Below are 72,089 nucleotides of genomic sequence, written 5' to 3'. Positions count from 1 at the left end.
TTCTCCTCCCCCACAGGGAAAGGCAAGGAGAGCACACAGCAAGAGCTGTCCATATAGTCCCTCCCAGGCTCCGCCCCCCCAGTCATTCGACCGACGGTTAGGAGAAAAAAAGGAGAAACTATAGTGTGCCGTGGTGACTGTAGTGTATAGAGAAAGAAATTCTTCAAACCTGATTAAAAAACCAGGGCGGGCCGTGGACCGGACACACCGTTGGAGAAAGTAATTTATCAGGTAAGCATAAATTCTGTTTTCTCCAACGTTGGTGTGTCCGGTCCACGGTGTCATCCATTACTTGTGGGAACCAATACCAAAGCTTTAGGACACGGATGAAGGGAGGGAGCAAATCAGGTTACCTAAACAGAAGGCACCACGGCTTGCAAAACCTTTCTCCCAAAAATAGCCTCCGAAGAAGCAAAAGTATCAAATTTGTAGAATTTGGACAAAGTGTGCAGAGAAGACCAGGTCGCTGCCTTACATATCTGATGAACAGAAGCCTCGTTCTTGAAGGCCCATGTGGAAGACACAGCCCTAGTAGAGTGAGCTGTGATTCGTTCAGGAGGCTGCCGTCCGGCAGTCTCGTAAGCCAATCGTATGATGCTTTTCAGCCAAAAGGAAAGAGAGGTAGCAGTAGCTTTTTTGACCTCTCCTCTTGCCAGAATAAACTACAAACAGAGAAGACGTTTGTCTGAAATCCTTTGTTGCTTCTAAATAGAACTTTAAAGCACGGACTACATCTAAATTGTGTAACAAGCGTTCCTTCTTTGAAACTGGATTCGGACACAAAGAAGGCACAACTATTTCCTGGTTAATATTGTTGTTGGAAACAACCTTTGGAAGGAAACCAGGTTTAGTACGCAAAACAACCTTATCTGAATGGAACACCAGATAGGGCGGATTACACTGCAGAGCAGATAATGCAGAAACTCTTCTAGCAGAAGAATAGCAACCAAAAACAGAACTTTCCAAGATAACAACTTGATATCTATGGAATGTAAGGGTTCAAACGGAACCCCTTGAAGAACTGAAAGAACCAAATTTAGACTCCAGGGAGGAGTCAAGGGTCTGTAAACAGGCTTGATCCTGACCAAAGCCTGAACAAAAGCTTGAACATCTGGCACAGCTGCCAGTCGTTTGTGTAACAAGACGGATAAAGCAGAAATCTGTCCTTTTAGAGAACTCGCTGATAATCCCTTATCCAAACCTTCTTGGAGAAAGGAAAGGATCCTAGGAATTTTAATCTTACTCCATGAGAATCCCTTGGATTCACACCAACAGATATATCTTTTCCATATTTTATGGTAATCTTTCTAGTCACAGGTTTTCTGGCTTGTACCAGAGTATCTATCACAGAATCCGAAAACCCACGCTTAGACAAAATCAAGCGTTCAATTTCCAAGCAGTCAGCTGGAGAGAAACTAGATTTGGATGTTCGAATGGACCTTGTACTAGAAGATCCTGTCTCAAAGGTAGCTTCCATGGTGGAGCCGATGACATATTCACCAGGTCTGCATACCAAGTCCTGCGTGGCCTCACAGGAGCTATCAAAATCACAGAGGCCTTCTCCTGTTTGATCCTGGCTACCAGCCTGGGAATGAGAAGGAACGGTGGAAACGCATAAGCTAGGTTGAAAGTCCAAGGCGCCACTAATGCATCCACTAGAGTCGCCTTGGGATCCCTGGATCTGGACCCGTAGCAAGGAACCTTGAAGTTCTGACGAGACGCCATCAGATCCATGTCTGGAATGCCCCATAATTGGGTCAACTGGGCAAAAAAACACCTCCGGGTGGAGTTCCCACTCCCCCGGATGAAAAGGTCTGACGACTCAGATAATCCGCCTCCCAGTTTTCCACTCCTGGGATGTGGATCGCAGACAGGTGGTAGGAGTGATCCTCCGCCCATTTGATGATCTTGGTCACCTCTCTCATCGCCAGTGAACTCCTTGTTCCCCCCTGATGGTTGAAGTAAGCAACAGTCGTCATGTTGTCTGATTGGAATCTTATGAATCTGGCCTTTGCTAGTTGAGGCCAAGCCCGGAGAGCATTGAATATCGCTCTCAGTTCCAGGATGTTTATCGGGAGAAGAGACTCTTCCCGAGACCATAGACCCTGAGCTTTCAGGGAATCCCAGACCGCGCCCCAGCCTAATAGACTGGCGTCGGTCGTGACAATGACCCACTCTGGTCTGCGGAAGCTCATTCCCTGGGACAGGTGATCCTGAGTCAGCCACCAACGGAGTGAGTCTCTGGTCTTCTGATCTACTTGAATCACTGGAGACAAGTCTGTATAGTCCCCATTCCACTGTTTGAGCATGCACAGTTGTAATGGTCTTAGATGAATTCGCGCAAAAGGAACTATGTCCATTGCTGCAACCATCAACCCTACTACTTCCATGCACTGAGCTATGGAAGGCCGTAGAACAGAGTGAAGAACTTGACAAGCGTTTAGAAGCTTTGACTCTCTGACATCTGTCAGGAAAATCTTCATTTCTAAAGAATCTATTATTGTTCCCAAGAAAGGGACTCTTGTTGACGGAGACGGGGAACATTTTTCTATGTTCACCTACCACCCGTGAGATCTGAGAAAGGCTAGAACAATGTGTGAGCCTTTGTCTTTGAAAGAGACGACGCTTGAATTAGGATGTCGTCCAAGTAAGGTGCCACTGCAATGCCCCTGGGTCTTAGAACCGCTAGAAGGGACCCGAGCACCTTTGTGAAAATCCTTGGAGCAGTGGCTAGTCCGAATGGGAGAGCCACAATAGGTAATGTTTGTCCAGAAAGGCGAACCTTAGGAACTGATGATGATCTTTGTGGATAGGAATATGCAGATACGCATCCTCTAGATCCACGGTAGTCATAAATTGACCCTCCTGGATTTTGTAGGTAAAATTGTTCGAATAGTTTCCATTTTGAACGATGGCACTCTGAGAAATTTGTTTAGAATTTTTAAATCCAGAATTGGTCTGAAAGTTCCCTCTTTTTTTTTTTTTTTTTTTGGGAACTACAAACAGATTTGAGTAAAACCCCTGACCTTGTTCCACAGTTGGAACTGGGAGTATCACTCCCATCTTTAACAGGTCTTCTACACAATGTAAGAATGCCTGTCTCTTTACTTGGTTTGAAGATAAGTGAGACATGTGGAACCTTCCCCTTGGGGGTAGTTCCTTGAATTCTAGAAGATAACCCTGAGAGACTATTTCTAGTGCCCAGGGATCCTGAACATCTCTTGCCCAAGCCTGAGCAAAGAGAGAGAGTCTGCCCCCTACTAGATCCGGTTCCGGATCGGGGGCTACCTCTTCATGCTGTCTTGGTAGCAGCAGCAGGTTTCTTGGCCTGTTTACCCTTGTTCCAGCCTTGCATTGATTTCCAAGCTGGTTTAGTCTGGGAAGCGTTACCCTCTTGTCTAGAGGCTGCCGAGTTGGAAGCCGGTCTGTTCCTGAAATTGCGAAAGGAACGAAAATTGGACTTATTCTTAGCCTTGAAAGGTTTATCTTGTGGGAGGGCATGGCCCTTTCCCCCAGTGATGACTGAAATAATCTCTTTCAATTCTGGCCCAAAAGGGGTCTTACCTTTGAAAGAGGTATTAAGCAATTTTGTCTTGGAAGATACATCCGCCGACCAAGACTTTAGCCAGAGCGCTCTGCGCGCCACAATTGTAAACCCTGAATTTTTTGCCGCTAACCTCGCTAACTGCAAAGCGGCGTCTAAAATAAAGGAATTAGCTAACTTAAGTGCGTAAATTCTGTCCATGACTTCCTCATACGGAGTCTCCCTACTGAGCGACTTTTCCAGTTCCTCGAACCAGAACCACGCCGCTGTAGTGACAGGAATAATGCACGAAATAGGTTGAAGGAGGTAACCTTGCTGTACAAAAATCTTTTTAAGCAAACCCTCCAATTTTTTATCCATAGGATCTTTGAAAGCACAATTGTCCTCAATAGGAATGGTCGTGCGCTTGGCTAGAGTAGAAAACTCCCCCTCGACCTTAGGGACTGTTTGCCATGTGTCCTTCCTGGGGTCGACCATAGGGAACAATTTCTTAAATATAGGAGGAGGGACAAAAGGTATGCCTGGCTTCTCCCACTCCTTATTCACTATGTCCGCCACCCGTTTAGGTATCGGAAAAGCATCAGGGTGCACCGGGACCTCAAGGAACTGTCCATCTTGCACAATTTTTCTGGGTTGACCAGATTGTCACAATCATCCAGAGTAGATAGTACCTCCTTAAGTAATGCGCGGAGATGCTCTAATTTAAATATAAATGTCACAACATCAGGTTCTGCCTGCTGAGAAATTCTTCCTGTATCAGAAATTTCCCCATCTGACAAACCCTCCCTCACTGCCACTTCAGATTGGTGTGAGGGTATAACAGAAAAATTATCATCAGCGCCCTCCTGCTCTACAGTGTTTAAAACAGAGCAATCACGCTTTCTCTGAAATGCTGGCATTTTGGATAAAATATTAGCTATGGTGTTATCCATTACTGCCGTCAATTACTGCATAGTAACAAGCATTGGCACGCTAGAAATACTAGGGGTCGCCTGCGCGGGCATAACTGGTATAGACACAGAAGGAGATGATGTAGAACTATGTCTACTCCCTTCATCTGAGGAATCATCCTGGGCAACTTTACAATTTGTGACAGTTCTGTCCTTACTTTGTTTGGACGCAATGGCACAATTATCACACTATATTTGAATGGGGAACCACATTGGCTACCATACATACAGAACATGATCTATCTGAAGGTACAGACATGTTAAACAGGCTTAAACTGGTTAATAAAGCACAAAAACCGTTTTAAAACAAAACCGTTACTGTCTCTTTAAATGTTAAACAGGGCACACTTTATTACTGAATATGTGAAAAACTATGAAGGAATTATCCAATCTTTACCAAATTTTCACCACAGTTTCTTAATACATTCAAATTATTGCACCCCAATTTTCAAGCTGTTAACCCTTAAAATGTGGAAACCGGAGCCGTTTTTAATTTTAACCCCCTTACAGTCCCAGCCACAGCCTTTGCTGCAACTTCACCAATCCCAGGGGGGTATAAGATACCAAATGAAGCCTTCTAGGAACGTTTTTAGTGGATTCCAGACCCTCACACATGCAGCTGCATGTATTGAACTCAAAATTAACTGCACAGTAATGGCGCGAAAATGAGGCTCTGCCTACTACAGAGAAAGGCCCTTCCTGACTGGGAAGGTGTCTTAACAAGTGCCTGGTGCTAAAAATGTTCCCCAATGTTATAAAAGTGTGAAATACAACTTCAAACTGCATATAATACTTAAATAAAGCAATCAATTTAGCCCCTAAAAGTGTCTACCAGTTTATAGCCCATATTAAGCCCTTTATTCTGTTTGAGACTAAGAAAATGGCTTACCAATCCCCATGAGGGAAAATGACAGCCTTCCAGCATTACACAGTCTTGTTAGAAAATGGCTAGTCATACCTTGAGCAGAAAAGTCTGCAAACTGTTCCCCCCCAACTGAAGTTCTCTCAGCTCAACAGTCCTGTGTGGGAACAGCAATTGATTTTAGTTACTGTCTGCTAAAATCATCTTCCTCTCACAAACAGAATTCTTCATCTTTTTCTGTTTCAGAGTAAATAGTACATACCAGCACTATTATAAAATAACAAACTCTTGATAGAAGAATAAAAAACTACAACTAAACACCACAAACTCCTCACCATCCCCGAGGAGATGCTACTTGTTCAGAGCGGCAAGGAGAATGACTGGGGGGGGCGGAGCCTGGGAGGGACTATATGGACAGCTCTTGCTGTGTGCTCTCCTTGCCTTTCCCTGTGGGGGAGGAGAATATCCCACAAGTAATGGATGACACCGTGGACCGGACACACCAACGTTGGAGAAAGAGCTGATATTTTTGGGGCAATGCCCCACAAAAGGCTCTTTTAAGTGCCATTGGTAGTTTATTGTAGGCTAGGGTTTTTATTTTATTTGGGGGGGGCTTTTTTATTTTGATAGGGCTATTAGATTAAGTGTAATTCTTTTTTATTTTTGATAATTTGTTTGTTATTTTTTGTAATTTAGTGGGGTTTTTTTGCAATTTAGTGTTAGGATTTTTTTATTGGTAGTTTAGTTTTATTTAATTGGTAGTTAGTTTAATTTTAGTTTAATAATAATAATAATAATAATAATAGTTTAATAGTTAGTTTTAAATTTTTTTTTTTTAATTTGACAGGTAAATTAATTAATTTAATTTAAGCTAGGGAAATTGTAATTTTAATATAAAGTTAGGGGGTCATTAAGTTTAGGGGTTACTAGTTTAAATTAGTTTATTTCGTTGTGGGGGCTTTCGGTTTAGGGGTTAATAGTTTATTTTAGTATATTTCGTTGTGGGGGGCTTGCGGTTTAGGGGTTAATGGGTTTAGTATAGCGGCGGTGTGGGCGGACGTCAGATTAGGGGTTAATAATATTTAAATAATGTTTGCGATGCGGGAGAGCGGCGGTTTAGGATTTAATATGTTTATTATAGTGGCGACAATGTCGGGGAGCGGCGGAATAGGGGTTAATACATTTTTTTAGTGGCAGCGATGTCGGGAGCGGCAGATTAGGGGTTATTAAATTTAATATAGTGTTTGCAATGCGGGAGGGCCTTGGTTTAGGGGATAATAGGTAGTTAATGGGTGTTAGTGTACTTTGTAACACTTTAGTTATGAGTTTTATGCTACAGCTTTGTAGTGTAAAACTCATAACTACTTACATTAGATGGCGGTGCGAATCTTGTCGTTTTAGGCTGTAACGCTCACTTTTTAGCCAGAACGTAAAACTCATAATACCGGCTCTATGGGAGTCCTGTTAAAAAATGTAATTTTTACGTGTGCGGGACTGATGTTGCGTTACAGGCTAAAAGGTGTGTGGTAAAGCTATACCGACAAGACTTGTAATAGCTGCGGTGCGTTACATGCCGCAACGCAAAACTTGTAATCTAGGTGAGCGTTAGGAGAGGAGTAAAGGAGGGAGAACAGGAAATAAATCATAGTGAAGACAATCTCCCCACCAGTTTTTACTGCACCTTTGATATTTAGCTTTTTAGTCAAACGTTGCACCCAAATATGGTCTAGAACCTCCCTTAGCAGGGGCAGAAATACTATTGGTGAAGCATAATAATTGTCTCATAATTCTCATAGACATAGGAAAATAAAAGGGAAGCCTCAAACCTAGTATCTTATCTTATGTGAATCAATAATAAATGTATTTCATTGCTGCCCAGACCAAGGCAAAACAGTAAACTTCCCCAATTAGACTTTTTGACTGTATATGAGCCTTTGATTAACTAGTTTAGTAGACCCAGCTGACTGCTCTGCCCTATAAATGTAACACTTGTATATTGAAGCATAGCGAGGCAGTTAGCAGTATCTTAATATCATATGTTAACTTTTCATAAGTGAGAATTATATAAGTGAGGCATTAGGTATCAGGCAAAAAAATCCTATAATATAAAAGGCCAGGTGTGTTTGTCCGAAGCTGTCATGCCCAGTAGAGACTGCGCAAGGACAAACACACCTGGCCTTCAACAGACTGACCTGGCATCTGGGGCTGACCGGGTGTGAAGGGGGTGTGATGTGTGCGGGACCGGACGTGATGAGGGTGGGGTTGGGCTGGGCCAGGCGGGGCTGTGTGTGACGTGAGCCGGGCGAGGCCTGGCGGACATGAGAGAGCTCAAATAAAGAAGGGGATAGAGAGAGAGCAAAAGAGGGGGGATAGAGAGAGCAAAAGAGAGGGAGAGAGACAGCAAAAGAAAGGGGGAGAGAGAGCAAAAGAGAGGGGAGAGAGAGAAAAAGAGAGCAAAAGAGAGGGGAGAGAGCACAAAGAGAGGGGAGAGATAGAGCGCAAAAGAGAGGGGGGAAAGAGTGGGGGGAGTAAGAGAGAGAGCAAAAGAGAGGGGCAGAGAGAGATCATAATTGAGGGGGATAGAGAGAGCATAAGAAAGGGGGAGAAAGAGCAAAAGAGAGGGAGAGACAGCAAAAGAGAGGGAGAGACAGCAAAAGAGAGGGGGAAAAGAGAGCAAAATAAAGGGGGGAGAGAGAGAGAGCACAAGAGGGGGAATAGAGAGGGCAAAATAGGGGGGATAGAGAGAACAATTGAGGGGGGGTTAGAGAGAGCAAAAGAGAGGGGGAGAGAGAGCAAAAGAGAGGGGGAGAGAGAGAGCAAAAGAGAAGGGGGGAGGAGAGAGATAGCAAAAGAGGGGAGAAAGAGAGAGAAAAAGAGGGGGGATAGAGAGAGCAAAAGAGTGGGAGAGATACAGCAAAAGAGAGGGGGGGAGAGAGAGAGCAAAAGAGGGAGGAGAGAGAGATTAAAAGAAGGGTGATAGAGAGAGCAAAATAGAGGGAGAGAGACAGCAAAAGAGAGGGGGAGAGAGAGCAAAAGAGAGGGGGAGAGCACAAAAGAGAGGGGGAGAGTGCAAAAGAGAGGGGAAGAGAGAGCACAAAGTTAGGGAGGAAAAGAGAGGGGGAGAGAGAGAACGAAAGAGAGGGAATCAATTGCAAAAGAGAGGGGAGAGAGAGCAAAAGAGAGGGAAATAGACAGCAAAAGAGAGGGGGAGAAAGAGGAGAGAGAGATTAAAAGAGAGGGGAGAGAGAGCAAAAGAGAGGGGGAGAGAGAGAGCAAAAGAGAGGGGGGAGAGCAGAAAAGAGAGGGGAGAGAGAGTAAGTGCAAAAGAGAGGGGTAAAAGTGGGGGGGAGTAAAAGAGAGAGCAAAAGAGAGGGGAGAGAGCAAAAGATAGGGGGAGAGAGAGAGAGCATAAGAGAGGGGGAAAGAGAGAGCATAAGAAAGGGGGAGAGAGAGCAAAAGAGAGGGAGAGAGAGACAGCAAAAGAGAGGGGGAAAGAGAGCAAAAGAAAGGGGAGAGAGAGAGCACAAGAGGGGGGATAGAGAGAGCAAAAGAGAGGGGGGAGAGAGAGCAAAAGAGAGGGGGGAGAGAGAGAGAGCAAAAGAGAGGGGGAAGAGAGAGCAAAGGAGTGGAGATAGAGAGAGCAAAAGAGGGGGGATAGAGAAAGCAAAAGAGAGGGAGAGAGACAGCAAACGAGAGGGGGCAGAGAGCAAAAGAGAGGAGGGGAGAGAGAGCAAAAGAGGGAGGTGAGAGAGAAAAAGAGGAGGGAAAGAGAGCAAAAGAAATGGGAGAGAGAGAGCACAAGAGGGGGATAGAGAGGGCAAAAGAAGGGGGATAGAGAGAACAATAGAGGCGGGATAGAGAGAGCAAAAGAGAGGGGGGAGAGAGAGCAAAAAAGAGGGGGGACAGAGAGATCAAAAGAGAGGGGAGAGAGAGAGAGAGAGAGAGAGAGAGAGAGAGAGAGAGAGCAAAAGAGGGGAGATAGAGAGAGCAAAAGAGGGGAGATAGAGAGAGCAAAAGAGGGGGGATAGAGAGAGCAAAAGAGAGGGAGAGAGACAGCAAAAGAGAGGGGGAGAGAGAGAGAGCAAAAGAGAGGGGGAGAGCACAAAAGAGAGGAGAAGAGATAGCAAAAGAGAGGGAGGAAAGGAAAGGGGGAGAGAGAGAACAAAAGAAAGGGGAGAGAGAGCAAAAGAGAGGGGAGAGAGAGCAAAAGAGAGGGAGAGAGACAGCAAAAGAGAGGGGGGAGAAAGGGGAGAGAGAGAGCAAAAGAGAGGGGAGAGAGTGCAAAAGAGAGGGGGAGAGAGAGCAAAAGAGAGGGGGCAGAGAAAGCAAAAGAGAGGGGGATAGAGAGAGAGCAAGGGGTGGAACCTCTGTACTACAAGAAATGGCCGTGTGAACAAAAAAGACAAAACACAAGTTCTGCTATGTTGCTGTGTTTTATGTGTTTCACGGATTCCCTTTTTTGTAACAATGCTCCATATCTTCATGTTCCTCTTTGCAACCTCTTGTCTATACAACAAACTATCACCTAGATTATGAGTTTTGATTAGAGGCTGTGCGGTGCTAACGAGCAGTTTATGCTCACCGCTCACTTACAGACAGCGCTGATATTACGGGGTTTTACAAACCAGACAAGAAGTGAGCGTTGAGCAAAACTTTGCTCATTACCGCACTCCAATACCAGCGCTGCTTACAATAGCGGTGAGCTGGTGTAACGTGCTTGTGCATGATTTCCCCATAGGAATCAACGGGAAGAGCCAGCTGAAAAAAAGTCTAACACCTGCAAAAAAGCAGCGTAAAACTCCTTAACGCAGCCCCATTGATTCCTATGAGGAAATACATTTTATGTCTACACTTAACACCCTAACATGAACCCCGAGTCTAAACACCCCTAATATTAAACTTATTAACCCCTAATCTGCCACCCTCGACATTGCCGACACCTACATTATAATTATTAACCCCTAATCTGCCGCTCCGGACACAGCCGCCAACTACATTATACTTATGAACCCCTAATCTGCTGCCCCCAACATCGCTGACACATACATTATATTTATTAACCCCTAATCTGCCGCCCCCAACGTCACTGCCACTATAATAAACATATTAACCCCTAAACTGCCGCACTCCCACCTTGCAAACATTAGTTAAATATTATTAACCCCTAATCTGCCGGCCCTAAAATCGCTGACACCTACCTACATTTATTAACCCCTAATCTGCCGCCCCCAACGTCGCCGCCACTATATTAAAGTTATTAACCCCTAAACCTAAGTCTAACCCTAAACCTAACACCCCCTAACTTAAAGGGACATAATACTCATATGCTAAATCACTAGAAACTGCTGCAGTATAACTGTAAAAAGCTGGCAGGAAAATATCCCTTGAGCATCTCTATGTAAGAAAGGAAGATATTTTACCTCACAATCTCCTCAGCTCAGCAGAGTAAGTTCAGTGTAAAAAGTTATTCTCAGCTGCTGCCCAGCTGCAGGTAAAAATAAAAAAAAAATGAAGAAATGAACAGCAGCCAATCAGCATCAGCAGTGCTGAGGTCATGAACTCTTACTGTGATCTCATGAGATTTGACTTAACTCTCATGAGATTTCATAGTAAGCTTCCTTTACCTGATTGGTGAAATAGCATGAGAGTGCATGATGCTCATCCTTTCAGCTGTCCTAGGACAGACATACTAAAATGCTGCTTAGAAATCCTTTACAATGGGATGTGGCTACAGAGGAACTTTTGAGGTAAAATATCTTTCTTTTTTACATAGAGATGTTCAGGAGATATTTTCTAGTCAGCTTTTTTACAGCTATGCTGCATCACTTTCAAGTGTTTAAACATTTGGGTATTATGGCCCTTTAAATATAATTAAAAGAAATCTAAATAAAAATTCCTATCATTAACTAAATTATTCCTATTATAACTAATAGTTACATTGTAGCTAGCTTAGGGTTTATTTTTATTTTACAGGCAAGTTTGTATTTATTTTATCTAGGTACAATAGTTATTAAATAGTTATTAACTATTTAATAACTACCTAGATAAAATAAATACAAAAATACCTGTAAAATAAAACCTAACCTAAGTTACAATTACACCTAACACTACACTATAATTAAATTATTTCCATAAATGAAATACAATTAAATTAAATTATCTAAAGTACAAAAAACAAACACTAAATTACAGAAAATAATAAACAAATTACAAGATTTTTAAACTAATTACACCTAATCTAATCTCCATAAAAAAATAAAAAAGCCCCCCAAAATAAAAAAAGCCCTACCCTACACTAAACTACAAATAGCCCTTAAAAGAGCCTTTTGCGGGACATTGCCCCAAAGTAATCAGCTCTTTTACCTGTAAAAAAAATTACAAATTCCCCCCAACATTTAAAACCCACCACCCACACAACCAACCCTACTCTAAAACCCACCAATACCCCCTTAAAAAAACCTAACACTAACCCCTTGAAGATCATCTTACCTGGAGAAGTCTTCATCCAACCGGGCCAAAGTCCTCAACGAAGCCAATCATTCAATAGAATGCGAGCTCAATCCTATTGGCTGATTGCATCAGCCAATAGGATTTTTTCTACCTTAATTCCGATAGGCTGATAGAATTCTATCAGCCAATTGGAATTGAAGGGATGCCATCTTGGATGGGGATTTGTAATTTTTTTTTTACAGGTAAAAGAGCGGATTACTTTGGGGCAATGCCCCGCAAAAGACCCTTTTAAGGGCTATTTGTAATTTAGTGTAGGGTAGGGCTTTTTTTTATTTTAGGGGGCTTTTTTATTTTGTTAGGGGGATTAGATTAGGTGTAATTAGCTTAAAAATCTTGTAATTTGTTTATTATTTTCTGTAATTTATTGTTTGTTTTTTGTATTTTAGCTAATTTTATTTAATTGTATTTAATTTAGGTAAGTAATTTAATTATAGTGTAGTGTTAGGTGTTATTGTAACTTAGGTTAGGTTTTATTTTACAGGTACTTTTGTATTTATTTTAGCTAGGTTGCTATTAAATAGTTAATAACTATTTAATAACTATTCTACCTAGTTAAAATAAATACAAACTTGCCTGTAAAATAAAAATAAACCCTAAGCTAGATACAATGTAACTATTAGTTATATTGTAGCTATCTTAGGGTTTATTTTATAGGTAAGTATTTAGTTTTAAATAGGAATTATTTAGTTAATGATAGTAATTTTTATTTAGATTTATTTAAATTATATTTAAGTTAGGGGGGTTAGGGTTAGGCTTAGATTTAGGAGTTAATAACTTTAGTATAGTGGCGGCGACGTTGAAGGCGGCAGATTAGGGGTTAATAAATGTAGGTAGGTGTTGGCGATGTTAGGGATGGCATATTAGGGGTTAATAATATTTAAATAATGTTTGTGAGGCGGGAGTGCTGTGGTTTAGGGGTTAATATATTTATTATAGTGGCGGCGATGTCCGGTTTGGCAGACAAGGGGTTAATAATTTTCTTTTACTCTTTGCGATGCGGGAGGGCCTCGGTTTAGGGGTTAATAGGTAGTTTATTGGTGTTAGTGTACTTTTTAGCACTTTAGTTAAGAGTTTTATGCTACGGCTTTGTAGTGTAAAACTCTTAACTACTGACTTTAAAATGCGGTACCAGGCTTGACAGGAGAGGGTCTACCGCTCACTTTTTGTCAGACCTGTAATACCGGCGCTATGCAAGTCCCATTGAAAAAAGAGGATACGCAATTTACGTAAGTGTATTTGCGTTATTTCCAAGTCTGGCCAAAAAAGTGAGCGATGAGCCTGTACCTTCAAGACTCGTAATACCAGCGGGCGTTAAAAAGCAGCGTTAGGACTCTTGATTCAACCTCCCCACCTAACAACCATACTATTTTTCTACTCCTCTTGCCTGAAAATGTCTGGAAAGGTTAGTTTATACACGTTTATAACACATTTACACATTAAACTCCCTCCTTGATCCATTGCTATCTGGATTTTGCCCCAACACTCCATAGAGACAGCAATCATTAAGGTTACTAATGACTTACTTACAGCAAAATCAAAAGGCCACTTCTTTCTGTTAAACCTTTTTGATCTGTCTCCAGCCTTTTATACTATTGATCACCCTCTCTTGCTCCAAAACCTCCAATCATTCGACATTTGCAACACAGCCCACTTATGGTTCTCCTCCTACCTGTCTAACCGTACCTTTAGTGTAATCGCCTCTGGTGCATCCTCTACACCTTGGTTCCCTTCTCTTCTTAATCTATACATCATCCTTATGTTCCTTAATTAAGTCCCACAGGTTTCAGTGTTGTTTTTATGCTAACCACACCTAAATCTACCTCTGTGCACCAGACCTATCCTCTTCCTTGTTAACTCGTGTCACAAACTGTCTTTCTTATATTTCATCTTGGATGTTCTCTCATTACCTAAAGCTAAATCTTTCCACAACCGAGATCCTTATTTCTCCCCTTCTTCCAAAATATCTAGTCCCATCTTTCTATAACTGTTGATAATAACATTATTACCCCAACCACTCATGCCTGATGTCTTGGGGGTTACTTCCCAGTATTTGGCCAATTCCTGCCATTTCCACCTTAAAACATCTCCAAAATTAATCACTTCCTCACTCAAGACGCAACTAAGATTTTAATAATAATAATAATTTGCGATTTATATATTGCTTTTCTCCCTGTGAGACTCAAAGCCCTTTACAAATATACCAACATAAGACATAAAAGTTAGGAGTTTCTGACGGTCAGATAAGCAGACTGAATATCTGTTGGAAGAGGTGGGTCTTTAGCTTTTTTTTTAAAGTCTGTAAGGACGGTGCCTCTCTGATTGCGCAAGGGAAAGAGTTCCAGAAAGTAGGGGCAGCGTGGCAGAATGCTCTGGTGCCTGAGTTTGTCCTTATTCTTGGCACTGAGAGGAGGGATGTGTTGGCTAACCTAAGTGAGCGGGATGGGATGTAGGGTGTCAGGAGCTCTTTCAGGTACTGTGGGCCTTGGTTTTTTAAGGCTTTGAAGATCAGCAGGTCAATTTTTATCCACTCTCTTATCATTTCCCACATTGACTATTGTAACTCCTTCCTCTCCGGCCCCCCTAGCTGCCATCTATCTCTTTTATAATCCATAATAAATGCCTCTGCCAGGCTGAGCTTCCTTTTACGTTGCTCCTCATCTGCTGCACCTCTCTGCCATTCCCTTCACTGGCTTCCTCTTGCCTCCAGAATAAAACATAAAATCCTGACTCTAACTTTAAACGCTCTCACGGGCCCCATGTCTCTCTCTCTCTGTCACTCTTTGTCTCTCTCTCTCTCTCTCCGTGACTCTTTCTCCCTCTCTCTCTGTCACTCTCTCTTTTTGTCACTCTCTGAGGGATATTTATCAAGCCGTCAACTGCAAATACGCTGGAATTCCGCAGCGTAATTGTGGCAAGCCTAATTCGCTTTATTTATCAAAGCTTACAGACCGCCAAAAGTTGAAATCTGTGACATAACATACGATCCGCCTGTCTCAGTCCGACACAGATCGATGCTTATGTCATTACAGATGTTCCGAATACAAATTCGGCACTATCTAAAAACTTTTGCAAGTTATCAAACTGCTAACAGGTACGCTCACCGCTATTCCGGCCCAGCGTACCTGCTTTTCAATCCGCAACCCTGGAGGCCACGGATACCATAGGAATCAATGGGAGTCTGAAAGCAGAGAAAGCTCATGTTCGCTGCTGCCCGATATCCCATTGATTTCTATGCTAAAATAAAAGTAACGTTTACACCTAACACCCTAACATAAGCCCAGAGTCTTAACACCCCTAATCTGCCGCTCTGACATCGCCGCCCCTTTCATAATGTTATTAACCCCTATCCCGCCGCTCCTTGACCCCGTCGCAACTAAATAAATATATTAACCCATATCCCGCCGCTCCCGGAGCCCACTGCAACTAACTTAGGGCTCGCTTCCATTGAGTCGTAATTCAGTTTGCGTGCACTCGCAAACCGTTAAATATGCTGTTGAAAGCAATATCGTTTATCGACTGTTTCCAATGGCGCGTTATACCTCAATATCGGCAGCTGGACTCCGGCTGCCGAAAAAATCTTCGCGTCCCATAGAAAGTAATAAAAGCCGTTAATCGATAAATTATACCAGGTTTCCAATGAAAGCGCAAACCGTTAATATACTGTCGGAGGCTGTCGATACATTGAGAAATATTACCCCCAACTCAACTACGTGTAAAAGAGGAAAATTGTGCTTTTTGAGACCTATTTTCTATTGAAATTATAAAACTTGCAAATAATGCAAGTGTTTTAAGGTAGAAATAAATTGTTATAAGTAATATTTATTGTTGTATCATGTATAGAAATAGTTGAACTTATATTCTAATAGAAATATCAGTATATATTTAAATATAATAATATATGCAAGAACATATCTACAGAATGCAAACTAGACCTATGCCTAGGGCAGCAATACATATTACTTATATTTATGAAGTGGTAAATATAATTATATTAAAAAATAGTATTTGATTATTAAAAATATGGATAAGTGTATCTTTATTTTTCTTGAGAGATGATCACTGGTAAGGAGCACGGACGTTAAACGTAAATTCTATAGCGTAAGGTCGGGTTACCTTAGCAACTAATTGATTTTTAAGAAATCCAACATCAGATGGAAGCGTTAACACAACGTTAACTTACAGCTACACGAAAAGAGCGACTGCACGCTATCCGCAAAATATTTCAATGGAAACCTGATACTAAAATGGAGCCGTAAATTACTTTTAGCTGTCGGCCGCTTCGGTAGTTTACGGCTCCATTTTTTTTTTTTTTTTTTAATAATAATTTTTTATTGAAGTTTCAACAAGGAAAACAAAACAATATAAACTGCAGAGTTTGCCCACTTACAAAGTTAATATTCAGAGTAAGACACAATTTTGCAGCATGTAAGTTATCTATACAGTTAATAATGGGGTAGCTGTCCCCAAACTCAGAGTAATTCAATATGAGAGCTTGCAAGGATAGACATAACAGTAACGGTATTAAACGACCTATGACAATGAATTGGTATCTATGCTATATCCAGAGAGGTGTCGAATTCAAGCTTGGGCAAACTAAGGTAGAACTTCATTTTTTATTTTAATAATCGAAGTCTGTTCTCCACACCTATAACATGTCTTAAAGTGGGAATTCTTATCATGATGTGGGGAATTGGCATCAAAAATGACCAGGAGTAGGTCATAGAGAGCGGGAAAGAAGAGGTGTATCAGTGGGCAAGAGCCACTCGAATTATGGAGGGGGAGGGGGAGGGGAGGGAAAAAGCGAGGAGGGCGGAGCCGACTGTGACAGAGCTGTGGGATGGTCTTATTTGTGAGACTATGTACTCTATATAAACAAATAAAAAAGTGATTGAAATGAGAATTAAAGTTAAAATAGGGAGCTGAGTTAACCTTCTTATGTGTTATGTGCATCTGTAGGGCGTAGGTAGTCATATCTGTGGTGATAAAAGGAGGGGAGTGGAGGGTCAGGTGATTCTATTTGCACCCTAGAAAGAGTTACGTAGTGGGGAACAGGCGAATGACATAGCAAATGACATAGAACAGGAATATTGAAGTATGGGCGCCTTAACTAATTTACCAGTATAGAAGTAAATTGCTCTATTGTGATTTCACATCCCCTGGGGGACTTGAAAATGGATGATAACTAAGTTATAATCGCTGATTTGGTAGGTGTGCCCGGTAGTCATGAACACAAACTATGTACTTTATAGAGGGCTTTCACCATATATATATTTTGCTTGTTCCACTACATATATAACACGAAATGATGTACAGAGTAATATCTTATATAGGTAGGAGTAATTAAAGGAGGGGAACATCTACCCTGGCTTGACTGAGGTTTGCGTGAACAGCGAGAGAAATAAGTCATGATAGAGTGTCACAATTGGCGCAGTGCAAAGTGCATGGGTAGATGGCACTCCTTAATATTTTACTTGTCCTCAGGAGCTTTGTCCTGAAGGGGGCAGGTCGCTGGGATGTGCAGATCTAAATGCTCTCAATAAATTCCTGTTAAGTTAGGGAATGGTAGAATTTGTCCCTGTCAATATGTGTTGGGAAGAGGACATCTAGAAAGGGGGGCTAACGTAATTAAAGAGTCCGCCAAATAATTGTGTTGTGTAGATAGCTATGTGCGGTATATACAGTGCTGCCTGCCATTTACATAAATAACCTTCATGACGTAGCTAGGGGCCTCAACATTATTTTTTATCCTGTTCTAGAAGTAACAAGGTAGTGTGACCCCCTGGGTGTAAACATAATCCGCTCCCAATGAACAAAGGGTATCTTTTATACTATAAGTCTCTTCTATCACAATTTATAATCTTCCAAAGTGTCTCAGTAAATAAACAACAGAGTTTGCAAAAGTGTTATAACAAAAATCACATAACTATTTAACATTTGAATCTATTGACGTGAAAAAAAAAAAAAAACATATTATTCCTGACAGGGGATTTAAGTCAAACAGCTTGAAATGATGTTGTGGGTAAAACAGCAGTATGCTATAAAGTCATAGAAAGTAAAGCATCTGCTCCTGCTGGACCCAGAAATAGCATTTGTTTATAATAGAACCGAGTCAACAAAATCCAAATACAGGGAATATCAATACTTGTACTTATGACGGGAGTTAGCAAGTCCAGGCAAGGATAGACCTCGCACTTGGCAGACTTGGCTCTCCTGTGAGAATGCCTTGTTTAGCCGATACCGCTCTTCAGAGCTGACCTGCCATGACATGGTGTTTGCGTAGCGCCTGACAGCTGCTCTATCTGAAGTGCATCCCGTAGGCAACTGAACTGTGTCGCGGGCCAGAGACAAGGCCTCCCTTCGCTATCCAGACAAACCCGCCAAATCTCATGAGACCTCCACATCGGAGGAGAAGGCTGCGTGGCTGCTGACGGCGGTACGTCCGGTGGGTTAACTTTAGGCAAGTAGAGCAGAGTCATGTCAATTTCGGCTCCCACCCTGATCGGCCGCTTCAGGACAGAGGCCGAGTTAGTGATAGTGGGATCGGGATTGACGTGGTGTTGTTGCGTTAGTGTGGAGAGGTCTCGATTGTTCTCGTCTGCCATCTTGTCACTTTGGAGTGGGTAGGTAACCGGGAGGGGCGTAGTATTAAGATTCTTCTCCGATTCAAAGGAATCCTCCCGGATGACAGACAGTTCTTGGGAGAGGATATTAAACTGTATATCCATGCGGCGCCTCAGTTTCACTAAGGCCTGTAGAATTAGATAATCCATTCTCATAGGAAATGTACAGGGTCAGGTCTAACTATGAGAAAAGCTGTAGTGGAAAGTTCAGGAGTAAGGAACTTTAGAAACTCAGGATTGAGAGCTCCGGTGCAGAGAAGGCTGATTTTTCTTGTTTGGAGCGAGTGTTGTATCTTCGCCTTCATTAGCTCTATGAATATTGTCCTGTTTTTCCACGAGTTACTTCCAAATAAAGTCCGTCAAGTCCCCAGATGTGTCTTGGTTCTTTTTTATGATCAGAAATATTATTTTAATAGGATAAAACAGCTTTTGTTGAGTTATTTGAGCAGGAGCTCCATGTACCTGCGTCTGTTCAGCTCAAGATCCGGCTCCGCCCCCCCTACGGCTCCATTTTTAACGACTCAATGGAAGCGAGGCCTAAATGTTTTAACCCTTATTCTGCTGCTCCCAGACCCCGCCGCCACTAAATAAATATATTAACCCCTATCCCCCCGCCGCTCCCGGACCCCGCCGCCACTAACTAACGGCTAGATTTAGAGTTTGGCGTTAGCCGTCAAAACCAGCGTTAGGGGGTCCTAACGTTGGTTTTTACCGCCCGCTGGTATTTAGAGTCAGTCAGGAAAGGGTCTAACGCTCACTTTGCAGCCGCGACTTTTCCATACCGCAGATCCCCCTACGCCATTTGCGTATCCTATCTTTTCAATGGGATCTTTCTAACGCCGGTATTTAGAGTCGTGGCTGAAGTGAGCGTTAGAAATCTAACGACAAAACTCCAGCCGCAGAAAAAAGTCAGGAGTTAAGAGCTTTCTGGGCTAACGCCGGTTCATAAAGCTCTTAACTACTGTGCTCTAAAGTACACTAACACCCATAAACTACCTATGTACCCCTAAACCGAGGTCCCCCCACATCGCCTCCACTCTATTAAATATTTTTAACTAAGTTACAAAAAAAAAAAAATATTTACAAACATTAGAAAAAGATTACAACAATTTTAAACTAATTACACCTACTCTAAGCCCCCTAATAAAATAACAAAGACCCCCAAAATAAAAAAATGCCCTACCCTATTCTAAAATTAAAATAGAAAAGCTCTTTTACCTTACCAGCCCTTAAAAGGGCCCTTTGCGGGGCATGCCCCAAAGAATTCAGCTATTTTGCCTGTAAAAAAAAAAAACATACAATACCCCCCCCCAACATTACAACCCACCACCCACATACCCCTAATCTAACCCAAACCCCCCTTAAATAAACCTAACACTAAGCCCCTGAAGATCTCCCTACCTTGTCTTCACCACACCGGGTTCACCGATCAGTCCAGAAGAGCCTCCGAAGTCTTCATCCAAGCCCAAGCGGGGGCTGAAGAGTGACGTCCATCCTCCGGCTGAAGTCTTGATCCAAGCGGCGGCTGAAGAATTCCATCTTCGGACAGAAGTCTTCATCCTATCCGGGCAGAAGAGTAGATCTGGACCGGCAAACATCTTCATCCAAGCCACATCTTCTATGTTCTTCCATCCGATGACGAGCGGCTCCATTTTGAAGACCTCTAGCGCGGATCCATCCTCTTCTTCCGACGTCCTAAAACAGAATGAAGGTTCCTTTAAGGGACGTCATCCAAGATGGCGTCCCTCGAATTCCGATTGGCTGATAGGATTCTATCAGCCAATCGGAATTAAGGTAGAAAAATTCTGATTGGCTGATGGAATCAGCCAATCAGATTCAAGTTCAATCCGATTGGCTGATTGGATCAGCCAATCAGATTGAGCTCGCATTCTATTGGCTGTTCCGATCAGCCAATAGAATGCAAGCTCAATCTGATTGGCTGATCCAATCAGCCAATCGGATTGAACTTGAATCTGATTGGCTGATTCCATCAGCCAATCAGAATTTCCCTACCTTAATTCTGATTGGCTGATAGAATCCTATCAACCAATCGGAATTCGAGGGACGCCATCTTGGATGACGTCCCTTAAAGGAACCTTCATTCTGTTTTAGGACGTCGGAAGAAGAGGATGGATCCGCGCTGGAGGTCTTCAAGATGGAGCCGCTCGTCATCAGATGGAAGAACAGAGAAGATGCGGCTTGGATGAAGATGTTTGCCGGTCCGGATCTACTCTTCTGCCCGGATAGGATGAAGACTTCTGCCCGAAGATGGAATTCTTCAGCCGCCGCTTGGATCAAGACTTCAGCCGGAGGATGGACGTCACTCTTCAGCCCCCGCTTGGGCTTGGATGAAGACTTCGGAGGCTCTTCTGGACCGATCGGTGAACCCGGTGTGGTGAAGACAAGGTAGGGAGATCTTCAGGGGCTTAGTGTTAGGTTTATTTAAGGGGGGTTTGGGTTAGATTAGGGGTATGTGGGTGGTGGGTTGTAATGTTGGGGGGGGTATTGTATGTTTTTTTTTTACAGGCAAAAGAGCTGAATTCTTTGGTGCATGCCCCGCAAAAGGCCCTTTTAAGGGCTGGTAAGGTAAAAGAGCTTTTCTATTTTAATTTTAGAATAGGGTAGGGCATTTTTTTATTTTGGGGGTCTTTGTTATTTTATTAGGGGGCTTAGAGTAGGTGTAATTAGTTTAAAATTGTTGTAATCTTTTTCTAATGTTTGTAAATATTTTTTTATTTTTTTGTAACTTAGTTCTTTTTTTTTTTGCACTTTAGTTAGTTTATTTAATTGTATTTATTTGTAGGTATTGTATTTAATTAATTTATTGATAGTGTAGTGTTAGGTTTAATTGTAACTTAGGTTAGGATTTATTTTACAGGTAATTTTGTATTTATTTTCACTAGATAGCTATTGTACCTGGTTAAAATAATTACAAAGTTGCCTGTAAAATAAATATTAATCCTAAAATAGCTACAATATAATTATAATTTATATTGTAGCTATATTAGGGTTTATTTTACAGGTAAGTATTTAGCTTTAAACAGGAATAATTTATTTAATAAGAGTTAATTTATTTCGTTAGATTTAAATTATATTTAATTTAGGGGATACCATAGGAATACCATAGGAATCAATGGGAGTCTGAAAGCAGCGAAAGCTCATGTTCGCTGCTGCCCGATATCCCATTGATTTCTATGCTAAAATAAAAGTAACGTTTACACCTAACACCCTAACATAAGCCCAGAGTCTTAACACCCCTAATCTGCCGCTCTGACATCGCCGCCCCTTTCATAATGTTATTAACCCCTATCCCGTCGCTCCTTGACCCCGTCGCAACTAAATAAATATATTAACCCATATCCCGCCGCTCCCGGAGCCCACTGCAACTAACTTAGGGCTCGCTTCCATTGAGTCGTAATTCAGTTTGCGTGCACTCGCAAACCGTTAAATATGCTGTTGAAAGCAATATCGTTTATCGACTGTTTCCAATGGCGCGTTATACCTCAATATCGGCAGCTGGACTCCGGCTGCCGAAAAAATCTTTGCGTCCCATAGAAAGTAATAAAAGCCGTTAATCGATAAATTATACCAGGTTTCCAATGAAAGCGCAAACCGTTAATATACTGTCGGAGGCTGTCGATACATTGAGAAATATTACCCCCAACTCAACTACGTGTAAAAGAGGAAAATTGTGCTTTTTGAGACCTATTTTCTATTGAAATTATAAAACTTGCAAATAATGCAAGTGTTTTAAGGTAGAAATAAATTGTTATAAGTAATATTTATTGTTGTATCATGTATAGAAATAGTTGAACTTATATTCTAATAGAAATATCAGTATATATTTAAATATAATAATATATGAAAGAACATATCTACAGAATGCAAACTAGACCTATGCCTAGGGCAGCAATACATATTACTTATATTTATGAAGTGGTAAATATAATTATATTAAAAAATAGTATTTGATTATTAAAAATATGGATAAGTGTATCTTTATTTTTCTTGAGAGATGATCACTGGTAAGGAGCACGGACGTTAAACGTAAATTCTATAGCGTAAGGTCGGGTTACCTTAGCAACTAATTGATTTTTAAGAAATCCAACATCAGATGGAAGCGTTAACACAACGTTAACTTACAGCTACACGAAAAGAGCGACTGCACGCTATCCGCAAAATATTTCAATGGAAACCTGATACTAAAATGGAGCCGTAAATTACTTTTAGCTGTCGGCCGCTTCGGTAGTTTACGGCTCCATTTTTAACGACTCAATGGAAGCGAGGCCTAAATGTTTTAACCCCTATTCTGCTGCTCCCAGACCCCGCCGCCACTAAATAAATATATTAACCCCTATCCCCCCGCCGCTCCCGGACCCCGCCGCCACTAACTAACGGCTAGATTTAGAGTTTGGCGTTAGCCGTCAAAACCAGCGTTAGGGGGTCCTAACGTTGGTTTTTACCGCCCGCTGGTATTTAGAGTCAGTCAGGAAAGGGTCTAACGCTCACTTTGCAGCCGCGACTTTTCCATACCGCAGATCCCCCTACGCCATTTGCGTATCCTATCTTTTCAATGGGATCTTTCTAACGCCGGTATTTAGAGTCGTGGCTGAAGTGAGCGTTAGAAATCTAACGACAAAACTCCAGCCGCAGAAAAAAGTCAGGAGTTAAGAGCTTTCTGGGCTAACGCCGGTTCATAAAGCTCTTAACTACTGTGCTCTAAAGTACACTAACACCCATAAACTACCTATGTACCCCTAAACCGAGGTCCCCCCACATCGCCGCCATTATAATAAATATTTTTAACTAAGTTACAAAAAAAAAAAAATATTTACAAACATTAGAAAAAGATTACAACAATTTTAAACTAATTACACCTACTCTAAGCCCCCTAATAAAATAACAAAGACCCCCAAAATAAAAAAAATGCAGTCCCTATTCTAAAATTAAAATAGAAAAGCTCTTTTACCTTACCAGCCCTTAAAAGGGCCCTTTGCGGGGCATGCCCCAAAGAATTCAGCTATTTTGCCTGTAAAAAAAAAACATACAATACCCCCCCCAACATTACAACCCACCACCCACATACCCCTAATCTAACCCAAACCCCCCTTAAATAAACCTAACACTAAGCCCCTGAAGATCTCCCTACCTTGTCTTCACCACACCGGGTTCACCGATCAGTCCAGAAGAGCCTCCGAAGTCTTCATCCAAGCCCAAGCGGGGGCTGAAGAGTGACGTCCATCCTCCGGCTGAAGTCTTGATCCAAGCGGCGGCTGAAGAATTCCATCTTCGGGCAGAAGTCTTCATCCTATCCGGGCAGAAGAGTAGATCTGGACCGGCAAACATCTTCATCCAAGCCACATCTTCTATGTTCTTCCATCCGATGACGAGCGGCTCCATTCTGAAGACCTCTAGCGCGGATCCATCCTCTTCTTCCGACGTCCTAAAACAGAATGAAGGTTCCTTTAAGGGACGTCATCCAAGATGGCGTCCCTCGAATTCCGATTGGCTGATAGGATTCTATCAGCCAATCGGAATTAAGGTAGAAAAATTCTGATTGGCTGATGGAATCAGCCAATCAGATTCAAGTTCAATCCGATTGGCTGATTGGATCAGCCAATCAGATTGAGCTCGCATTCTATTGGCTGTTCCGATCAGCCAATAGAATGCAAGCTCAATCTGATTGGCTGATCCAATCAGCCAATCGGATTGAACTTGAATCTGATTGGCTGATTCCATCAGCCAATCAGAATTTCCCTACCTTAATTCCGATTGGCTGATAGAATCCTATCAACCAATCGGAATTCGAGGGACGCCATCTTGGATGACGTCCCTTAAAGGAACCTTCATTCTGTTTTTGTTCCGATCAGCCAATAGAATGCAAGCTCAATCTGATTGGCTGATCCAATCAGCCAATCGGATTGAACTTGAATCTGATTGGCTGATTCCATCAGCCAATCAGAATTTCCCTACCTTAATTCCGATTGGCTGATAGAATCCTATCAACCAATCGGAATTCGAGGGACGCCATCTTGGATGACGTCCCTTAAAGGAACCTTCATTCTGTTTTAGGACGTCGGAAGAAGAGGATGGATCCGCGCTGGAGGTCTTCAAGATGGAGCCGCTCGTCATCAGATGGAAGAACAGAGAAGATGCGGCTTGGATGAAGATGTTTGCCGGTCCGGATCTACTCTTCTGCCCGGATAGGATGAAGACTTCTGCCCGAAGATGGAATTCTTCAGCCGCCGCTTGGATCAAGACTTCAGCCGGAGGATGGACGTCACTCTTAGTTCTTTTTTTTTTTGCACTTTAGTTAGTTTATTTAATTGTATTTATTTGTAGGTATTGTATTTAATTAATTTATTGATAGTGTAGTGTTAGGTTTAATTGTAACTTAGGTTAGGATTTATTTTACAGGTAATTTTGTATTTATTTTCACTAGATAGCTATTGTACCTGGTTAAAATAATTACAAAGTTGCCTGTAAAATAAATATTAATCCTAAAATAGCTACAATATAATAACAATTTATATTGTAGCTATATTAGGGTTTATTTTACAGGTAAGTATTTAGCTTTAAACAGGAATAATTTATTTAATAAGAGTTAATTTATTTCGTTAGATTTAAATTATATTTAATTTAGGGGATACCATAGGAATACCATAGGAATCAATGGGAGTCTGAAAGCAGCGAAAGCTCATGTTCGCTGCTGCCCGATATCCCATTGATTTCTATGCTAAAATAAAAGTAACGTTTACACCTAACACCCTAACATAAGCCCCGAGTCTTAACACCCCTAATCTGCCGCTCTGACATCGCCGCCCCTTTCATAATGTTATTAACCCCTATCCCGCCGCTCCTTGACCCCGTCGCAACTAAATAAATATATTAACCCATATCCCGCCGCTCCCGGAGCCCACTTCAACTAACTTAGGGCTCGCTTCCATTGAGTCGTAATTCAGTTTGCGTGCACTCGCAAACCGTTAAATATGCTGTTGAAAGCAATATCGTTTATCGACTGTTTCCAATGGCGCGTTATACCTCAATATCGGCAGCTGGACTCCGGCTGCCGAAAAAATCTTCGCGTCCCATAGAAAGTAATAAAAGCCGTTAATCGATAAATTATACCAGGTTTCCAATGAAAGCGCAAACCGTTAATATACTGTCGAAGGCTGTCGATACATTGAGAAATATTACCCCCAGCTCAACTAGGTGTAAAAGAGGAAAATTGTGCTTTTTGAGACCTATTTTCTATTGAAATTATAAAACTTGCAAATAATGCAAGTGTTTTAAGGTAGAAATAAATTGTTATAAGTAATATTTATTGTTGTATCATGTATAGAAATAGTTGAACTTATATTCTAATAGAAATATCAGTATATATTTAAATATAATAATATATGCAAGAACATATCTACAGAATGCAAACTAGACCTATGCCTAGGGCAGCAATACATATTACTTATATTTATGAAGTGGTAAATATAATTATATTAAAAAATAGTATTTGATTATTAAAAATATGGATAAGTGTATCTTTATTTTTCTTGAGAGATGATCACTGGTAAGGAGCACGGACGTTAAACGTAAATTCTATAGCGTAAGGTCGGGTTACCTTAGCAACTAATTGATTTTTAAGAAATCCAACATCAGATGGAAGCGTTAACACAACGTTAACTTACAGCTACACGAAAAGAGCGACTGCACGCTATCCGCAAAATATTTCAATGGAAACCTGATACTAAAATGGAGCCGTAAATTACTTTTAGCTGTCGGCCGCTTCGGTAGTTTACGGCTCCATTTTTAACGACTCAATGGAAGCGAGGCCTAAATGTTTTAACCCCTATTCTGCTGCTCCCAGACCCCGCCGCCACTAAATAAATATATTAACCCCTATCCCCCCGCCGCTCCCGGACCCCGCCGCCACTAACTAACGGCTAGATTTAGAGTTTGGCGTTAGCCGTCAAAACCAGCGTTAGGGGGTCCTAACGTTGGTTTTTACCGCCCGCTGGTATTTAGAGTCAGTCAGGAAAGGGTCTAACGCTCACTTTGCAGCCGCGACTTTTCCATACCGCAGATCCCCCTACGCCATTTGCGTATCCTATCTTTTCAATGGGATCTTTCTAACGCCGGTATTTAGAGTCGTGGCTGAAGTGAGCGTTAGAAATCTAACGACAAAACTCCAGCCGCAGAAAAAAGTCAGGAGTTAAGAGCTTTCTGGGCTAACGCCGGTTCATAAAGCTCTTAACTACTGTGCTCTAAAATACACTAACACCCATAAACTACCTATGTACCCCTAAACCGAGGTCCCCCCACATCGCCTCCACTCTATTAAATATTTTTAACTAAGTTACAAAAAAAAAAAAATATTTACAAACATTAGAAAAAGATTACAACAATTTTAAACTAATTACACCTACTCTAAGCCCCCTAATAAAATAACAAAGACCCCCAAAATAAAAAAATGCCCTACCCTATTCTAAAATTAAAATAGAAAAGCTCTTTTACCTTACCAGCCCTTAAAAGGGCCCTTTGCGGGGCATGCCCCAAAGAATTCAGCTATTTTGCCTGTAAAAAAAAAACATACAATACCCCCCCCAACATTACAACCCACCACCCACATACCCCTAATCTAACCCAAACCCCCCTTAAATAAACCTAACACTAAGCCCCTGAAGATCTCCCTACCTTGTCTTCACCACACCGGGTTCACCGATCAGTCCAGAAGAGCCTCTGAAGTCTTCATCCAAGCCCAAGCGGGGGCTGAAGAGTGACGTCCATCCTCCGGCTGAAGTCTTGATCCAAGCGGCGGCTGAAGAATTCCATCTTCGGGCAGAAGTCTTCATCCTATCCGGGCAGAAGAGTAGATCTGGACTGGCAAACATCTTCATCCAAGCCACATCTTCTATGTTCTTCCATCCGATGACGAGCGGCTCCATTTTGAAGACCTCTAGCGCGGATCCATCCTCTTCTTCCGACGTCCTAAAACAGAATGAAGGTTCCTTTAAGGGACGTCATCCAAGATGCGGCTTGGATGAAGATGTTTGCCGGTCCAGATCTACTCTTCTGCCCGGATAGGATGAAGACTTCTGCCCGAAGATGGAATTCTTCAGCCGCCGCTTGGATCAAGACTTCAGCCGGAGGATGGACGTCACTCTTCAGCCCCCGCTTGGGCTTGGATGAAGACTTCGGAGGCTCTTCTGGACCGATCGGTGAACCCGGTGTGGTGAAGACAAGGTAGGGAGATCTTCAGGGGCTTAGTGTTAGGTTTATTTAAGGGGGGTTTGGGTTAGATTAGGGGTATGTGGGTGGTGGGTTGTAATGTTGGGGGGGGTATTGTATGTTTTTTTTTTACAGGCAAAAGAGCTGAATTCTTTGGTGCATGCCCCGCAAAAGGCCCTTTTAATGGCTGGTAAGGTAAAAGAGCTTTTCTATTTTAATTTTAGAATAGGGTAGGGCATTTTTTTATTTTGAGGGTCTTTGTTATTTTCTTAGGGGGCTTAGAGTAGGTGTAATTAGTTTAAAATTGTTGTAATCTTTTTCTAATGTTTGTAAATATTTTTTTATTTTTTTGTAACTTAGTTCTTTTTTTTTTTGCACTTTAGTTAGTTTATTTAATTGTATTTATTTGTAGGTATTGTATTTAATTAATTTATTGATAGTGTAGTGTTAGGTTTAATTGTAACTTAGGTTAGGATTTATTTTACAGGTAATTTTGTATTTATTTTCACTAGATAGCTATTGTACCTGGTTAAAATAATTACAAAGTTGCCTGTAAAATAAATATTAATCCTAAAATAGCTACAATATAATTATAATTTATATTGTAGCTATATTAGGGTTTATTTTACAGGTAAGTATTTAGCTTTAAACAGGAATAATTTATTTAATAAGAGTTAATTTATTTCGTTAGATTTAAATTATATTTAATTTAGGGGGGTGTTAGGGTTAAGGTTAGACTTAGCTTTAGGGGTTAATAAATTTATTAGAGTAGCGGTGAGGTCCGGTCGGCAGATTAGGGGTTAATACTTGAAGTTAGGTGTCGGCGATGTTAGGGAGGGCAGATTAGGGGTTAATACTATTTATTATAGGGTTATTGAGGCGGGGGTGAGGCGGATTAGGGGTTAATAACTTTATTATAGTAGCGGCGAGGTCCGGTCGGCAGATTAGGGGTTAATAAGTGTAGGTAAGGTAGCGGCGATGTTGGGGGCGGCAGATTAGGGGTTAATAAATATAATATAGGGGTCGGCCGTGTTAGGGGCAGCAGATTAGGGGTACATAGGGATAACGTAGGTTGCGGCGGTGTACGGAGCGGCATATTATGGGTTAAAAAATATATGCAGGGGTCAGCGATAGCGGGGGCGGCAGATTAGAGGTTAATAAGTGTAAAGTTAGGGGTGTTTAGACTCGGGGTACATGTTAGGGTGTTAGGTGCAGACTTAGAAACTGTTTCCCCATAGAAAACAATGGGGCTGCGTTAGGAGCTGAACGCTGCTTTTTTGCAGGTGTTAGGTTTTTTTTCAGCTCAAACTGCCCCATTGTTTCCTATGGGGGACTCGTGCACGAGCACGTTTTTGAAGCTAGCCGCGTCCGTAAGCACCGCTGGTATTTAGAGTTGCAGTGGCGGTAAATATGCTATACGCTCCCTTTTTGGAGCCTAACGCAGCCCTTCTGTGAACTCTAAATACCAGCGGTATTTAAAAGGTGCGGGGGAAAAAAAGCACGCGTAGCTAACGCACCCCTTTGGCCGCAAAACTCTAAATCTACCTGATAATGTATTAACCCCTAAACCCCTGGCCCCCACATCGCCATAAACTAAATTCAGCTATTAACCCCTAAACCTAACAACCAGCTAACTTTACATAAAATATTAACTCATCCCTATCTTATAATAAATTTAAACTTACCTTTAGAATTAAATTAAACTATATTAAACTACTAATTAACCTACCCTAACTATTATACTAAAATTACATTAAACTATATTAAACTACTAATTAACCTACCCTACCTATTATACTAAAATTACATTAAACTATATTAAACTACTAATGAAACGACCCTAACTATTATACTACAATTGCATTAAACTATATTACATTATTAATTAACCTACCCTAACTATTATACTAAAACGACATTAAACTACAAATTAAATTAACTATATTACATATTTAAAAACCTAACCCTACTCAAGTTATTTAAATCTACTATAAAGAATTAATAAGTTATAAAAAAATAACAACTAAGTTACACAAAATAAAAAACACTAAGTTACAAAAAATAAAAAACACTAAGTTACACAAAATAAAAAATAAATTATGAAATATTTAAACTAATTACTCCTAATCTAATAGCCCTATCAAAATAAAAAAGCCCCCCCCAAAATAAAAAAAACCCCTAGCCTACAATAAACTACCAATGGCCCCTAAAAGCTATTCCAATCAGCCATTATAATGCGAGCTCAATCCTATTGGCTGATTGGATCAGCCAATAGGATGAAAGCTCACTCCTATTGGCTGATTGCAACAGCCAATAGTATTTTTTCCACCTTAATTCTTATTGGCTGATAGAATTCTATCAGCCAATCGGAATGCAAATGACGCCATCTTGGATGACGTCATTTAAAGGGAAACCTCATTGTAAAGAAGACGTCGGAAGAAGAGGCTCCGTGCCAGATGTCTTGAAGATGGAGCCACTCTGCGCCGGATGGATGAAGATAGAAGATGCCGTCTGGATGAAGACTCCTGCCCGGTTGGATGAAGACTTCGGTCCGCTTGGATGAAGACTTCTGCCGGCTTCCCTGAAGACTTCTGCCGCTTCGTTGAGGATGGATGTCGGGTCTTCAAAAACTGTAAGTGGATCTTCGGGGTTAGTGTTAGGTTTTTTTAAGGGTTTATTGGGTGGGTTTTAATTTTAGTTTAGGGTTTTACTAAATGCCCTTTTAAGGGCAATGCCAATCCAAATGCTCTTTTCAGGGCAATGGGGAGTTTAGTTTTTTTAGATAAGCTTTTATTTGGGGGTTGGTTGGTTGGGTGGTGGGTTTTACTGTTGGGGGGGTGTTTGTATTTTTTTTTTCAGGTAAAAGAGCTGATTTCTTTGGGGCAATGCCTCACAAAAGGCCCCTTTAAAGGCCATTGGTAGTTTATTGTAGGCTAGGGTTTTTTTATTTTGGGGAAGCTTTTTTTATTTTTTGTAACTTAGTGTTTTTTATTTTGTTTAACTTAGTTATTAGTTTTTTGTAACTTAGTAATTCTTTATTGTAGATTTAAATAACTTGAGTAGGGTTAGGTTTTAAAAAAATAATACACGCCTAGATTTAGAGTTCTGCGTTAGCCGTCAAAAGCAGCGTTAAGGGCTCCTAACGCTGCTTTTTACCGCCCGCTGGTATTTAGAGTCAGCCAGGAAAGGGTCTAACGCTCACTTCCAAGCCGCAACTTTTCCATACCGCAGATCCCCTTACGCCAATTGCGTATCCTATCTTTTTAATGGGATCTTCCTAACGCTGGTATTGAGAGTTGAAGTGGCGGTAAATATGCCTGTACGCTCCCTTTTTGGAGCCTAACGCAGCCCTTCAGAGAACTCTAAATACCAGCGTTGTTTAGAAGCAGCGCTAGAAAAAAAACACGCGTAGCTAACGCACCCCTTTGGCCGCAAAACTCTAAATCTAGGCGATAGTTAATTTAATAGTTAGTTTAATGTAATTTTAGTATAATAGGGTAGATTAATTAGTTTAATTTAGTTTAATGTAATGTTAGTATAATAGTTAGCTTAGGTTCATTAATAGTTTAATATAGTTTAATTTAATTCTAAAGGTAAGTTTAAATTTATTATAAGATAGGGATGAGTTAATATTTAATGTAAAGTTAGCGGGTTGTTAGGTTTAAGGGTTAATAGCTGAATTTAATTTATGGCGATGTGGGGGTCTGGCGGTTTAGGGGTTAATAGGTTTAGTAAGTGGTAGTGATGTGGGAGGCCAGGGGTTTAGGGTTTAATAAATTTATTTAGTTGTGGTGGGCTCCGGGAGTGGGGGGATAGAGGTTAATAACTTTATTTAGTTGTGGTGGGCTCTGGGAGCAGCAGGATAGGGGTTAATAACTTTATTAGAGTTGCGGTGGGCTCCGGGAGTGGCGGGATAGGGGTTAATAACTTTATTTAGTTGCGGTGGGCTCTGGGAGCGGCGTGATAGGGGTTAATAACTTTATTAGAGTTGCGGTGGGCTCCGGGAGCCGCGGTATGAGGGATTAATAACTTTATTTAATTGCGGCGGGGTCCGGGAGCAGTGGGATAGGGGTTAAACATTTTAGTATAGTGGCGGTGTTTAGTGACAGGGTATAAATAAAGTTGGGAAAAAGCCGAATAGCAGCGAGATCGATGACTGTTAGTTAACAACAGTCCACTGCTCATCGGCCCGTACTTGGTTTGCTGCTTTTTAACAGCTTTTTTGATAAATAAGGAGAGCGTATTCAGGTCCGCAGCTGCGATGTTAGGCGATGTCAGGCGAGCGTATTGGTCCCAGCGAATGCAGCACAGTTGACGGCTTGATAAATAGGCCTCCTAGTCTCAAGATACTCGCCCTCCCGTCCCCTTCGCACTGCTCATGACCCCTCCTTCTCTCGTCCTCTCTTGTTACCTCCTCACCTTCCTGTCTGGCACATATTTTGTGGGGCTTCTGCCTTGCCACAAAAGACTCTCCCCTAGTTTTTTAAGTTTCGCTTTCAAGCACTCCTTAAAGACTATTTTTCAGGATTGTGTACAATATACGCTAACCTTTGGTTACCTCAGTTCCTCTCCTTTTTTATCATCCCCTTGAACCTCCTTATCATGAGCCCATCGGTTTTGTAGATTACCTTCATGAGAGCTGATTTAGAACAGTAGATTTGTCTCCGATTAATGCTACCTTGCATATTATACTTTTATATGTTTATAGCGCTGCTGAATGTGTTGGCGCTCTATGAATAAATGATTATAATGAACCCAGCACTGTGCGATAATCTCCATTTCCTCTATTGCTCCTTGAGGCACCAATAAGCCAGATACATGAAATATGAATACTAATAACTGGGTAGTAGTGCAGTATTTATGGATATTGACAATAAGATGTGATAAATAAGATGAAATACATTACAAAAACCCACTAGCATTTTGCATAATAAAACAATACTTCTGCTGCTCAGTTATAGATCTACTTTAAACAGTAAATGCTGCATTATGCTTAAAGGGACCGTAAACACCAAAAATTGTATTGTTTAAAAAGATAGATAATCCCTTTATTTACCATTCCCCAGTTTTGCATAACGAACACAGTTATATTGATATACTTTTTACCTCTTTGATTACCTTGTATCAAAACCTCTGCAGACTGCCCCCTTACCTCAGTTCTTTTGACAGACTTGCATTTCAGGCAATTAGTGCTGACTCATAAATAACACCACAGATTTGAGCACAGTGTTATTTATATGGCACACATGAACTAGTGCTGTCTAGCTGTTAAAACTATACCACTGAGTAGCATATAGCAGGGTCAGTTAAAAAGAACATTAAAGTTTATTTGAAATGCACTGCTGAGCAATACTCCCTGCATTCTGATTGGGTGAAGTGGAAAAAGCACAACTTACAGGAAAAGCAGGAAAAGGAGATCAGAGTTGGCCTGCGGTGACAGCTTTGGAGGTGGGGGTCTAATACAGCAATAAAGAGAGTTTAGTACTCTGTATAATGTCAGCGGTCACAGAAGTATTGCACACACTGTGCTCTATCTGTACCACTTACTGCTGTAGTAACAGCTAAACACACCATATACTTATGTACAGTTAGATTCATGTAGTGTTAATATGCTTCATCCAATCAGGTCATTCATTTACCAATGTATGTGACATCATATGCTTCATCCAATCAGGTCATTCATTTACCAATGTATGTGACATTATATGCTTCATCCAATCAGGTCATTCATTTACCAATGTATGTGACATTATATGCTTCATCCAATCAGGTCATTCATTTACCAATGTATGTGACATTATATGCTTTATCCAATCAGGTCATTCATTTACCAAAATATGTGACATTATATGCATAACTACAGCACAGCCAGGTGTCTGTCAAATTGTATATTAAAGGGACAGTCAGAAGTAAATGCTCATGATCTGGACAGAGCATACAGTTTTACTTTACTTCTATTACCAAATGTACTTTGTTCTCTTGGTGTCCTTTTTCTGAGGTTCAGCAGTGCACTACTGGAAGCTAGATAGCTGCACAAATATGCCTCTTGTCATTAGCTCACTAGATGTGTTCAGCTAGCTCCCAGTAGGACACTACTGCTCCTGAACCTACCAAGGTATGCTTTTAAACAAAGGGTACCAAGAGAATAAGGCAAATAGAATACAAGTAAATTGGAATGTTGTTTAATATTATCTGATCCATCTGAATCATGGAGTATCATTTGATCTTTGAACTAAAGAACCAGACACCACAAACCATATTATCTGTTGGTTTGTCGTGTGCTGTTGAGGCATCAGTCCGGATTCACTGCAATGTAAATAAAAAACTGCTTTTTGCTAATGCCTTGTTATTCAGTCTTGTTACACAATGAAGGGCCTCGGGTTTATCTCACTTCTGCTGTAGCCAATTACAGACAGATACAAACCAATACCTGCACATATTAACCAATCATTTTGCAGCATATCAGAGGGCACAATGATCTAAACCTCGCAATTTCACACCTGGTTTTTCTCGCCGACCCTCGCAGGGGCTGCCCTGGTGGAATTATCGTAAAAAACGGCTCAGTCCCTGCAAGGAGTGAGGTGGCTCCTATTGAAAGTAATGAATCTCACTAAATAGGGACACTTAGCTCCCTAAACTGAAGTTAGCAGTGAGCAGAGGACATTAAATCCTGCAGCCAATATAAATTACGTTGCTTTCTGCGTATAGCGTCTTACAATAACCTATATTTCCGTATGCGTGCGTTTGTCTATTAGGGATATAAGTTTTTTCAGTGTTTTGAGAAAAGCTCAACACCTTTTAATTGGCGAGAAAAACTGTAATATCTGTAGTGAGAAAATGTTTACAGAATTAGGCTGGAATTAGAGAGACAATTTCATATAGGCCTAAGGAACGCCCGTGTTCAGCTACGCAAAAGCAACAATTACGCTTTGTATGTTGTTTTTATAAGTACGGATTTCTTCCTTTTTTTTGCACATTCAGTGTAATTAAATTACCATTTACACTGTGCGTAGTTAATACGACTTATTCCTGTGTAATTTACCTACAAATATTTTACGTTTTTGATAAAATACAATTTTTAGAGAACAATTTCAGTAACATTTTTTATTCATCATAACAATACAATTTCCCTGCTTATTTTTTGTGTGAATTATTATGACCTTTTGAGTCGTCATATTTTGCCCCTTTATATATTCCTCCAATTATCCTCATAACCTCCTTACCCACTTTTAACCTTATATTGTAAATAATGACACAAGACTCTCATGTTGGTATAAAATTTGGCCACAGCTCCTTTATTAAATATTTATTTTTCTATAAACTTTAAATACCATATAAACATCCAATAATAACCACATATTTTAAAACGTATAACCTGAAGAACCTTCTCACATTTTTTTAAGGCCCAAACTGCGGTGCTAGTTAATTTCTCTTAATAATATGGCCATCAGTCCTCTGGACCCAATTTAATACCTGTTGAGCCCGTCAATCATATCTTTTAACACCTGTCTCTAAGGAACCCCTTGCCCCTAGAAGCCCTACATGTGCTCTCTCACCCCGTGGAGAGGCACCAATTTCCCCATTTCTACTTGGCCATATTTTTTGACACATGTAAAGAACAAGCACCCCCGCCAACGACTGGCCGGAACCCATCAGCCTAGTCCCGCCAACCTCCTCAGTGTCTCCTTAAAATCAAGATTAAACAGCTGCAAGCCAAAATCATTGAGATGGACCCCATCTCTCAAGTAAAATTCACCTTGGCCCACTTCCTCTACATCAGGGTGATGAGACACCATACCCCCAAGTTTCCAAACAAAAGAGCCAATCAATCTATTGATTTTTTTCCTACTCCTGTCCAACCTAACCGGGTCCCACACTGCCCTCCACACCTGCCTGGGAACAATATCGGACCACACCATCCTCATTTTTGGATACAAATCCTGCAATGTCCCCAAATCCCTCTTAATGCTAACTAGTTCCTGCTGAAACATAAAACCCAAGTCATTCCCCCCTAGCATGAACAACCAATACATCAGGGGAAGGAAAGTGCTTGCAATAATCCACCACCATCAACAATACCCTTTCCCATCTAAGGCCCCTGTCCCCAAACCATTTTACCTCCCCAGCATCCGCTGGGAAACCTAACAGTAAACCATACTCCTTCATAGAAGCCGCTCTCCTTGCCCAATAGACGAAGGAATGTCCAACAACCCATATCCTTCTCAAACCTAGGACAACAAAAGGAAAAAAACACACAAACAGTAAACATGACAGGAACCTAAACGCCGAACTCAGGCTGAACATATAAACGATACTTTCCACCTCCCAATATGCTTTACCACCCTCTCACTCAAGCCCTGCAAAGACGCCTCAGTAGCTGCCCCAATTCTAAATAAATGGGATCCAAACTCCGCTGGACCAACACCCAAAAAAAACCAATGCCTTAAATAATACCGCCCTAAACTGGAATTGGGATAGGAAAGAACCATCCAAGTGAATAAACAAAGGGCCCTGTAATTGAGGCCATACTAACAGGAATTCAGAAAAGGGGAGAATAGAAGGAGTGCCACAGAGAGGCTTTAGTACATATATAGTAGGATCAGGTTGAGACTGAACAAAATAGGGAGGTGAGATAGCAGTGGATTGGGTATAAAAAGTTAAGGGATTATTATTGGGGTTCCAACCTAATTTATAGGTTCCTATACAAAAAATTAAGATTTAGCCAACTGGCGTATGTATAAATCTTTGCAGAATGGCAAAAAACTGAATTATTAGAATTAATCATAAAATAACTCAGAGGAAGTATGTGATAAATCTATTCATTTCGAGTTTTTTACTGAGAAATGACAGAGTTTTTTTTAAACACAATTCGGATACATTAAAATGATAAACACAATAAAAACAGATAAATAATTAAGCACAATGCGGATACAGTAAAATGATGAGTAACAACTGCAGAGCTGATTTACCAGCTAACTAAATAGAACAAACGGAATGGTGCTACAAATGTCAATGTCTCTGTTAATATGTGATAAGTAAAGTGCACGAAAAAGAGTGATAGTAGTCTATAAAGAACTAGGTGGATAGGATAAATAGTGAATTAATCTAACAACCTATGTGGCTCATGTGATACAAAACGATATTATGTAATGTTAGAAGCGGTAGATATACGTAAGACTAGAATAGCCAAAATAACGTGAACGATCAATTGATAAAATGGAGAGGGGTATAAGTATCAAAAGGGGGTGTATCTCCTGAATAGGGTGAATATAACTAGTTTACGTTGGTGTTACAAATTAGCATTAACAGTATCCACTGTTTGCAAATAGAAAGAGAAAGAAACAATATAAGAGTGTTCAAATCTGTATCATAAGTGAACAATTAGAGAATAAGGTTTTCCACTTTAGCCTAGTAAGTGCATTAGGATACACTCACCTAGATTACGAGTTTTGCGTTAACAGGGGTGCGGTGCTAACAAGCAGTTTTCCCTCACCACTCACTTGCAGATAGCGCTGGTATTACGGGTTTTTACAAACCCGGCGTTAACCGCAAAAAAGTGAGCGAAGAGCAAAATTTAGCTCCACATCTCACCTCAATACCAGCGCTGCTTACGCTAGCGGTGAGCAGGTAAAACGCGCTCGTGCATGATTTCCCCATAGGTATCATATGGGGGAGAGCAGGCTGAAATAAAACCTAACACCTGCAAAAAAGCAGCGTAAACCACCTAACGCAGCCCCATTGATTCCTATGGGGAAATACATTTTATGTCTACACCTAACACCCTAACATGAACCCCGAGTCTAAATACCCCTAATCTTACACTTATTAACCCTTAATCTGATGCCCCTGACATCGCCGACACCTACATTATATTATTAACCCCTAATCTGATGCTCCGGACACCGCCGCCACCTACATTATACTTATGAACCCCTAATCTGATGCCCCCAACATCGCCGAACCCTACATTATATTTATTAACCCCTAATCTGATGCCCTCAATGTCACCACAACCTAACTACATTTATTAACCCCTAATCTGCCGCCCACAACGTCGCCACCACTATAATACAGTTATTAACCCCTAAACCTGTCTAACCCTAACCCCCCTAACTTAAATATAATTACAATAAATCTAAATAAAATTACTACAGTTACCTAAATAATTCCTATTTAAAACTAAATACTTACCTATAAAATAAACCCTAAGCTAGCTACAATATAACTAATAGTTACATTGTAGCTATTTTAGGGTTTATTTGTATTTTACAGGCAACTTTGTATTTATTTTAACTAGGTACAATAGTTATTAAATAGTTATTAATTATTTAATAACTACCTAGTTAAAATAAAGACAAATTTATCTGTAAAATAAAACCTAACCTACGTTACACTAACACCTAACACTACATTATAATTAAATAAATTAACTAAATTAAATACAATTAATTACAATTAAATAAAATGATCTAAAGTACAAAAACAAACAAACACTAAATTACAGAAAAAAAAAAATAATTACAAGATTTTTAAACTAATTAAACCTACTCTAATCCCCCTAACAAAATAAAAAAGCTCTACCCTACACTAAATTACAAATAGCCCTTAAAAGGGCCTTTTGCGGAGCATTGCCCCAAAGTAATCAGCTCTTTTACCTGTAAAACAAAAGTACAAATACCCCCCCAACATTAAAACCCACCACCCACACAACCAACCCTACTCTAAAACCCACCCAATCCCCCCTTAAAAAATCCTAACACTAACCCCTTGAAGATCACCCTACCGTGGGACTTTTTCACCCAAGCCGGGCAGAAGAGGTGCTCCGGACAGGCAGAAGTCTTCATCCAGACGGCATCTTCTATCTTCATCCATCCGGTGCGGAGCGGGTCCATCTGACATCCGACGCGGAGCATCCTCTTCATCCGGAGTCTTCTTACTAAATGACGGTACCTTTAAGTGACGTCATCCAAGATGGCGTCCCTTCAATTTCGATTCGCCGATAGAATTCTATCAGCCAATCGGAATTAAGGTAGAAAAAATCCTATTGGCTGATGCAATCAGCCAATAGGATTGAAGTTCAATCCTATTGGCTGATCCAATCAACCAATAGGATTGAGCTGGCATTCTATTGGCTGTTCCAATCAGCCAATAGAATGCGAGCTCAATCTTATTGGCTGATTGGGACACCTTCTGTACCACCCAGTGAAGGAATGAACTGAAGCACTCGAATAGGGAACAGGATAATGAACACCCCATTGGTAAGCATCTATCCACGTAGTATGCTCCCTCGAACTTTATCCCCATCAGCCTGAAGACTGACGGGTGTAAGGGTAGCAACCGGAAAGCGGACTCAATGTCCAGCTTCGCCATTAGTGCTCCTGGTCCACAAGCTCTGACTATGTCCAATGCATCATCAAAAGACTGATAGTGCACCAAGCTCAGGTTCGGGTCGATGGCGTCATTAACTGACCCCCCTTTTGGGAATGACAAGTGATGGATCAACCTGAATTTCCCCGTCTCCTTCTTGGGCACCACTCCCAGTGGGGAGACTACGAGATCCACAAACGGGATGGCCTCAAATGGGTCAGACACCCTGCCCATCGCTACCTTCTTTGCTAGTTTCTCCCTTACAACCTGCGGGAATTCGTATGTCGTCTTCAAATTCCTATGCACCTGAGACCCCACCACTTTAGCAAGCACAGGAATCTGAAGTCCCCCCTTCTAACCCCGACCAGCCGTGCCGCATCCTGGTTGGGGTAGTGTGCTAGCCATACTCATGGCTTGCAGCTTAAGCGGGGTTGGCGGCCTTGACGCCAACTCCCGGCTTTGGACCATGTCTATCCAGGCCCTGGTCTTTCCTTTTACTACACAACTCCCAGATGGGGGCCACTACAGTGTTTGCATATGTGGTGAAAGGAGCAACTGTTCCCCCGGTCATACTGCCAGTCCTGGAATTTCCAGCACTCCCTACCCCACTTTTTTGGGAGGGGGACCTGACTTACCTCCCCCTGCCAACCCTGCAGGGGAGAGGGGAAACCCCTTCCTGCCCCAATTTGGACCATAAATGCAGGTCTTGGGTACCGAAATGCAATAACGGATTCCAAGCATCTTTCTATGAAATGCCATGTTGTAGTCACGCCATGCCCCTTCTTTAAATCTATTGTGGATATCCTCTATATTATCCAGATATTTAAATAAGTTATGCTCCTGAAGAGGCCACCTATCTACGTAGCACACCGCCAAGACCCTGAAGCATTTGAGCCATTCATCATAAGTCTCAGGCCTGCGCACTTTCTTAGGGCCCGATCCGTCCACCGCCCTTTCCTTAGCCCTATATGCATCCAGGGAGAGGTCAAATACATTCATGTATCGCCTCTCCTGAATTTTCTTAATTATTTTTTGTTTGAGATGGCCATACAGTGAATGCACGAGACAGGGATAGGTATCCCCCTGTGCCGCCACCCTCCTCTGAACCTTCCTGCGATGCCTGCTGGGCCCTGCGACAACCAGTGCACCTGATGCTCCTGTAGCCATAGCTGTTGCTTCCCTTGCTTGAACCTGTGGAGAAAAAGCAATTTGGGAAGTACTCTGGTCCACAAATGAGGCCTCAAAAGGAGGGCCTGCACTAGGTCCCCCCTGTCCTCCCCCACCATTCATCCCAAAGCCGCAGACACAGCCCTCCTAATTAGCTCCTCTTGGTCTGACCCCTCCCGGGCGTTCACACTGGACACAGGGGGGCCTGCTACCCTCACGCAGCGCAGCCTCCACTGCCCGTCTCTGTGATTTCACTGGATTACCCATACATACTAACACCCTGGCCTGGATGAAGCCTGAATACCTGCTCATCATGCGAAACGTGCCCCCTTGTGCCACCCTGGGCACCCATCCATCCAAAATGAGTTATCCCTGCATTTCCCAGCCCCACCTGCACAGCATCATCCCCAGCTCTCCTTGCCAAGTTAATTGCCGCCGATCCGGGTGGATCCACACATACCCCAACATTATCCAGCAACCTTGCACTCTCCCTTGGGCCTACATTACCGCAATTGCCAACAGCCGTTACTCCACTTGAGCCATCTGTCTCCCCCACGACATAAACGCCTGCTGCATTGCTGCCCGGTAAGTCCCCTGGAGCCCCAGAAACCCACCCCTTGCCTTTTAAGGCCCCATCCGCGATCCAGAGACTCCCCAACTTACTTTGAGAGCTCCGGTCGCGTGGGCCTCTGTCCCGACCTCTACCCCTCCTACCAAGATGGCAGCCGTGCTCCTCCTCACTGGAAGAACCCAGGGAGGAGGTATCATGAGAGCCGCAATAAGAGGGGGCGTGGCCTGACACCCTCGATCCTCCTGATCCACTACTAGGCTGCAACCCTCGCTCCATACCACCGGCAGCCCCTGGGAGCACCTGACCCCCGCTAGGCCAGACTGACCCACCACTGAAGCAAGGAATTGCGCAAGGGCCAGGACAGCTGCCATGGCCGCCGGAGGTAAGGCAGGCAGCATGTGGGCCGCGACCGCCCCTACCAGTTCACCCTGCTCGGCCTGAACAACCTGGGCCCCCACCTGGCTACCCTGTGGCCCATCCTGGACATAATTGGGGGAACTGCCTAACACCCCAGGCTGCTGAGAGGGACCAGAGCTAACCCATCCACCACCTTCTTTCCCCTGTTAAACCTTCTACTTGGGGGGGATTTCTGGGGTGTGGGGGATACCACCTCATCAGAAAACTGATCATTTCTCCCTCCTGCAGGTCCTTTCTTCCTGGCCTTCGTCTACACCAGTTCACGGTATCTCTTTGGTGGCATCGCCTTCCTCCTGACTCTATCCATCATCCAAGCTCCGCACAGGACACAAAGATTTCTCCTTGAAGTTTGGAACAGGAAGAGGCCGGTATCAGTGCTGCAGAGCCCTATAAAGGTAAGCACAAACACCCGCTCCACAACTGCAACATTGTAACAACACAATCTAGCATCCTTCAGACTTCAAGTTGGTAATCCCTTAATGTTGTTCCAGGCCCACTAGAGGGCCCTCCACTATCAGTCTCATTGTATATGCCTTGGGAATTGTTTTTGATAAATTTGTTATACTTTTTTAACCACTTCTGATCCTTTGGAGCAGGAATATCCTTTGCCTTGCCTCCTATTAGGAGCTTTCTGTGCCTATATATCTAGAGCTTGATTTTGAAGCTCTAGACAATGTAAGTACCTTTCTAGGTTCTGCTGTACATTTCACATAACCACAGAACTTCACTATATGTGTTTCTTCTTTTTTTTCCCCTGAGATTCACCTGCTTAGCATTACCACTGTGATCACCTGACTATACCGTTACCCCAGTGACCACCTGACTGACTATACCGTTACCAAGGTGATCACCTGACTATACCGTTAACACAGTGATCACCTGACTATACTGTTACCACAGTGATTACCTGACTATACTGTTACTACAGTGACCACCTGACTATACCGTTACCCCAGTGATTACCTGACTATAATTTTATCACAGTGATCACCTGACTATACCGTTACCCCAGTGATTACCTGACTATAATTTTATCACAGTGATCACCTGACTATACTGTTACCACTGTGATCACCTGACTATACCGTTACCCCAGTGACCACCTGACTATACCGTTACCACAGTGATCACCTGACTATACCGTTACCCCAGTGACCACCTGACTATACCGTTACCACAGTGATCACCTGACTATACCGTTACTACAGTGATCACCTGACTATACTGTTACCACATTGTTCACTTGAATATACAGACAAAAAAGAGAGACTTCTTTACTATAAATTAAACTTAATTTTTTTTTTGTGCATTTAATGTAATACACCCAAGCAAATTCCCAGGGATACTAAACCAATTTTTTTTCTTTCATGATTCAGATAGAGCAACAATTTTAAGCAACATACACACAATGTACACACTACACACACTATACACACAACTCTACATGTACACACACAACACAAAGACTACACACACAATGTACACAATACACACACACACATTACACATACTATACACACAACTCTACATGTACACACAACACAAAGACTGCACACACACAATGTACATACTACACACACACATTACACATACTATACACACAACTCTACATGTACACACACAACACAAAGACTACACACACAATGTACACAATACACACACACACACACACACACACACACATTACACATACTATACACACAACTCTAAATGTACACACACAACACAAAGACTGCACACACACAATGTACATACTACACACACACATTACACATACTATACACACAACTCTACATGTACACACACAACACAAAGACTGCACACACACAATGTACATACTACACACACACATTACACACACTATACACACAACTCTACATGTACACACACAACACAAAGACTGCACACACACAATGTACACGCTACACACACTATACACACAACTCTACATGTACACACACAACACAAATACTACACATACACAATGTACACACTACACACACATTACACATACTATACACAGCTCTACATGTACACATACAACACAAAGACTACACACACTATACACAGCTCTACATGTACACATACAACACAAAGACTACACACACAAAATATACACACTACACACATAATACATACTATTAACACAACTCTACATGTACACACAACACAAACACTACACACACATAATGTACACATCTACCCACACATTACACATACTATACACACAGCTTTACATGTACACACACAACACAAAGACTACACACAAATAATGTAAACTCTATTCACACACATTACACATACTATACACTACTCTACATGTACAAACACAACACAAAGACTACACACACACCATACACATACTATATACACAACTCTACATGTACACACACAACACAAAGACTACACACACAATGTACACACTACACACACATTACACATACTATGCACAACTCTACATGTACACACACAACACAAAGACTGCACACACACAATTTGCATGCTACATGCACATTACACATACTATACACACAACTCTACATGTACACACACAACACAAAGACTACACACACACACACACACACACTACACATACTATAAACACAGCTTTACATGTACACACACAACACAAAGACTACACACACATAATGTAAACACTACACACACACACACACACACAACTCTACGTGTACAAACACAACGCAAAGACAACACACACAAACAATGTGCACACTACACTCACATTAAACATACTATACACAACTTTGAATGTACACACACAACACAAATACTGCGCACACACAATGTACACACTACACACATTACGCATACTATACACAGCTCTACATGTACACAAACACAAAGACTACACACACTACACATACAATACACATGCTATATACACAACTCTACACATACACACACAACACAAAGACTACACACACATACACAATGTACATGCTTCACACACACGTTACACATACTGTACACACAGCTCTACATGTACACACACAACACAAAGACTACACACACATACACAATGTACACACCACACACACACATTACACATACTATAGACAGAACTCTACATGTACACACACAACACAAAGACTAAACACACATACACAATGTACACACTACACACACATTACACATACTATAAACACAGCTTTACATGTACACACACAACACAAAGACTACACACACACACAATGTACACACTACACACACTATACACACAACTCTACATGTACACGCACAACACAAAGACTACACACACACAATGTACACACTACACACACTATACACACAACTCTACATGTACTCACACAACGCAAAGACTGCACACACTCAATGTTCACACCACACACACATTACACATACTATACACACAGCTCTACATGTACACACACACAATGTACATACTACACACACACACAATACACATACTATACACAGCTCTACATGTACACACACAACACAAAGACTACACACACAATGTACACACTACACACACATTACACATACTATATACACAACTCTACATGTACACACATAACACAAAGACTACACTCACACACAATGTACACACTACACACACATTACACATACTATGCACAACTCTACATGTATACACATAACACAAAGACTACACACACAATGTACACACTACACACATACCATACACATACTGTATACACAACTCTACATGTACACACATAACACAAAGACTACACTCACACACAATGTACACACTACACACACATTACACATACTATGCACAACTCTACATGTATACACATAACACAAAGACTACACACACAATGTACACACTACACACATACCATACACATACTGTATACACAACTCTACATGTACACACAACACAAAGACTACACACACATACACAATGTACATGCTACACACACAGAGACATTACACATATTGTACACACAACTATACATGTACACACAATACAAAGACTACACACACACACAATGCACATACTACACACACACAATACACATACTATACACACAACTCTACATGTACACACACAATGTACACACATTACACAACCTAAAGTAGGTTGCTATCTTGTACTCCGATTGGAAGAATAATGATACAGGTACAAGGTCACCGCTAACTCCCCTGGTACACTCAAACAAACACAAACTGAAGGTGAGAAGATGGTTATCCTGGTGTATTAAGTTCTCAGTTTTGTTTGACAATAACAATATGGAAACAGATGGCTGATATTAGGCCCCGGGGACAGAGCAGAGGACGCCAAGGAGAGTTTGTCCTGGCATCTTCTTGCATCTGTCACTGTCAGGTGTAAAGTCATTTTCACAAAAAGAACAGCACCAACCAAAGATGAGTAAAAGTGTATCTTTATTGGGACATCTCCAAACACAGCACAGAACACGACGTTTCGGTCAGATGACCTTAATCATGTGATTAAAAACAAGACCTATAACCACTCCTATTGAAATATGAAAGTGCACACTATCCACCTCTTATCAACAGTCTTCCCAAGAGTCAGCTCTTAAGAGTTAAAAAAATTGTTTCAGATGATCAGCTAGCTCACAGTAGACTTAGAGAAATGGGTAATCTGTTTCTACAGAGGGGTTATCCAAAGCCCTTGATTGAACGCCATATTAAAGAAGTAGAAAATATCCCCAGACAAACTATTCTTAAAGGAGAATATAATTTAGACAAGAGACAAGAGAAGAATAAAAATAAACGTATGATTTTCATATCTAGATTTAACCCTTTAAGTAATAAGATCAATAACATTATTAAGAAACATTGGTCCACCATCAAAGACTTGAACCCTAATGTTATTGATTTCCAACAGTTACCTATGCCTGCATACAGGCGATGTAAAAATATTAAAGACTCATTAATAAAAGCAGATATAGGTCCAAAAAAGAAACAAGTTCAAACAGTGTTATCTACTCCCAAATTAGGATGTTTCCCCTGTCTCAATTGCTGTAATTGTAATAATATCATTAGAGGAGATAACTTTTTTCACCCTCTCACTGGAAGGAAATATAAAATACCAGGCTTCTTTACTTGCAACTCTGATTATATAGTCTATCTAATTAAATGTCCTTGCTCCAAAATTTACATAGGAGAGTCGACTAGGAGAATAAGAGATAGAATAAATGAACATAAATCTAACATACGGTGTGGCATTAAAGAAGCCCCTGTTGCCAATCATTTTTTGACTGCAGGACATAGTATTTCTCAATTGAGATTTCAGATAATTGAGCAAGTTAAGAGACCAAGAAGAGGGGGGAATAGACAAAAATTACTAAAAAGTAGAGAGACTTTTTGGATTTATACTCTGCAATCCCTCATTCCATATGGAATGAATAAAGAGATAGATTGGAACATTACAATGTGAGTTAGTTCCACTTGAGATTTATTCATTTCTGTCAATAGTCTGACTATGTGATTTGAAACATTTGTTTTAATCATATATGTGTGGGATATTATTATATCTTTGTTTAGGGGTTTTGCATTTTTTCATATATCTTCTGAAATGTTATAAGCATTTATGTATGTACATATATATATTGCCATCCCTTTTTTTGTTTTTTGCCTGTGAGTTAACCAAGTAATATGTAAGAATGATAAATGACCTTGTTTTACCACTAGAGGTTGCTAAAGAGTTCAATGTTGAAACAGAATGCATAAAATTCACCTGTATAGGTAATTATCACCTCCCCCAAGGTGGGTATATAAGGAGTGGTTATAGGTCTTGTTTTTAATCACATGATTAAGGTCATCTGACCGAAACGTCGTGTTCTGTGCTGTGTTTGGAGATGTCCCAATAAAGATACACTTTTACTCATCTTTGGTTGGTGCTGTTCTTTTTGTGAAATTGGACATTATTGGAGGTCATTGGCAGGACCTGGGTACGTGCACCTCCCTGCAGATTGATGCTGTTTTCATTCTTCCATATATTTGATATATTGACTGCCTTGGATTACGTGCATCACTGCTGCTGTGTTATATAACAAACATAATGGAATTAAATGGGACTGAACCTCTAAGCAAAACGTTTACTTACAGTGACTTGGAAGCCTCACGGATTACTACGCTGGTGCGGGGTTCAAGAACCTTTTTACAAACCCCACCGGTTGAAAACTCATCTAGAGAATATGAAAGAATATCCAAAAAGAATCTAGCCTATGACCTACATGCCACTACATTGGCAGAATACTATCGAGTCCGACGGATCCCTAGAGGGTTACGTATGAATGTTAGACCTACTCTGATGTGTGAAAATAAAGAATATTGTGAAAAGTTTACTCACATACTCAACAAGTGTTCTTTTGATTTGCTGGTACTGACTGTGGAGTACTTACAGCGAGACTTAGATGTGCAGAAAGAAGAGTTGACGAGATTGGAGAGTGTATTGAAAGCCTCTTTGTCATCTGAAGATCTAGACAAACTTCTGACATCTGTCAAGACAACTATTACAGAATTAAAGGCAACGATAGAGAGCCGGAAACGACAAAAGTTTCATAGAGACGAAGAAGATTACAGAAACGATAATGTGTATCGTTGGAAGAAGGATACTCAGGATGATGGAAAAAGATCAGGCACACCCCATTGGAGGAGACAACGCCGTTGGCGTAATGACGACACTAGCCAATCATCATCAGCCAATATGTCGGGGGACTCAGACGGGAGCGGAACCGGAAGCGAGGCGGCCGCAAACACCGCCGCAAGCAAGAAGAAGTCAGCTGCGAAAGCACCAAAAGCTCAGAGAATAACTCGCAGCAAAGAACGTCAGAGCAACCGGATCTAACGGTAAACATCTCTGCATATGTTCTTAATGATGTCGAAAGAGAAGTACTTCAGAAAGGACTATCTTTTTGTCCGGTTACTAAATGTGACTTTTTTGAATTACAACGTGATCTTTGTTCTTTTTTTAGGAATATTAAGTTAAAGGCATATTTTGCAACATTAGAGTCTAAGAATAATGACATATTGAGATGTAATGAATTGCTGCATGATGAAAATCCCTTATCTTTAAACACTTTAGATCTTAAAAACAAAAGTTCTTTTACACCTAATGTCTATAACAATAGCATTGAAACATTTATACAGCTAGTGTTAAGGGATATCAATATATTGAAAGAAAAAAATCGTGGATCTATAACATCGAATAAGCATAAGAATTTCTCTAAGGCTGAATGGCTTGCCCTGTCTAAATTAAAGGAGAACAAAGATATTATTTGTAAACAGGCCGACAAGGGCGGCGCAACTGTCATCCTAGACAAAACATACTATATACAAGAAATTGAGAAACAACTTTCAGACCAGAATGTATATAAGGTTTTGAATACTGATCCATCTTTTGGGATCAAGAAATGTCTTGTTAATTGTGTGAATAGGGCAGTGTGTAATGGACTTATTTCTATAAAAGAACAGAAGTATTTAATACCTGATTCATTCTCTATACCAGTCCTTTACACACTGCCCAAAATACACAAAGATAGTTCTGCTCCACCTGGACGCCCCATAGTAGCCAGCACAGATTCTATTCTATCTAATGTATCTAAATATCTTGACAGAGTACTAAGACCATTTGCTACTCAATCTATGTCTTACATTAGAGATACTGGGGATTTTATAACAAAGTTAGATTCCGTACAATTACAAAGTGACAAATTTATCTTATTCTCATTAGATGTAACATCATTGTACACATCAATCACACATGAGAGCGGGATGGGCGCTATGAAACAAACCATTATGTCTAGTGGTAAATTCTCTAATTCTCAATGTCATTTTATTCTTGAGCTACTACAGTTAATTTTATATCACAATTATTTTCTTTTTCAGGATACTTTTTACATTCAATGTCAGGGGACTGCGATGGGGTCCAATGTCGCCCCCACATATGCCAATGTCTTTATGAATATCTATGAAGAGAGGTTTGTATACACTCAGAAAGCATTCCAAGAATATGGATTATGTTGGTATAGATATATAGACGATATTTTTGGCATATGGGGGGGCGACATTGGCTCATTGCAGTCCTTTGTAGATGACCTCAACATTTCAACTAGACACATTAAACTTAAATTGGTATGTAGTGAGGTATCTATAGATTTTTTGGATACTACTATTCAAAAGAATGGTAGAGAACTAAAGGTTGATCTATTTAGGAAAGAAAGTGATAGGAACAACCTATTGAAATATGAAAGTGCACACTATCCACCTCTTATCAACAGTCTTCCCAAGAGTCAGCTCTTAAGAGTTAAAAAAATTGTTTCAGATGATCAGCTAGCTCACAGTAGACTTAGAGAAATGGGTAATCTGTTTCTACAGAGGGGTTATCCAAAGCCCTTGATTGAACGCCATATTAAAGAAGTAGAAAATATCCCCAGACAAACTATTCTTAAAGGAGAATATAATTTAGACAAGAGACAAGAGAAGAATAAAAATAAACGTATGATTTTCATATCTAGATTTAACCCTTTAAGTAATAAGATCAATAACATTATTAAGAAACATTGGTCCACCATCAAAGACTTGAACCCTAATGTTATTGATTTCCAACAGTTACCTATGCCTGCATACAGGCGATGTAAAAATATTAAAGACTCATTAATAAAAGCAGATATAGGTCCAAAAAAGAAACAAGTTCAAACAGTGTTATCTACTCCCAAATTAGGATGTTTCCCCTGTCTCAATTGCTGTAATTGTAATAATATCATTAGAGGAGATAACTTTTTTCACCCTCTCACTGGAAGGAAATATAAAATACCAGGCTTCTTTACTTGCAACTCTGATTATATAGTCTATCTAATTAAATGTCCTTGCTCCAAAATTTACATAGGAGAGTCGACTAGGAGAATAAGAGATAGAATAAATGAACATAAATCTAACATACGGTGTGGCATTAAAGAAGCCCCTGTTGCCAATCATTTTTTGACTGCAGGACATAGTATTTCTCAATTGAGATTTCAGATAATTGAGCAAGTTAAGAGACCAAGAAGAGGGGGGAATAGACAAAAATTACTAAAAAGTAGAGAGACTTTTTGGATTTATACTCTGCAATCCCTCATTCCATATGGAATGAATAAAGAGATAGATTGGAACATTACAATGTGAGTTAGTTCCACTTGAGATTTATTCATTTCTGTCAATAGTCTGACTATGTGATTTGAAACATTTGTTTTAATCATATATGTGTGGGATATTATTATATCTTTGTTTAGGGGTTTTGCATTTTTTCATATATCTTCTGAAATGTTATAAGCATTTATGTATGTACATATATATATTGCCATCCCTTTTTTTGTTTTTTGCCTGTGAGTTAACCAAGTAATATGTAAGAATGATAAATGACCTTGTTTTACCACTAGAGGTTGCTAAAGAGTTCAATGTTGAAACAGAATGCATAAAATTCACCTGTATAGGTAATTATCACCTCCCCCAAGGTGGGTATATAAGGAGTGGTTATAGGTCTTGTTTTTAATCACATGATTAAGGTCATCTGACCGAAACGTCGTGTTCTGTGCTGTGTTTGGAGATGTCCCAATAAAGATACACTTTTACTCATCTTTGGTTGGTGCTGTTCTTTTTGTGAAATTGGACATTATTGGAGGTCATTGGCAGGACCTGGGTACGTGCACCTCCCTGCAGATTGATGCTGTTTTCATTCTTCCATATAGGTGTAAAGTCATTGCCAGGCTCAGTAGAGCGTGACGTCCCACCTGGTCTACGCCAGTCACATACCTATTGAAAGAGGAAGGATGTTCTGACCCTTACAGCCAGGAATACAGATAATAAATCGTTATTGTGGGAATCATCAGGAAAATACATTTTTTATTAGATGATATTCTGCTGTTGTTTTATTCATGAAAAATAATGTAATATAGTGTTTTCATTTTTATGGCGTATAAATTATACAAGAATTGTTGAATATAAAATTAAGACTAATGTGGAGGTTACGGATTTATAGATTGCTGCAAATTTACCGAATGAAGATACAAAGTAGCAGAACCACAAAAGCAAAGACGTATTGTTTTAATGGGCTGGTGCAGAATCTTATTTCACATGCAGTACAGATGAATCATTCCATTGTCTACCTAGAGATATCCTTCCTTGCTAATGAGAAACTTACTTCAAAGAAATGAGAAAGAACAACATGATTAAAAAAATACAAAAAGTTCTAATAAAATAACTAGATCATCCAATTGTTATATCTTAAAATATAAATGTCAATGTTTGATGAGTAACTGATCTGGAGCCCATCACAGTACTAATAATTTTATAAATTGCACGAATAAGAGAAAAGCCCTTGATAGAACATCACCAATGGCAATGAAGAAAAGGGCAAAGTGCTTTGTCCTTGTGCTTGTAAAAGGCTGACGATGGCTCATACAGGGACAAGGGTACTGAAATTATTTTAAGGGTTAACGTTAATCTAGAGGTATGAATGGACAATCATTAGCAGTCTGAGGGTCCCTTGATTTTTGTAGCTCAAAAGAGCCCAAAATTCTGCACCTATTAAATTTCCTTAACATTTGCAAACAAGTTAAATTCCTTGTACCATGAATTGGCACAAATGGAATAATGAAACCACAAAAAAATAGCGCAGACAACACTAGCACCGCCATGTTACTACACCCCATAACAGAAAGCATGAGCCATATTGTACACTCCCTTTAGAAAAAGTCCTAAAGATCACCCCTGTACCATCTCCAACAACACTAGTCATGGCTGACCTTAAACTCTTCCTAATGTCTGATTGATCCCCGGGTGTAGACCACTTGTGTACACATAGAATACAATCATTAATAACTGTGATGCATTGGAGCATTGTCTTATTGCAGTATTGCTTATCTATACCTGTGTATTTAGGCTTCACAACATGGTTAAACACTTAGGTAAAGTCAGCTCTAGAGTATTGATCCTGAATTCTCCAGATTGGCTCAGAGGCTATGTAAAGATCTGAACTGCCTGTGTTGTTGTTAAAAACCTAGTATGAAATAAAATGGTGCAACAGGAATATCCTCTATTACATTAGAACAGAAGGGTTGGTAACAGGACATGGTTATTTCATGGATCCTATTCTCTAACTTAAAGTGAATCCAGTGCTTTATAATAAGTGCAGAGAAAGATTTATTGACACTGCGGGGCTGTCACAGTAACACATTTAGCTGCAGGTGTTACAATGTTTGCAATTTTCCATTATTTGTATGTTTATAGTACAGTCCTATAAATCAGCACAAGCAAAGCTCTCAACACTTCCCATAATGATGTGTACAGGAATTTATGTTCATTACCTAAATGTGTGAAATGGAATAGCATGGGACTAAATAAAAGCCAATATTACAATTGTGTTAAATGTTTTAACCCTTTGATTGCCAGGTGGGATATAATGAAGAAAGATAGACAGAAAAATAGATAATAGATAGATTGAAAGATAGATGATAGATGGATAGATAGATAGATGATAGATAGATAGATGATAGATAGATAGATAAATGATAGTTAGATGATAGATAGATAGATAGATAGAAATATAGATGGATAGATAGATAGATAGATATCAAATTGAACCAAATGGAAATGTACTTGACACGGGAGACCAGCACTCTATACCGTTGTTTAACTTGGATCATTTCAATGAGCAAAACAAATAGTGAAATAAGTTGTACTTTATTCACTAAAAATAGACAAACACACAGAAGTACACAAAATACAGAAAGAACACTCACTTTGGGGCTAGGAGAAAATCTACCCTGTTCTATCAGTAGAATCCAGGTAAATACAAATAGTCCTCTTGCACAGTCTTGTTATAGTCCCTTAGAGAGCTATTGGGTAATCGACCCCTGTATAGTTCAGGCAACTTGGAATAACTCTTTCTTCCCACGCAAAGTTGTTGAAAACCGCCAATCTCTCTTGTCAGCTCACAACACGCCCCCTAGCGATGATCATAGCAACCAATCGTAACCCAGCACACAGAGGGGCATCACTGTTAACAGCTGTCAGTCCCACCCCCTGATCACCTGCTGAGATTGTAGTCATTCTGGCTGAGGATGTGCATATAAAGCCTTTTGAAGGGCCAGATGTGAGGGTAATAGATGGACCAGATACCACTTTTGTCCCTAGAAGATTTACTGCCATGAGTAATTAACACTCTGCTTTGAAGCAGCCTGCTCAGATATGTAAATCAGTCTTTTTTTTTTTCCAACATTATTTGATTTTATATAATAAAAAGTTAGTTGTACAATGCAAGACCTCTTTTTCTTTCTTTGTTTTGGTGTTAATAACATAATGAAACTTGGTGATAAACAATTTCCCCTAAGTGAAACAGAATATCGGCCACTTTTGGACCGCTGACAACCAAGTAAAAATTGGGGCGGGGAGTGTGAGGGAAAAGAGTTGCAGGGCCACTTTTGGAGCCAGTTTATGGGATTGACATACAAAATGATATGATATGGGAACCATTGCACCAGTACTTCCAGGAGAGCAGCCAAAGTAAAGTATAAAATAAAATGATCGCTACAGGATAGGAGCAGGTAATGTGCAGTTATACATTATCGTTTATCAATAGTAGTGTATTAGGATGCATTTCCTCCCCCTCCTGGGATGCGTATAAACCATTTAAGAGCAACACAGAAACGTGATGTTGACAGGTGCTACACAATTTAGACTCCAGGCAGAGAATAAAAACTACTAAGGTGTATCGCCACCAACTAATGCATTGTAATAGGTTTAATGAGAGTATATAATAAGCCCACTCAGGCCACACTTGACTAACTTTAGAGCAGTACACACACTGCCTATTATTGTGTCACAAATCAATGTCTAACTATGGATGGACTTACTTATGTGTGAGTGTTGAGTCATTTATTAGGGTGTAGGAATGAGCTAGAATTATGCTGACCACCTAATATGCTTGACCACAGATATTGTGAGAATCAGTATTCACGATTATACACAATACCTCAATATTTAGGGGGGATAAATGAAACATAAAACCTGGGGAGAGAACTTTCAAGTAGGTGGGTATGGGGAATCTAAAGCCAATATTTAAGTCTCAGACTAAAAGTCGTCAGGAATATAAAGGCTTTTTCTTTCTTTTCTACTTTACCTTACCTTCTCCCTAAAGGTTTTTTAACAAGAGGGGAACCTGATTAATCATTGGTCTCAGCATATTATTATTACCACACAAGCATATAAAAATACAGACACAACCAGGGGACAATAAATGTTATTGCAAATAAACATATCACAATGAGTCCTTGTGGTATGGAGTGATTATAAATCAAAAGATATCAAACCAGTGTCGATCAAGCAATGTAGACCAAAAGTTAGGCGTCGTAGGAACCCTTAAAAAACTTAAACCAGGAGGTTAACATGAGGTAAACTGCAACGCAGGGTAAACAAAGGGGAGACTATGTCAGGGCCCCCAACAAAAGGTCCTCATGGTGCTATGCAATACAGCCTCATAGCCCTTCAAATATTACTGATCTGCAGTGGCTTATTACTATAGTTCTTTTGGCCTTGCCGCTCTCAACCCTGCATGACAAGTCAAAGTCTCCTTTCTGTTACCCCACACCATGCTGGAACCCTAGGTAAGGTGAGTGCGGCTTCCAGTACCTACAGTCTTGTGGGTGAAGTGAGTACACGGCATGTATACAAGCCAGAGAAGGCCATTTATTCCAAGTAGCAGAGCCTCCAGATCTAGGTATGGCCGTGAAGGAACGGGTACATTTGATCTCACCCTGCCGTGGCGCTGTATCAAAGACTTTGATGCTGGTAAGTGAGTCCGTCTGTGTCATCTGGTAATCCCGGTGAGTCGGCACTGCACAACTGAGTTAAGCTATCTCCTCTATGAGAACAAGGGAGGTTTCCACCTCCCGCTCAGATGTGGTCTACTTTTGTGGAATAGGTGCCTGCTCAGCGCAGGTTAGGGCCCCCGTTACTACAACGCCCTCCTGACCGGGTTCCAGCATGGGAAGCTGGCCTTTCTTGGAGACACCGGCAAAGCCTATTTGGTTAGATGAGCAGGTGGTGGTAGCAATGATCGGGCCACATGTGAGCTCATCCTCAGAGCCCCTTATTGGCGGATCCAAGAGTCTGAGTTGATCGCCCACCATGTCTTCCCCAAATAGCAATAGCTTGCAGAGCTCTATCTCTAGACTCTGGTAGTGGTCCCTTATCGCCTGGGTTAAAGTGCGCTCCCATCTGTCCAGAACTTCCATCGTCATAGTGCAAATATGGTACGCTGCTTACAAATTTCCTGCATGTGGCTGCTTTGGAATAGTAGATGGTTCCTGCGTTAGGATGAGAAAGTTATTATAGTGTCCTGTGGAGTAGCACTGTATCCTAACGACAAGGACATGCTAGGTCACTGGGGGGGTTAAGTTATAGGCCGCAGCCCGTGTTTTATTCCAGTAGATTAGATGAAGCTCCAAAACTGTAAAATAATTATATCCCTCGATAGGGCTCACTCTGCTGTGCAATTGGAAGGGACAAAGAATACTCGATGGAGCATTAATAAAGGTTTTGTAAGCAGATTGATGTAATGAGATGGAGCAGCAAACAATCTAGCGACCTGTCATGGCCGCCGCCCGGAAGTTCCCCCCGTAAATCAGTCTTTTAAGCAGAGACTGTGAAAATCTTTCTTTGTACACTGGCTTGTGACATAATTTGTACAAAGAGCAATACACCACTGATATTGACATACATGCATGAGAGGCAAGCCCCAAAACACAGAATAAGATAAACCATGTGGGCCCAACCCCCCATCAGTGACCCTGGGCACCCACTATTTCATCACACCTCCCCCCTAAGATAAGGGAAATGTTATGACTGCCTCATCTGGTGGTTTAACTCGCCCGACCCTGCATGTGGCAACTAGCTCATTGGGGCTGTCCTGTCTGGAGAGTCCATCTGCATTTCTATGCTCACTGCCTTTTTGTACGGAATAGAAAAATTAAATTCTTGTAATGCCAAACTCTAGCGCAGCAATTTACCATTCTCCTCAGACACCCTTTGCAGCCAGCTCAGGGGGTTGTGATCTGTGATCACAGTGAAGGTCCGGCCATACAAATAGGGCTGCAGTTTGCATAGTGCCCACACTATGTCCAGACATTCCTTCTCAATAGTGGCATAAGCCACTTCTCTGGGTAGCAGTTTCCTGCTCAAATACACCACGGGGTGTTCACTCCCCTCCTCCCCCACCTGGCTCAGCACAGCCCCTATGCCATAGTCTGAGGCATCAGTCTGCACCAAGAATTTCTTGCTGTAGTCCAGTGCAGCTAAAATTGGAGTGCTAGCCAATGCGGTCTTCAGCACCTCAAATGAGTTTTCATAGGCGGGAGACCAGGCTACCAGACTGGTGCATCGATTTTGGGACAGATCTGTCAGGGGTTTGGCCAGGGTACTATACTGGCCACAAATTTCCTGTAATACCGTGTAGTGCCTAGGAAAGTCATTACTTTGTTTTTTATTTTGAGCACTCTCCACTGAATGAGGCCTTCCACCTTAGCTTATTCTGGCTTCAAGTGCCCACCCCCATGTGGTGTCCTAGGTACAATACCTTTGCCATACCCACTTGACATTTGATTGGTTTTAGGGTCAGCCCCGCTTCTTGGATCCATTTAAGCACCACAGCTACATGTACTTAATGGGTCTCCCACAAAATAATAAACACTACAATGTCATCCAAGTATGCCCGTGCGTACCCCTGCATCCCCTCTAGTAAGTAAATGGCCAGTCGTTGGAAGGTAGCTGGGGCATTCCTCATTCCAAATAGCATCACTACAAATTCATAGAGGCCACTTGTAGTGATGAATGCTGAATTCTCCCTAGCCTCTGCGGTCAGTGAAATCTGCCAGTAGCCTTTGCTCAGATCCATAGAAGTCAGATATCTTGCCCCTGAAAGCTCATCCAGGAGCTCATCCATGTGGGGCATGGGGTAGGCATCTGACACCGTCTGAGCATTGAGCTGCCGATAGTCCACACAGAATCGTGTGGCTCCATCCTTCTTAGGCACTAGGACTACCAGGCTAGCCCAAGGACTCTGAGACGGTCTAATTACTCCTAGGGCCAGCATCTCGCCTACTTCCCTCTCTATACTGCCTTTCACCTCTGTGGATACCCGATAGGCACACTTATGCCGAGGTTTGTGATCATCAGTCTCTACTGGATGATCAGTAATATGTGTCCTCGCTGGCTTGTCCGTGAACAGAGCCTTATACTGTTCTAACATAGCTGGTGCCCCCCTGCTTAGCTTCCCCTAGGGGGTCAGGTAGAGCATAGATCACCAGGTCCCCCATAAGTGGGCTACAGATAGCCATCACTGATGCCACACTCAGAGCAAATACTCCTTAAGCATATTTATGTGATAGGTCCCTGTCCTTCCTGTCTCTCTATCTAACTGTACAACATAATTGCACTTATTCATCGCTCTGAGGACTGGGAATGGTCCAGACCAGGCCACCATTAGTTTGTTCTGCCGAGTGGGTTTTAGAACAAGCACTTGCTGACCTTGGATGAATGTCCAGCTACGGGCATGCTGGTCATACAAAGCTTTCTGCTTGGTCTGAGCCTCCCTGAGATTAGCCTTTGCCAACCCCATAAGCAATTCCAATTGATCTCTGAGATCTACCACATACTGGAGCACAGACACATCAGTAGTGGTAGTCTCCCCTTCCTATCCCTCACGGAATAAGTAGAGAGGTCCCCAGCACCCTGCGCCCATATAGCAGCTCAAAGGGAGAGAACCTGTTAGACTCTTGCGGTACCTCTCAGTACGTGAACAGAACAGCAAATGCGGCAGGTGAATCTCCCATTACTTCCCTTAAGCCTCCATAAAAGCTTGCATCATCTTAATAAAGGTACCACTGAACTGCTCACACAACCTGTTAGTTTGGAGGTGGTAAGGGGTCGTGTGCTGGTACTTCACCCCGCACGCCTCCCAGAGGCACTGCAGCAATTCACTAATGAATTGCGGCCCTTGGTCAGTTAGGATCTCACTAGGGAAACCTACTCTAATAAAATCCATAACAGTGCATTAGCCACTGCCCTTGCATTTTTTGGAGGAAAGCGCTACAGCCTCAGGGTACTGAGTGGCAAAATCACCCACCGTGAGGATATAGCGTTTGCCTGACCAACTGGGAATCATAAGGGGTCCCACTAAATCCATAGCTACCCACTGAAATGGTTCCCCAATTACCGGTATTGGGACCAGGGGTGCCTTTACACAATCCCCTGTCTTACCCACTCACTGGCAGGCATCACAGGACTGGCAAAACTCTTCCACAGCCCCGGATGCCCCCGGACAGTAGTACCATTGCAACTGCCGGCCTCTCGTGCGAGTCACCTTCTGATGCCCTGCTAGTGGTATGAAGTGGACTACTTGTAAAAACTGTTGCCTATTCTTCATGGGGACCACTAACTGTTGCTTACTAGTCCAGACTCTATCTAGACCCACATCTGTCTGCTCCCTATAAAGAAGCCCACCATACCATAAAAAAAGGTCACCGCATCCCTAAACGGTGTCCCTGATTCTGGCCACCCACCCTTAGTCTCTAGGTCAGGGGACACAGGGACAGGTAACGGGGAAGTAAAGTTAGGGGGATCTAATGATTCAGTCTGGCTTACCGGCCTGGTCTCCGCAGAGACTTCTGGAAATGTTGGTCCCAAATGCAAGGGGACAACAAGTTCTGTATTGGTAATCCTTGCTGACTGGCTCCTAGTGATCACTGCAACAGGAGCCAGCTCCATGGTAAATACACATGTCACATGCCCCAGATCATTGCCAAGTAGAACCTCCACATCCAATCAAGGCAATACACCCATCTCCCTCATGCTTCTTCCAGCTCCCCAATCCAAAAAGACCCTGACAATTTGGAGGGACCGTGGTCATCCATCCGGCATAGTCACTTGCATCCCAGGCCCTGGGAGTAAATCTCTGGTTTGACTATATCAGGTCAGACCAGGGTCACTGTGGCACCAGGGTCCAACAAACCAGCTGCCTGTCGGTCCTCAATAGTCACCATTTGCAGAAGCTTCTGCCGGAAATTGTTGGGCTGCATTTAAACTGGTGCAACCTGATGCCCTTCCATCTCTGCTGTGGGGCCCTGAGGGCCAAGCATGGATCTCTCTGCTGCCACCTCCCTCAGGGTTGGTGCCACAGTTGCACTTGGTTCCTCTTTTTTTGCCAGCCTCACATGCGCGACTGGCTTCACAGCTGGGGTGCTTTGCCCCTAACTGGGTACCCTGTAGTTGTCCTGATGATTACAATCTAGTCGGATGTGACTTTGCCAGCTTAGCAGCTTCCACATGGGTTTTAGGTTTACGGTAAAAAACCCATGCCCTCATGTCCGAGGGGCACTGCTGCAAAAGTTGTTCTTGGAACATTAGGTCAAGCAGGGTGTGGTATTTATTGACCCCACATCCCTCCACCAACTCCAGTCCTATACAAGGCCATGCAAGCCCCTTATTCCATGTAGGACTCTTGGGGTGACCTCCTCAGTCCTGAACTTGCCCCTGTAAGCTTCTGGGGTGAGTGTATACTGTGCCAAGATCATAGCCTTCACATGGCCATAATCATCCCCATCCTCACCAGGGATGGACTGCAAAGTCCTTTTATCCTTCCCGGATAACAATGGGCTTAGTCTCAAAACCCAATCCCAGGGTTGCACACGGTATCTTCCTCACTGGGTCTCAAAATCTCTTAAGAACCCATTGATCTGATCTGTCCCATCTACAAATTTCTGTGGTGGTCCATTCAAGGGGCCGACTGCTTCCCGTTGACAAGGTGGGAGTGGGGTGCTGTTCCATGAATGGCTGCCAATATCCAAATTTGCTCAATTGTTGTTGCCCCCTCTCCCTATGAGGCCAGGAGTGAAGTGAGTCCAGGGGTGGTGAGTGCAGTACCCACAGGGACTACCCCCTCCGCACTCACCAAAACAAGTCCATCCGTATCCAGACAATCATCCTCCACATGTGCTTCCACCACCGGGGCTGAATAAATCTCCTGCACCATGGGTTGTCTGCCAGCTGCTGCGACTGCAGTTGAGGGGCCCTTCCCCTCTGGACAAGCAAATCCTGCTTCATGAGCTTCGAAGTCCTGCTCCAGCGTAGGAATATTCCAGGTAGGAATATTCTGATTGGCTGATGGAATCAGCCAATCAGAATCAAGTTCAATCTGATTAGCTGATTGTATCATATTCCTACCTTAATTCCGATTGGCTGATAGAATCCTATCAGCCAATCGGAATTCGAGGGACGCCATCTTGGATGACGTCATTTAAAGGAACCGTCATTCGTCGTTCAGTCGTCGGCCAGGATGGATGTTCCGCGTCGGAGGTCTTCAGGATGCTGCCGCTCCGCTCCGGATGGATGACGATAGAAGATTCCGCTTGGATGAAGACTTAAATCGGATGGAAGACCTCTTCTGCCCCGCTTGGATGAAGACTTCTACCGGATGGAGAACCTCTTCTTGCTCCGCTTGGATGAAGAATTTGGCTCGGCTGGGTGAAGACGACTCAAGGTAGGGAGATCTTCAGGGGCTTAGTGTTAGGTTTATTTAAGGGGGTTTGGGTTAGATTAGGGGTATGTGGGTGGTGGGTTGTAATGTTGGGGGGGTATTGTATGTTTTTTTTTACAGGCAAAAGAGCTGAACTTCTTGGGGCATGCCCCGCAAAGGCTGTTCAGGGCTGGTAAGGTAAAAGAGCTTTGAACTTTAGTAATTTAGAATAGGGTAGGGCATTTTTTTATTTTGGGGGGCTTTGTTATTTTATTAGGGGGCTTAGAGTAGGTGTAATTAGTTTAAAATTGTTGTAATATATTTCTAATGTTTGTAAATATTTTTTTAATTTTTGTAACTTAGTTCTTTTTTATTTTTTGTACTTTAGTTAGTTTATTTCATTGTATTTATTTGTAGGAATTGTATTTAATTTATTTATTGATAGTGTAGTGTTAGGTTTAATTGTAGATAATTATAGATATTTTATTTAATTAATTTATTGATAGTGTAGTGTTAGGTTTAATTGTAACTTAGGTTAGGATTTATTTTACAGGTAAATTTGTAATTATTTTAACTATTTTAGCTATTAAATAGATCTTAACTATTTAATAGCTATTGTACCTGGTTAAAATAAATACAAAGTTACCTGTAAAATAAATATTAATCCTAAAATAGCTATAATATAAATATAATTTATATTGTAGCTATATTAGGATTTATTTTACAGGTAAGTATTTAGCTTTAAATAGGAATAATTTATTTAATAAGAGTTAATTAATTTCGTTAGATTAAAATTATATTTAATTTAGGGGGGTGTTAGTGTTAGGGTTAGACTTAGCTTTAGGGGTTAATACATTTATTAGAATAGCGGTGAGCTCCAGTCGGCAGATTAGGGGTTAATAATTGAAGTTAGGTGTCGGCGATGTTAGGGAGGGCAGATTAGGGGTTAATACTATTTATTATAGGGTTAGTGAGGTGGATTAGGGGTTAATAACTTTATTATAGTAGCGGTGTGGTCCGCTCGGCAGATTAGGGGTTAATAAGTGTAGGCAGGTCGAGGCGACGTTGAGGGGGGCAGATTAGGGGTTAATAAATATAATATAGGGGTCGGCGGTGTTAGGGGCAGCAGATTAGGGGTACATAGCTATAATGTAGGTGGCGGCTCTTTGCGGTCGGCAGATTAGGGGTTAATTATTGTAGGTAGCTGGCTACGACGTTGAGGGGGGCAGGTTAGGGGTTAATAAATATAATATAGCGGTCGGCGGTGTTAGGGGCAGCAGATTAGGGGTACATAAGTATAACGTAGGTGGCGGTCGGCAGATTAGGGGTTAAAAAAAAATATTCGAGTGTCGGCGATGTGGGGGGGCCTCGGTTTAGGGGTACATAGGTAGTTTATGGGTGTTAGTGTACTTTAGAGTACAGTAGTTAAGAGCTTTATGAACCGGCGTTAGCCCAGAAAGCTCTTAACTACTGACTTTTTTCTGCGGCTGGAGTTTTGTCGTTAGATTTCTAACGTTCACTTCAGACACGACTCTAAATACCGGAGTTAGAAAGATCCCATTAAAAAGATAGGATACGCAATTGACGTAAGGGGATCTGTGGTATGGAAAAGTCGCGGCTGAAAAATGAGCGTTAGACCCTTTTTTGACTGACTCCAAATACCGGAGGTAGCCTAAAACCAGCGTTAGGAGCCTCTAACGCTGGTTTTCACGGCTACCGCCAAACTCCAAATCTAGGCCTTAGAGAGCTCTTGGGTAATCGACCCCTGTATAGTTCAGGGAACTTGGAATACACTGGCTTGTGACATAATTTGTACAAATAGCAAAACACCACTGCTATTGATATACATGCATGAGAGGCAAGCCCCAAAACACAGAATAAGATAAACCATGTGGGCCCAACCCCCCATCAGTGAGCCTGGGCACCCTCTCTGCCGTCACAGTACTCTCACCTTGCAACAGAAAAAAGCAAAGTGTCAGGAAGAACATAAAATTCACAAAGAAGTATCCACACTCTTTTGACTTGTAGGTTGATCAAGGAAGTGGAGCAGTAGTTTGTGCTCATATTCGAGCATTTAAACCTCTAGTTGTTTTTTTTGCTCTGCGATTTGCGCTTGTTACAAGATGAAAGTAAAATGTTTGTGCTCTCACGTTCAGCTATCGCAGTAACAAATAGATTTTCAGATGTTGCAAATGCAAAATAACATTCCCACATAAACTTCAATGGAGCTGAAAAAGTTTGGAAAAAAACCCATAAACACCCACAAGTCGCACAAACATAATAGCGGTTATTTAAAAGCGCAACATACGAAGATAATATTGCATATTTCAAAATCCAGTGTTCTGCACATAGCAGAATATGTTCTATTTATTCGTATAGAGATATTTAAATATATATGAGAGAGAGAGGAGAGAGAGGAGAGAGAGAGAGGAGAGAGAGGAGAGAGAGAGAGAGAGAGAGAGAGGAGAGAGAGAGAGAGAGGAGAGAGAGGAGAGAGAGGAGAGATAGAGGAGAGAGAGAGAGAGAGAGAGAGAGAGAGGAGAGAGAGAGAGAGAGAGAGAGAGAGAGAGAGAGAGAGAGAGAGAGAGAGGAGAGAGAGGAGAGAGAGAGAGAGGAGAGAGAGGAGAGAGAGAGAGGAGAGAGAGAGAGGAGAGAGAGAGAGAGGAGAGAGAGGAGAGAGAGGAGAGAGGAGAGAGAGGAGAGAGAGGAGAGAGAGAGAGGAGAGAGAGGAGAGAGAGAGAGAGAGAGAGAGAGAGAGAGGAGAGAGAGAGGAGAGAGAGGAGAGAGAGGAGAGATAGAGGAGAGAGAGAGAGAGAGAGAGAGAGAGAGAGAGGAGAGAGAGAGAGAGAGAGAGAGAGGAGAGAGAGGAGAGAGAGAGAGAGGAGAGAGAGGAGAGAGAGAGAGGAGAGAGAGGAGAGAGAGAGAGAGGAGAGAGAGGAGAGAGAGGAGAGAGGAGAGAGAGGAGAGAGAGGAGAGAGAGGAGAGAGAGGAGAGAGGAGAGAGAGGAGAGAGAGAGAGAGAGAGAGAGAGAGAGAGAGAGAGAGGAGAGAGAGGAGAGAGAGAGAGAGGAGAGAGAGGAGAGAGAGAGAGGAGAGAGAGGAGAGAGAGAGAGAGAGAGGAGAGAGAGGAGAGAGAGGAGAGAGGAGAGAGAGGAGAGAGAGGAGAGAGAGGAGAGAGAGGAGAGAGAGAGAGAGGAGAGAGAGGAGAGAGAGGAGAGAGAGAGAGATAGAGGAGAGAGAGAGAGAGAGAGAGAGAGAGAGAGAGAGAGGAGAGAGAGAGAGAGAGGAGAGAGAGGAGAGAGAGGAGAGAGAGAGAGAGAGAGGAGAGAGAGGAGAGAGAGGAGAGAGAGAGAGAGAGAGAGAGGAGAGAGAGAGAGAGAGAGAGGAGAGAGAGAGAGAGAGAGGAGAGAGAGAGAGAGAGAGAGAGAGGAGAGAGAGGAGAGAGAGAGAGAGAGAGAGAGAGGAGAGAGAGGAGAGAGAGAGAGATAGAGAGAGAGAGAGAGAGAGAGAGAGAGAGAGAGAGAGGAGAGAGAGAGAGAGAGAGAGAGGAGAGAGAGAGAGAGAGAGAGAGAGAGAGGAGAGAGAGAGAGAGAGAGAGAGAGGAGAGAGAGGAGAGAGAGGAGAGAGAGAGAGAGAGAGAGGAGAGAGATAGAGAGAGAGAGAGAGAGAGAGAGAGAGAGAGAGAGAGAGAGGAGAGAGAGAGAGGAGAGAGAGGAGAGAGAAGAGAGAGGAGAGAGAGAGAGGAGAGAGAGGAGAGAGAGAGAGAGAGAGAGAGAGGAGAGAGAGAGAGAGAGAGAGAGAGAGAGGAGAGAGAGGAGAGAGAGAGAGAGAGAGAGAGAGAGAGAGAGAGAGAGAGAGAGAGAGAGGAGAGAGAGGAGAGAGAGGAGAGAGAGAGAGGAGAGAGAGATGAGAGAGGAGAGAGAGAGAGAGGAGAGAGAGGAGAGAGAGAGAGGAGAGAGAGAGAGAGAGAGAGAGAGGAGAGAGAGAGGAGAGAGAGGAGAGAGAGAGAGAGAGAGGAGAGAGAGGAGAGAGAGGAAAGAGAGGAGAGAGAGGAGAGAGAGGAGAGAGAGGAGAGAGAGAGAGAGAGAGAGGAGAGAGAGAGAGAGAGAGAGAGAGAGGAGAGAGAGGAGAGAGAGGAGAGAGAGAGAGAGAGAGAGAGAGAGAGGAGAGAGAGAGAGAGAGAGAGAGAGAGAGAGAGAGAAAATATTATATATAGGTATAGATATATACAGATTGCTAGATATATGATAGATAATATATTGATAAATAAATATATGAATAGATAGATTTTCTTGGCTCATCCTATCTGTAACAGAAAATACATAATACTGACATTGATTTAAATTTCTTTGTCACAAAGCTGTAATATAATAGATTACTAATAAGACGCCCCCCCCCCTCAGGGTCTCTGCCTGATCCTTGCCCCTCTCCCAGCCTGATCCTAGCAGGGGGTCTGCCTATAGTTATTCCAAACATGCGATTACCTGAACAGCACAGGAGGACTAATTAATGTGACTTAACCAGCCTAATAACGAAGAACTTTCTCTACAGCTCCCTAAGCTCAGGATTTGAGCAGCTCTGTGAGACTTGGAATGTTCCTGATGGATTTTCCTGTCTTTTTACAATGTTCCTGAGAAAACATCAATTATGGTGGCTATGATTATCAACTAGATTGACTGAGGTCACATGTGCTTCTTCCAGGGATGTATACACTTCATGGTTTGTTATACACAATAAACAGTTTAGGCACAGAGAGAGCACATCTCATATTTGTGTTGATTTCTTAACATATCAGCTCCCAGAAAAGATTGCAATACTATGTTGCAGCCAAGGGATAAAGCATGGATGTCTTTGCTTATATCCATGCTTAACCCCTTGGCTGCAACATAGTATTGCAATTTTTTCTGGCAGCTGATATGTTAAGAAATCAACACAAATATGAGATGTGCTCTCTCTGTGCTTAAACTGGGAATTATTTATACATTAAGCAAACAGTACCCTAGATTCTAATCAAGAAGTTGTACCCCTTAGCACAGACCAGTAAGTCTAAGCAATAGCAATCAGATATTTTACAAAGGTCATTTAGTTAGAAGACTTGCTTGCAGCCTCCTTAGTCATAGAGATAGACACACATAGGCCTAGATTTAGAGTTCGGCGTTATCCATAAAAACCAGCGTTAGAGGCTCCTAACGCGGGTTTCTTACGCACTCCGGTATTTAGAGTTTATTTACCGCCACTCAAAATACACCTAACGCTCACCTTTCTACCGCCACCTCAGACCCAGTAGTAAACATATACCGCAAAAAAAAACATCCACGAATCACAAAACAAATATTACACAAAGTACACTTACACTCATACAAACACAACACTATCTTTATTTTTCTTATTTTTTATTTTTTCGTTAAAATACAAAGGATTAAAGTTGCGAGATCTCTGGTGTTTGAAAAAAATCCACACAAATCCATTTTCCCATTGACTTACATGGACATACGGGAAAAGACCCTCATATACCTACATCTAACGAATAACATTATCACAAACATACACTCATCGATGCATACAAACAATATACACCACATGACATACACAAAATATTTATTTATTACAAAAAGAACACGATTTATTTACTTTTTTACACAAGATCATGACGTCACTCACTTTACGAGGAAAACCAGTCTTAGAAAAAAAAAATAGAAATCTTTGGAGCCTCCATTGACTTCTATTGGGAAGACGTGCTCGTGCACGCGAAACCCTCATTTCCCTAACGCACGCAAATAGCGTAGACTGAAAAACTCCAAATACCAGCGCTAGAAAATACATGATTTCATGCGTTAGACCCAGCTATGATAAATAGATCAAGAAATGACTATTTCCCTATGGTGGACTTATGTTTTTTAATATTAAATATTCACCACACCATAAATCTTTTTAACACTTTTAGATTACATCAACTACAAATCCCCATCACTAGTAACACATTATTATTTCAATAAAATTACATTTACAATTAAAATAAAATTCAATACACATTTCTGGATTCACAAACACTACACAATGGGAAACATCTCTCATTTACCTTTATTATTGCATTTCAGTTATTCAACTCATATGCTTGCAGCAACTGCATATCTACATAGGCTTAACACATAATCACTCATGGATGCACATACATTACGTTTAACATTCACTCATACATGTGCATTCAAATGATGGGGGAAAAACACATTACATTCTCTCTAGGAATCACAAAACACAACATATGGATTTTACTGTACTTTTAACATCATGATTCCATCACCAGAAACCATTAGGAATTACGTACAACACGAACATCATTACACCAGATTACAGATGTCACTTTATGGGAAGGAACAACAATGCCAGACCGCTATATAGAAGTCAGCATATGTGGGACACAATCACAATATATACGTACATGTACATAACACGCATCACCCATCACGCAACCACAAAGCACACATTTAGATTTTATTCAGCACACAATAACAATGTAGCACAATACAACAACACAATGAGGATTTCACAACTACATAGGCAGGTTAATAATATCATGATGTCATTACAAGATTCAACCATACACATCACAGATTCACCACTGTACCGCCCCTTTAGGAACTTTAACACTCAATACTACAATACAACATATACGTAAACCACACTTTTGAACAGCATTATTATGGAGATTTCAATGGGACAATTAAGAAATATTGTCAGATCGCAAATCAATTATATATATAATACTACAGATGACAGCCGGAAGTTATTCAGTATTCGTGCAATTTTTATGGGACGCATACAATATTGTCAGATATAAAATCACTTATATATACAATACTACAGATGACAGCCGGAAGTTATTCAGTATTAGTGCGATTTGAATTGGACGCATACAATATTGTCAGATATAAAATCACTTATATATACAATACTACAGATGACAGCCGGAAGTTATTCAGTATTAGTGCGATTTGAATTGGACGCATACAATATTGACATCTCGGCAATCACTTATATATACAATACTACAAATGACAGCCGGAAGTTCTTCAGTATTAGTGCGATTTGAAAGGGACGCATACAATATTGACATCTCGGCAATCACTTATATATACAATACTACAGATGACAGCCGGAAGTTATTCAGTATTAGTGCGATTTGAAAGGGACGCATACAATATTGACATCTCGGCAATCACTTATATACACAATACTACAGATGACAGCCGGAAGTTATTCAGTATTAGTGCCATTTTAATGGGACGCATACAATATTGACATCTCGGCAATCACTTATATATACAATACTACAAATGACAGCCGGAAGTTCTTCAGTATTAGTGCGATTTGAAAGGGACGCATACAATATTGACATCTCGGCAATCACTTATATATACAATACTACAGATGACAGCCGGAAGTTATTCAGTATTAGTGCGATTTGAAAGGGACGCATACAATATTGACATCTCGGCAATCACTTATATACACAATACTACAGATGACAGCCGGAAGTTATTCAGTATTAGTGCCATTTTAATGGGACGCATACAATATTGACATCTCGGCAATCACTTATATATACAATACTACAGATGACAGCCGGAAGTTATTCAGTATTAGTGCCATTTGAAAGGGACGCATACAATATTGACATCTCGGCAATCACTTATATATATAATACTACAGATGGCAGACGGGAAGTTCGGAATTATTATTGCGATTTTAAAGGGACGCATACAATATTGACTGCTCGGCAATCACTTATATATACAATACTACAGATGGCAGACGGGAAGTTCGGAATTATTATTGCGATTTGAAAGGGACGCATACAATATTGACATCTCGGCAATCACTTATATATCCAATACTACAGATGGCAGCCGGAAGTTATTCAGTATTAGTGCCATTTTAATGGGACGCATACAATATTGACAGCTCGGAAATCACTTATATATACAATACTACAGATGGCAGATGTTACTTTATCGTTTACAAACAATATTGCATCAGCATTGATCGATCACATTCGATGCACATTATACACAACTATGCACTTTCATTCATGTTAGCCTGGACGTGTGCTTGTTACTATAAGATCGCGTTTAAGAAATATTGATTACGCATATGATCAAACATTACAAACATGCACTGTATGTGTGATATTTGACACTTTCACATTGAGAATCATTGTTTGAAACTAACATTTCAGCAAACAACAAATAAACGCCCACTGTGAAAGCATTCGCGCCGCTCACATACAAACAAGTGAATACAATTAGCAATCATTACAAACTCACTACCATTGGACTAATTGTACTATAAATCCCCCAAACAACATGGCCAATGCATCACTTGTGATCCACATCAGATCAAGTGCATACCTTGTTACGCTGTTTTGAAAGATGGATGACGATGACATGGTAGACGCTGCTGGTGGTGCTATTGGCGAACTAGCTGTTGGTCGAATCAGGCAGCCTCGGCGGCTCAGACCGAGACGAAGGGGTCGTCTGGTTCGAGGTCCTCGTGTCTACAGGGTGAGACCCACCTTGGAAAACATGAGTGACTTTGAGGTTTTTGATAAGTATCGGCTCGATCGCGAACAGCTCATTGGCCTTTACGAGCTTCTTAAACCTCATTTGGAGCCACGTATACAAATAAGGACTGCTGTTCCCCCCATGAGTAAGATGCTAAGCTGTCTATACGTCCTGGCCTCCGGGAGTTTTCAATCCGGAGAACTGTACATGCATGGCCTGGCTCAAGGTACATTCTCTGGGGTGTTTGATAACTTTCTGAACGCCATGGTACGGATCAGTAAGCATTACATAGGATTCCCACAGAATGATGGTGATTGGAGGCGCCTGAAGCGGGAATTCTTTGATATTGCTCAATTGCCCAATGTCTTGGGAGCCATTGATTGTACCCACATTGTGCTGCGTGCTCCAATTGATGACTTGCCCTTCAGAAATCGCAAACATTTTCATAGCCTCAACGTGCAGTATGTTTGTGACGCACGGATGAGGATTATGCATGTGTATGCGAATTTTGGAGGGGCTTGTCATGATGCCCGCATCCTCTCTCTGTCGTCCCTGTGGAGACAGTTTGAGGAAAGACAAATGCCCCCTGGTTATCTCGTTGGTGAGTATTTGTGCACAACATGGTTAATTATTTTGACAATTGCCCCTGTATTTTTTAACTGTTAGCGTCATGTTCAGCTATAGGATTAAATTTAACCATTTGTTATTTACCGACGCTAATGTCTAGTTTTATTGAAAAGCAGATATGTAGCATGTCTTACCTTAAGTGTTCATATAGAGAATGCAATGTAACCATGTAGTTAGCATTTTACACAAGGTTTGGTTTAGTAGAAATACGCATATGTAGCATGTCTTAGATGAAATGGCAAGATATTATCTCATGCAATTTAACCCTGTCATTGTCTTTTTCCGCTAATGTCTAGTTTTATTGAAAAGCAGATATGTAGCATGTCTTACCTTAAGTGTTCATATAGAGAATGCAATGTAACCATGTAGTTAGCATTTTACACAAGGTTTGGTTTAGTAGAAATACGCATATGTAGCATGTCTTAGATGAAATGGCAAGATATTATCTCATGCAATTTAACCCTGTCATTGTCTTTTTCCGCTAATGTCTAGTTTTATTGAAATGCAGATATGTAGCATGTCTTACCTTAAGTGTTCAGATAGAGAATGCAATGTAACCATGTAGTTAGCATTTTACACAAGGTTTGGTTTAGTAGAAATACGCATATGTAGCATGTCTTAGATGAAATGGCAAGATATTATCTCATGCAATTTAACCCTGTCATTGTCTTTTTCCGCTAATGTCTAGTTTTATTGAAATGCAGATATGTAGCATGTCTTACCTTAAGTGTTCAGATAGAGAATGCAATGTAACCATGTAGTTAGCATTTTACACAAGGTTTGGTTTAGTAGAAATACGCATATGTAGCATGTCTTAGATGAAATGGCAAGATATTATCTCATGCAATTTAACCCTGTCATTGTCTTTTTCTGCTAATGTCTAGTTTTATTGAAATGCAGATATGTAGCATGTCTTACCTTAAGTGTTCAGATAGAGAATGCAATGTAACCATGTAGTTAGCATTTTACACAAGGTTTGGTTTAGTAGAAATACGCATATGTAGCATGTCTTAGATGAAATGGCAAGATACAGATTTATATATAAATTTTTTTTTTTTTTTTTATGTTTCTGACAACTTTTAATATGGATTATGGTTTTTAAAAAATATATTTATACAACAATATACTAGTTTAAGTATTCTGTTTGAATTATGTTCTGTTCTAAATTTATAGGTGATTCTGGGTACATGAGCCGGCCTTGGCTCATTACCCCCTTGCGTAGCCCAACTGATGTGTCTGAGGAGCGCTACAATAGGGCTCATAAGAGAACCAGGGCGGTGGTTGAAAGGATGTTCGGGCTCCTGAAGATGAGATTCAGGTGCCTGGACCGTTCTGGAGGAGCACTCCAGTACAACCCAAAGAAGGTGGCTAAGATCGTTGTAGCCTGTAGCGTCCTGCATAATATTGCACAGCGGGCTGGGATGCTGCAGGCCGTCCCGGTGGACAGAGACCTCCTCAGAGATGAGGAGGATGATCCTGTTCTAGAGGGGGAATTCCAGGACGAGGGACTTGATGTCAGAGCAGACGTCATCAACCGCCACTTTAGACGGTAAATAAAAGAAGTTACACTGGAGTATTTTCAATAGATGTGAACTCTAGGGAAATGACAAGTAGAGAATTGTGCAAACATGTTAGTATTGATCAAATGTTAGAATAATCTTTATTTCTCATAATATAGGTGATGCTCTGGGCATTGGGTCCTATAGCGAGTCTTTGCCACCTGGTTTTTAAAGAGGACATCAGATGGTAAGTAGAAATGTATGGACTGTTGCTGGCATGATTTGTACACAAATACATCATATGGCATACATTTTTAAAAATATAACTTTGTTTACACATTACTTAAAATGTACATAATCAGAAAGGGATACTCTAGAATGACTATGGTTCAATGTCACACAGAGGTTTGTTCTGCTCAATATGACTCATCTTCACACTTGATAGAAAATAACACAGGTTCATACACAGGCTTAGTAAGCTAGTGATAGATATTTATTATGAAATGGGGGGTGGGAGAGGGTTACAGAACTGATTCACACACTTGTATGAAATCTTTATATATAATTTCTTACATTAGGGAGATGACTTAATCTAAAGACTGAAAGGGAACAATTTGAAGCCTGACAGTGAAGATTTCCAAGACTGACAGT

This window comes from Bombina bombina, chromosome 4 (genome assembly GCF_027579735.1).
Source record: "Bombina bombina isolate aBomBom1 chromosome 4, aBomBom1.pri, whole genome shotgun sequence".
Taxonomy (NCBI): domain Eukaryota; kingdom Metazoa; phylum Chordata; class Amphibia; order Anura; family Bombinatoridae; genus Bombina; species Bombina bombina.
This window is presented reverse-complemented; position numbering follows the sequence as displayed.